Source organism: Zingiber officinale, chromosome 3B (genome assembly GCF_018446385.1).
Source record: "Zingiber officinale cultivar Zhangliang chromosome 3B, Zo_v1.1, whole genome shotgun sequence".
Lineage (NCBI taxonomy): Eukaryota > Viridiplantae > Streptophyta > Magnoliopsida > Zingiberales > Zingiberaceae > Zingiber > Zingiber officinale.
Window position 1 is genome coordinate 86124454 of NC_055991.1, and position 72089 is coordinate 86196542.

The 72089-nt window shown below is 41.5% G+C and overlaps 4 protein-coding genes, 1 long non-coding RNA gene and 1 pseudogene across 5 annotated transcripts; 2 read left to right on the plus strand and 4 right to left on the minus strand.

Annotated features, from left to right (window-relative positions):
• Positions 1-10090: 10090 nt before the first annotated feature.
• On the minus strand, positions 10091-11276 carry LOC122056706 (annotated as a pseudogene).
• Positions 11277-12441: 1165 nt separating this feature from the next.
• LOC122056705 (calcium-dependent mitochondrial ATP-magnesium/phosphate carrier protein 2-like) lies at positions 12442-19937 on the minus strand. The gene is made up of 4 exons (XM_042618783.1): positions 19223-19937; positions 12999-13778; positions 12840-12930; positions 12442-12770 (listed from the first exon to the last, which is right to left on the minus strand). Exons 1-4 carry the CDS (start codon positions 19635-19637, stop codon positions 12578-12580), a joined length of 1479 nt encoding a protein of 492 aa, XP_042474717.1. The 5' UTR covers positions 19638-19937; the 3' UTR covers positions 12442-12577.
• Positions 19938-20112: 175 nt separating this feature from the next.
• On the plus strand, positions 20113-20594 carry LOC122056708. Its single transcript, XM_042618786.1, has one exon. The coding sequence runs from the start codon at positions 20192-20194 to the stop codon at positions 20456-20458; it is 267 nt and encodes an 88-aa protein (XP_042474720.1). The 5' UTR covers positions 20113-20191; the 3' UTR covers positions 20459-20594.
• Positions 20595-24388: 3794 nt separating this feature from the next.
• LOC122056707 (probable histone H2A variant 3) lies at positions 24389-39320 on the plus strand. The gene is made up of 2 exons (XM_042618785.1): positions 24389-24594; positions 38827-39320. The coding sequence occupies exons 1-2, from the start codon at positions 24484-24486 to the stop codon at positions 39121-39123; spliced, it is 408 nt and encodes a 135-aa protein (XP_042474719.1). The 5' UTR covers positions 24389-24483; the 3' UTR covers positions 39124-39320.
• Positions 39321-40388: 1068 nt separating this feature from the next.
• On the minus strand, positions 40389-42275 carry LOC122056709 (root phototropism protein 3-like). Its single transcript, XM_042618787.1, has 2 exons — positions 41456-42275; positions 40389-41015 (listed from the first exon to the last, which is right to left on the minus strand). The coding sequence occupies exons 1-2, from the start codon at positions 42224-42226 to the stop codon at positions 40467-40469; spliced, it is 1320 nt and encodes a 439-aa protein (XP_042474721.1). The 5' UTR covers positions 42227-42275; the 3' UTR covers positions 40389-40466.
• A 22660-nt stretch (positions 42276-64935) lies between these two features.
• LOC121968417 lies at positions 64936-65576 on the minus strand. The gene is made up of 3 exons (XR_006108134.1): positions 65344-65576; positions 65175-65267; positions 64936-64994 (listed from the first exon to the last, which is right to left on the minus strand). It is a non-coding gene; the product is annotated as an uncharacterized LOC121968417 (long non-coding RNA).
• Positions 65577-72089: the final 6513 nt, after the last annotated feature.

Here is a 72089-nt window from a genome sequence, read left to right on the forward strand (position 1 = left end):
TAAAGAAATGCCAAGTTGGGTTTTGGCATTTTCTTGATGACATTGGGCAATCTAGGTGTTAATTATTAAGTTAGCTAAGGTTTAAGGATACTTAGATAGTTATTTTAGGTATTTTATTTATGCTAATTTACCATGCGTTGCTTGCCCATTATATGCCATGACATCATATTTTGCATTCATGCTTTATTATGAAAAATAAAAAATATCATGTCATGTCATACATACATCATGTAGTCATAAGAAATTTTCTTTTGAAAAATATTTTTATTTGATGTATGCCATACCACATCATGCATAATTTTTAAATTCCTTGAAATTAAGGACAAATGTCATTTGTTAACAAGTAACATCCTTGGTGGATGTTCATAACCTCACAATGCCTAGGTAGATATGCATGATCCCTAGATTAGGGCAAAACCAAAATTTTATATCTCACAAAGAACTATAAGGTGACTTGTATATGTTTTCGTACACATTAGATGCAAGTGAGATGTTAGGATGATGAACAAAACTCAAGATGTTGATTTAGTGCATTCTTTTGAGTTTTAAGTTCATCAAAACACATAGTTAGTATTTTCCAATCATTAGGAAAGCTAATGTACAAGTCATATGCATTGAGCCCAAAGAACATGGTTGGAAATTGGTTTTGAAAATGATTTTAAAATGCTGTTGGAAAACCTTGGTGAAAACTATCTTTTGATAGTAATCATCATTGAAAAGTTAAACACAAACTAGAAGAAAACACTAAAGTTTTTACAAGGTTTCAAGTTTGTGTCAATCTTGGAAAATAGAAAGTATTTTCATATAAAACTATTTTTTCTTGATAGCATATGCCCTAAGGAATGTCTACATGAATTTTCATGATTTTTTGAATTTTATAGAATTTTCTAGGGGTTTCTGAAATTCACTGAAATTGAATTTCAATTTTTCAGTGCTTCAATCGATCACCCGATCGATTGGAGTGACTAGAAGAAAACACTAAAGTTTTTACAAGGTTTCAAGTTTGTGTCAATCTTGAAAAATAGAAAGTATTTTCATATAAAATTATTTTTTCTTGATAGCATATGCCCTAAGGAATGTCTACATGAATTTTCATGATTTTTTGAATTTTATAGAATTTTCTAGGGGTTTCTGAAATTCACTGAAATTGAATTTCAATTTTTTAGTGCTTCAATCGATCACCCGATCGATTGGAGTGCCTCAATTGATCGGGTGATCGATTGAGAGGAATTTTCCCGAGAGAAGAAGCTCGCTGGATCGATCCACGCAATCTGAATCGATCAGTGGATCGATTCAGCAGGGTTCAATCGATTGGAACCCAACTCTAATCAATTGGGAATGCTGATTTTGGCTGGGCAAGCCTGATTTCAGCATTTTGAACCACCTTTAGTCTAGATAATCATTCCTTACCTCTCAAAACATATTTGTATATATTTAGGGGGAGTTTTCATGATGAAAACAAGGACGAATTGGTTAAGGGAGACTAAGTAGAGGTTTAGGTTGAGGTTGAGTTTCAATAATTAAATTTTTGAACCTCAAAACTTCTAAATTTGAGTTTCCTATATGTTTAAGGATTCCAAGTCATTGTTGGTGCAATGATAGAAGTTACGTGCATGTCTTTAAGGGGAGTTACTATTTAAGGACATGAAAATCTATTTTTCATACACCTTGGAAGGTGGTTAACCTTCTTTAGCGAAAATGCTCAAGATTGGGCATTTGAATGTAATGGAGAGTGGATATGTTCATTATTCAAGTGATGTATGCTCATGGATGAGCATTTGATGACAATAAAGGGTATGAGACCTTTATTTGAATCGTGTGTGAATATACCAAGTGGTATATGCTCAAGGATGAGCGTTTAGAATAATGAAGGGTATGGGACCTTCGTTATTGTGTTGTGAACAACGAGTGAAGTTGTAAACAACGTTGGGTAACTCTTCAGGGGGAGAGTTTTTGATGTGTGCCAATAGGGGGAGAATGTGTGGTTAAGTTAGACCTTCATTACCTAAGAAGGAGTTTGCCCTCTAGAAAAGGACAAGAATGAAGGAAACCCTCATTCATACATTGGCATGAAGGAAGTTGAGGTTATGAGATTAGCCTAACTTAAAAGTATTGTCAAACATCAAAAAGGGGGAGATTGTTGGTGCAATATTCCCTAGGTCAAGGTTGACCTGGTTGACTGAGCTTGAATTGGATCGAGATCGAGTCTTGATGTTTGAGTTTCAATGTTTGACAATATATGAAGACAAGACATGGAGATTGCAGGTGCAATTATTCAGGTGGGAAGTCCTAGTGAGTGAAACTAGGCAGAAGAAAATCCTGGTGAGTGAAGTCAGGTGAAAGACCTAGTGAGTGAAGCTAGGCAGAAGGAAAGTCCTGGTGAGTAAAGCCAGGCAGAGGAGAAGTCCTAGTGAGTGAAGCTAGGCAGAAGGAAAGTCCTGGTCAGTGAAGCCAGGCAGAGGAGAAGTCCTAGTGAGTGAAGCTAGGCAGAAGAGAATTTCTGGTGAGTGAAGCCAGGTAGAGAAGGAAAATCCTAGTGAGTGAAGTTAGGTGAAAGTCTTGGTGAGTGAAGCCAGGCACAGGAAATCCAGATGGATCAAAGTTGATCAGACATCTGGTGTTGGGAAGCCCAAGTAGGTTAAAGGGATTGACCGGATACTTGGCACGGGAAATTTAGGTGGATCAAGGTTGATCAGACACCTGGTGGAGATAAGTACAAGTGGGTCAAGGATGACCGGACACTTGGCACAAGGAGAAAAGTCCAAGTGGGTCAAAGGGATTGACCGGACACTTGGTGAGAGAATTCTAGTAGGTCAAGGGTGACCAGATGCTAGGCATGATGTACCAACAGGTCATGGTTGATCGGATGTTGGTTTAGGGGGCTTTGGACTTGATTTTGGGCGAAATCATGAGCTGGATCGATCGGCCGATCGATTGGCTCATGCCCAATCGATCAGCTGATCGATTGGGCGAGTCTTTGCGACAAACCCCCTCCCAATCGATCAGTGGATCGATTGGGAGAATTGCGCGATCACATAGAACAGCTCTGGATCGATCAGCCAATCGATCCAGAGCCTCCAATCGATCGGGTGATCGATTGGGAGGTTCTATTTTCGTGCGATAAGGGCTGGATCGATCAGCCAATCGATCCAGGCAATTTCCGAGAGCACGGAGGCACTCTGGATCGATCGACTGATCGATCCAAAGCCTCCCCAATCGATCGGAAGCAATCCAATTGATTGGGATTTGACCGTTGGCACAGGATATAGCTGTTGGCGAGCATTTCTCTCGAGAGTTCTTCCTCAATTCTTCTCCACGAGCACAACGATCCTCTAGGATTTTCTCCAGAGCTCACCGCTAATTCTTGAAGCTTCTTGGAGCAGCGTTTCCAAGGTCAAGAGGCATCCCAAGCAAGAGGAAGAAGCTAGTTAGGGCTTATTGTACACAATCTTGTAAGATTTACTTGTATTTGCTTCTTCTTCTCTTCTTGTTTGTTGTGTGAGTTTGTAAAGGCTTCTTCGCCGTCGGTAGTTACCGTAAAGGAGTGTTTTCATAGTGGAGAGTGCTCGTGTGTGTGGATCCTTGAATTAGTCACCTCATCTTGAGGTGGATACCAAGTAAATCCGTTGTGTTAGCATTGTATGTGTTGCTTCTTGTATTTCCGCTGCACATCATTGAAGAAACAAGCAACGACGAGCACGAGGAGCGCGACGAGTTATTCACCCTCCCCCCCTCTAGCTACATATTTGGTCCCAATAATAGGTTCCAATGCTTGTTGCATTGTTTCGGCGGTGTAAGTCCAAGTGTGTAGCCTTGGCAACGTAAGTTCATTTGCTTTAGTATGTTTATTTGCTATTATGTTTTCCTTAACTTAAATGTATTGCCAAACATCAAAAAAGGAGAGATTGTTGGAGCAATCCCAATGGTCCGTGGGACTATGATTTTTGGTGTTTGGGCAAAGGATTTAAGTTAGGTTCACCCTTGTATTTGATATGTGTACTTGAGTTGTGCAGGACTGCAGGATACACATGTGACTCAGGTTGATGGCTTCGGGTCCGATGAATGATGGAGCATCCGAGGGACCGTGGGCAAGGTAGCGAGGACAAGGGCCAAGGGAAGCGACTTCGAAGCATACGCGAAGGATGGCATTGGGGATGAGTCGCGGGCATTGGGCATTGGGGACGAGAGCCAAAGAGGAAGTAGGCTTGAAGGCAAAAGGTCAAGGCTGCGAAGGAAGCGTCAAATGAGTCGTAAGGGTGAGGGTCCGAGTGCTGTGAGAGAATGTACTCGGTACCAGTCAACTGCATGTTTCATCAGTCGACTGACGCATTCGACTGGGAGTGAACAGAATGCTTCTGTTCGCTCAACCAGTGTGGAGCAGTCGACTGCTAGTTTTAGCAGTCGACTGGTATCGAGCCGTTGGGATGTAACGGTCGAATTTTCGCAGAGGGCAATCGACTACATGTTTTGGCAGTCGACTGGTAGGTGGGGTTTCCACCCCGTGGCCTATATAACCAAGCCTTGGGAGCTTGGTTATAGTTGACGAAATAGAGGTGGTTAAATCTCTATTAGTAGTCTACTTGTTCCCTAGCTTGTAAAGAGTCCTTGGTGAGAGTTGTGGTGAGGTTTCAACACCCATAAGGAGCTACGTGAGCTAGCCGAAGGTCTTCCGGGGAGTAATCCACTGAGGAATAGGGACCGTCCACCTCAAGGACACGCAGTGGAGTAGGAGCTTTATCTTCGAACCACGTAAATGAACGTGTTAGCGGTTTGCTTTCTTGTTCTTTCCTTTAATCTTTAGCTTGTTTGTTTTATTTGTATTATTCCGCTGCGCAAGCTAACATAGTGTAGGAAACAATCGATTTGGAGGTGCCGTCTATCCAACCCCCCTTCAAGCCGGCCACCGATCACCCTACACAATAGACCTCTAGAATTTCAATATTTGATAATATATATAAGTATGGTCAGGTTGACTAAGAGTTAATCCAAATATGACTTGATGTTTGAAAGAGAGAAGCCTAATCAGGACTAAATGACTAGCAAGGGTAAGTCTTAATTGAAGATTAAACAGGTGAGAAGTTTAATAAGTGACTAGTCTTAACTAGAAGTTAGGCAAGGGAAAGTCCTGGTGAGTGAAGTCAAATCTTAGTGAGTGAAGCTAGGTGGTTGAAGTCTTGGAGAGTTAAGCCAAACCCTAGTGAGTGAAGTTTGGTGGTGAAAGTCCTAGCGAGTAAAGTTAGACCTTAGTGAGTAAAGCTAACTGGTGAAAGTCTTAGTGAGTGAAGCCAAAAAATGAAAACCCCTAGTAAGTGAAGCTAGACCTTAGTAAGTGAAGTTAGGTGGTGGAAGTCCTAGTAAGTCAGACAATGGAAGTCTTAGTGAGTGAAGCTAGACAACCTTAGGGGGAGACAATCCTAGGCAATAAGAAGTCTTGGAGAAGTAAACTCCAAGCATGTATGACCGACTGATTTCTGTCGACCACGTGTGGTCAACCAACCCAACAAATTCTTAATACTGCTAATATTATTTTACCTTACTATTTTATATCTATTGTGCTAACTCAGTATTGCAGGTAAGTCTTAGTAGATTAGATTGATTAAATACTAAGCAGAACAAAAAAAAGTCCAAACAGGTCTAGAGGACCAGATGTTTGGCAGATAAGTGAAGATAAACACTAGAGAAGAATGATCAAGTGAGGACGAGTCTCAATTAGGGATTTTAGGCGTTAGTCCAGCTTAAATCTATTTTGGAAGTCTAAGCTGAGACCATGACTAGATCTTGATCTTGGAAAGACAAGATCTAACTAATAATATTTTTCTATATTGTGCTAACTTTATTTTGCAAGTTACACGTTGTCATATTTTGTAGGGTTGAAGTAGCAAAAATCAGCCTCGGATGAACAATATCTGACGTGCCTCAAAGGTGCTCGAAGGTGTCTCGAATCGACACTTGGAGGCACCCTCAAGAATATAAAAGTGGCAGATAAAACTTCGTGGCACGGAGGGACCCTAGAGGCACATTGGAGGCGTCTCAGATAGTTCAGAGACACCCTCACATGGATAGAAATCAAAGTTAGCAGAAGTGATCGAATCCAAGACTTTGGGGATCATTTTTGAGGCTGGAGACGCCTAGGATGAGCTTAGAGGCGCCTCTAACACTCTTTAAAAGAGCTATTCAACTAGAACATGAAGAGAACTTAATTACGAGCCTCAACGACTCTTTTACCGCTTCGACTATACTCTGTTGTTGTGCTACTATTCCGAGGCATTCGACCGCTGTCGGCAGACCGACACTGACACACGAGCCCGTTCAGATTCTACATTTCTAAAGTGTTGGTAACGATTTAATATTCTTGTACATCTTTCATACTTGAAAAAAGAAAGTGTAGGCCGTTACACTTTCTTGTTTTTTGTACTTTTATTCAATTCCTTTTTTCGGGGGTTCTGGAAGAGGTTTATAGTGGATTGTCCGTCTATACGGTCTAAGGGATCGTGAGTTTTGGAGTAGGAGTCGTTGAAGACTCCGAACTAAGTAACTTTTTGTATTCGAATTCTGTTTTTCGCTATTTAATTATTTTTATTTTTCTACTGCACACTCATATTTCAAAAAGATAATCGTTTTAAAAATACACGTGTTCACACCTCCCCCCCCCAATCCTCACATGCGCATTGATCCAACATGATCAATAAGGTGTTATGTGAATAATAGAAGATTAGTGAATCAATTGTTGTGGTTGGGTTTCAGGTAGGACACATAGCTACTCGGGCCTCTCGGCTCCATGGCTAGTTGGCCTCCTCGCTACACAACTTGACCTTTAAAGCCTCCCAGCTCCTAAGCAATGCAGGACAAAGGACCATTTTAGGAAAAGAATAATCATCGCATAAATCTTAGATTATTATGGAAAAAAGGCAGTGATATGAATAAATCTTGTATTATTTAAGAAATTAAATAATGATAGTGTGAGAATTAGAATAGAAGGACAAATCTATTAATCTAGCTTATTTTGGGAAAAAGTCAGGGCACGAATAAATCTTACATTATTTAAGGAATTAAATAATAACAGTATCAGGATCGGAATGTAAAGAAAAAGTTTTCTATCTCTCTATAAAAGGTAGTCCTTTCTATCATTCAAGGTACGCATACGCACACCTACGTATATTAAAACCTAAATGCTCATCTTTTTCATCCTTTAACTTGAGCTTCGGAGTGGCTATGCCTAGGAATCTCTAGTCATTATTTTAACTTTCTTCTCTTTCTTGTTTGTCTCCATTCAAACTCCTAATTACATCATCATCATTGTCATCATTCGGCGATTGACGATTAATTTGGCAGTAAATTTAACTCATTGATGATTCATTCATCGATGTTCACAGACAAAAATTAAACGTGAGAAAAAAATAATTTAACTCAGTCAAAAAAATATATACATAAAAATACTTGTATATTTATGCACTTATATTTAAAATATTTATATTTACTATCATAATATTATTGTAACAATCATAGTTGATTATGATCTCATATACTTTGTAGGATAATGATCTTATGTATGATTGATTTGGGATTAGAATCAGATTAGTTAGCATTGGATTGTAATCATATGCTCTTATCAAAAAAATTTTAAATTTAATTTAGTATTTGATAGGATGATCATTTTTTTTAATTACATAATATGTCTATCTTACGCTGATTAATCCTGGGATGATTTGTTCGATGTCATTAAAGATTCTCACAGGCTACTAGGGTAAATCGGGGAGCACTTGTAGTAAGTGGTTCATCAACATTCTTAGATCAATTGTTCATTAAAAGAAATATAATATATCTGTTAATTTACCGAAACTGAGAAGAAAGCATCTTATCGATCTACCATTGCCAGGGGATAAGATGATCAAATTGATCGATAGAGACTAAATCAATTTGATATTTAATTAAAATTCCTATTATAATAAATTAAAGTAAATTAATAATAATAATAATAATAATAGATTAATAATATATATAATAAATAAATATAATATATATATATATAGTAAAATAATTTAATTAAGCAAACTATTTAATTCATCTTATTGAAATGAGAAGTTTATTGAATGAATTAACTAAGTTTAATATTGTAATAACTATTAATGAGCTATTATAATATTTTAATAATGATATTATAATTATTTTGAATCGATTGAAGTTATTTTTATTAAATTAAAATAATTTTGATAAAGAATTTTTTATATAAAAATCTCTAAATACTCTTTAACCGAGTTGAATCAATATTTTACATATTATAACAGCAACACCCTAACCTGCTACAACAGATTTGGAGATGAAGAATATGATAGAGCGTTATTTTGTTTTTTTTTTATGAATGCCCTTTTAATTATTCTTATAATAATTAAATGTGTCCTTTGATTTTCTATTTATCTAATTTTCAATCTATGAAAACTCATGGGACAATAATAGGCAAAAGATAATTTCGCTGGTCCTAATCACTCCTCAAGTAAAATAACAAAAAAGAAAGGTAAATTAAATGAAAGACATGTAATCCGGAAGGGAATGAATCCCATGAAGTCAACCCGTATCTAATGAAATAATTCTATCATCTAATGAAATAAAAGCCCTTAGGACAATAATCAATGTGATAAAAAAAAGTAATGCCCTCATCCCAGATAATTCAGTATCATCGATACCACATAATAAGATATAGACATGTAAATTAAAATACGCGGCAACTTACTAGATAGATGAGACATTTTTTTTTTTCATGGGAATTAAACCACATGAGAAACGACCTCTAGTCCTAATATGACAAACCACTATTTGAATACCAATCGCATTACACCCCTGAATCATAGGACAACAATCAATATGACAAAGGTGATTTATTCGTCCTAGTATCCTCGTCAATCCGTCCCTAAGTCAACACGAAAGATGTAAAATCACAGATGACTACTAACCATTAGTGCAATAGTCAAGGCATAGGGAAAGACATACTTGGATACACCGAATTTCGATCCCGTGATATAATATGACAACACTCATGTCTTAACCAGCGCACTGCCCCTAGGGGATTAATAGGACCACAATCAATGTGACAAAAAGACGAAATCGCTCGCCCCCAGCGCTTCCGCTAACCCGTCCCTAGGTCAACACTGAGGAAGTAAATCTCAGGTGACTACTAGCCAATAGTGCAAGTGACAAGACATAGGGGAGGACATGCTCGAACGCACCGAGTTTTAACCCCAAGACCTTCTGTGAAAACACTCCATATTTTAATCATCATCGTACCATCCCGAGATGACCATAGGACAACAATCAAGTGGCAAAAAAGCGAAATCGCTCGCCCCCAGCGCCCCTGCCGCACGCGACCCAAGGTCATCACGAGGGAGGTAAATCACAGCATCTTGAGCGAGCATGTGGCAGGTGAGGTGAGTTGCACAGGGACCGGAGATTTATGCCCCGACTACCCTGAGTTTCGACCTCGCGATCTCATGTGACAAACATCCCATCACATATCAACTCGGATGACCTGTGAGGTCATAGGACAACAATCAAGCCTTTATAGTGAGTGAAGTCAACTATAGGAACTTCAACGCGATCCAATCCCTACTGAGTCCTAATCTCATTCAAAATTATATAAAATTAAACTACTCTGCAATATTTGTGAAGTAGACTTCCTAAAGTGGTATCCCAAATATATCACTTACACTAGAAATTGTTAAGAGCACACCCATCCCCATGAGCGAGTCGAGCTGCGCAATCCTCTTCCTTTAGAATCCAAGACCTTAAACCCTAGTTCAGAAGTGTGTCAAACTAAAACAATGAGTATCATGCATACAAATCCTAGTTCAGAAGTGTGTCAAACTTTAGTACATGAAGAGAACAAATTGATCATCGATTCCTCCGAGTTCTGAACTGCAGATATCATCTCGCATTCATCTTCAATGAAGATATGTCCTTTCAAGTTAAATTGTGAAAGCCAGAGCGAGTGTGAGTGAGCAAGTGAGAACAATGAAGTACGGTGCTGACCAATTCTGTCTTCGAAGATCCTGTCATTTTTCACTAAGTAGGAAATCATGCAATTAGGTCTTGCTATTAGTTAGTAATTACAAATGCGCAACTAATGAGAAATCTTGTTACAGAAATAATTCACAATCTTCTTGCTTTGTCTTCATGCAAGATGAATTGTACTACATACCAAGCTTTAGATCTTAATGATTATAGTTCCAGCGAGAAAATTAAAGGAAATCACTATCTTAATAAAGGAAGAACATAGAGATATTCTCGTCTGCTTCAAAAGATGGTACCTAATTTCATCAATGCAGATGTATTAGCAAAGTTAAATAAGCAGTATTTTTAAGATATCACAAGGTGGTCAGGATTGGAAGTTTGCGCGATAGAAAAGTTCTTTTATGAAATATACCAACGAAACAAGAGACAGAAAAGTTGTACCTTAAGGATAAGCAGTGTGAAGACGCGCTTGAAGGCCTCAGACCAGTAAAAGTCCCTTTTTTCTTGAGAAGCCTTTTGTGCAAATTGTTGTTGTAAGTCCTTGCATTCATGACAGTGGCTCCAGCTTCATTCTCATCGCCAGAAGAAGCCCAGCCATCTCTGAAACCCGGACCTCCATTTTATGATACCCTGCAGCTTCCAGAGCAGCATACGCTGCATCTATTTGAGCATCAAACATGTTATCATAGTGCAGACCAGTCTTCACATCATGAACTCCATAATTCGGTAGGAAGAGAGCATACTTCATATCGATATGCTCAGGATCACTTTTATAAGCCAAGAATGGATATGCATTGATATAGAAGGGGCTATTAATCTGCGAAAAGAACTCCAGAATGGGCTTCATGTAAACCAGAACATCATCCTCTTTGAATGTACAATACGAGGGAGGGATGGAATTAGCAAACACTGCCACTGAATGCGGCATTGACACTTCAATTTTCTCTTCTAATTGAAGCATCTTGAGGGCATTGTGCACATTTTTTATGGCACCAAAGAGAACTTCTTCCAGTTCCTGATCTGTGCCTGCTAAAACTTCATTGCCAACTGCAATCCCTTTAATGTGTATCAGGTAGAAATGGCTCGACATTTTCCTTGACTCAACTCATGGAATGGTCTTCATATACACCAATATCTTTCAGATACTCATTGGGAATTGCCACGATTAACTCAAGTCCAGATGAGTTCGGATCCTCTGTCCCCAAATTTCTCTGTCTCTGTGTCCCCTTGTCGATCGGACGGACCAGATTACATCTCAAGGATGTCTTGCACATCACGAGGATACTGCACACATCTTAAGGATGTCATGATGCCTTGAGATGTAATCTGATCCGCCCGATCGGCAAGGGACACGGGGACAGAAAAATTTAGGGACAGAGGATCCGAACTATTTCAGTTGGAGGAAGATTGTCCATAATTCTTCCATAGTTTATGCCATAAGTTCCAGTAAATGCTTTAACTTTCACTGGGCCTTTGTAACAACAGAACAGATTCTTTCAATCTAGCCATGAAGTATATACATTCTATTGACATTATATCTCTACCAGGAAGGTTTCAAACTTCCAGTTTGTTTCAAAAGAATTACAATTAGGTATCAAATAAATAACTAAAACTAAAATAAAATATTTCAACAAAGATGATTGGTAATATAGATGCTTCACCAAACATAAATTGTAATGGACTATTTTTGAACCATTTGAAATTGCATCGACAAACGATTAATTAGAAAGAACAGGATGACTTTGAAACCCATCAACCTAGAACAATTGGATCAAAATGTCATTTTGATCAGTTAATTAATAATAAATCTGACCTTCTCATTGAGAATTGAAATGATTGTTCTAGGTTTTTTTTTCCCCTTATTTCGACCACAATCTGTTAAAGTCCTAATTTCAAAACCTCTTAATCTAAACTATCTGCCAGAAATCTCAAATAAAAAAAAGGATAATCCAGCAGATCTGTTGTACAAAACAAAATAGTAGGGCAAGAAATTTCCCAAGCATAAGAAGCTTAGAAGGAGGAATTGAAAAGCTATAAGTCCATTCGGAACGAAGTATCAGAGATCAAGATAAGATTTTGCGCCAATCCCTCCTCAATCGCCGTTAAGTAGTCGAAGGAGGAAGCGTTCAAATCGTACCTTAGTAGTGACGGCGAGGAAGACGAAGCAGCAGACAAGGAGCGACAACCGAGGAGGAGGTGCAGCGGGCATCTTCTTCTTCTCCTTCTTCTTCGGAGGCGGAAGTTGGGCAGATGAAGATGGAGAGCGTTTGGGAGGAGAAGGATTCCATGGCGAACAGGAGCGCAAGGAAGAAGGGTCGATTGCTTTGACTTAGGGCATGCCATGGACGAGATTCTTGTCCTCCTCTGCCCTCCGAATCCGCTGACGCCGCGATGCCTCGAACCGAAGAAAAGCAAAGAGCCAAGAACTTAACGAAAATATTATCGCTAGAAGTATTATTTGAGATTAAAAATCAATCATTGTAATTTCATTGAAACAATCGTTTCAACGCTGCAATCTGCAATCTTCTCTTCTTCCTCATCATGGAAACGAAGGGAAACAAAAATCAAGCTTTCTCTACTCCAGAGAAAGACTCTTCTTCATAGTCTCATAGACTAGATAAGTTATACTAGCAGATGGCACGACTTTGAGAAGGTTGGGCAGAATCCCCTTGTAGAACCCTAAAACCCCTTCGAGTCGAAGTGTTTCCCGGAACACGCCGGACATCCCCTTGTACGAGGTCGATGCATTGGCTCGCTGGGCCTGCATTCTGCAACAGATAGTCGATATCATCATCGTTGAACGGAGTGAGAGGTGCATTCAGTAATGCGACGACTACCTCGTTCTGACAACTTGCAGAGGGTAAACGCAGGTTGCTCCAAGAGTTCCGGAAATGGTTCCACAGCCCAGTTGCATAAGTGGGCCAGGTTCTGCATGTTTGTGAGCATTCAAGATTTGAATTAAGAGGGAAACAAAATGAGAATTTGATCGAGCTCACCGCTGTCCTTGAGGACGTATGCTCTGGACATCTCCTTCAAGGTCTCGTATGCAGCGAGATCGATACCTGCATAAGGGATGATCCCGAGAAGTGAAGGTACGATCCCTCTGTAAAAAGCTCGAGGCCCTTCATGAACCCAGATGTCTTTTGTCAGGTTTGCGAGATTTGGAACTCTGCCTTCGCCAGAATAAGTTTGCAGTCGTGTTTTAACAAGATCCATGGGGTAGATAGCGGTTTGTGCCACTGCACCGGCTAAACCGCCGGCCACTAGGCGGTCGGCTGCACCGATATCACTCTTCTTTTCTCCTTTGGCTTTGACAATTATATCTTTGAGAAGTTCAAATGTGTAGAACTTTATGGCGCTTTCAGGTGCAACCTTCACCACGTTCAAACCATTGCCCCTGAAGAAGCTCAAGGAACCCTCTCGCCATATGTTCTTTATAGCCGGCATTATTCGTGCTTCCGTCGTCTGCACTTGCAAAGCGACTTTTAGGCGATCGAGTGGAGCAGTGGCTGTCCGAGAAGTTGCACCAGCTACGGCGCCTGCGATTAAGTATTTGCTCGCGCTTACATGCTTGCTTATTCCTTCAGGAATGGCAGCCTGTTCTCCTATATCCACAAGGCATACTCTCTCCCAGTACTGGTAAATGTTCTCAATTGTTGCTTCATGAGGGTAAAGTAGAAGAAAGTCTCTCCATTCCTCGAAAGTTATAATGCCATTGTTGTCCTTATCGACGTGCTCCACAAAACGAGCAAGTTCGTCGTCGTCGATCTCAATTCCTGCAAAAAGCAAACTACCAGGCATAATGTAGAATATATTTTAGAAGAAAACATGAATGTATTATCAACAGATTGCATTGTAAGTTCCAATCTTCTGTTTTTCCTTTTTCTCTGTTTTATTTTAGAGTATATCAACAGGTTGCATTGCAAGACCTGTTTCTTTGAGGAATTTACTTTATCTCAAGGATGCTTCCACTTTTCTTATTCTTCACTGTTCCACGTAGTCATATATACAGTTTAGTCGATAAGATATGCTTATTCTGTTTTATGCAGCATGTCAAGGTGCGATCTGAAGCAAACGAAGAGTGGACAGTACAGAACAGATGACAAAAGACGAATACACTCGCCCCCCATTCTAAGGTCCAGAGGAAGTAAATCACAGACGGCTACTAGCCTTTAGAATAATGGCTAACACATAAGGGAGGTATTTACCTCGGCTATGCCGAGATTCGAACAAGGGGACAAAACACATGGACAATGTGTTAATTGATATTATGCTTGATTAGCCCTCAAACCGGAACGGATTGATGTTCCATTAACCTTTGCAATGTGCCTGAAATATTGCCATTGCAGGAGGTTGGGACACTTTGACAAGGGGTTGAACTTATGCACAAGCTCAACATTTGTATAGCTGTTATAATAATTGTTTCCATTTTAACTATATTTCACTAAACCAAGTATGTTGAAGTAAAAGAAAACACACCAATAAACAATTTCGATGCGTTGGGAATATTGTTTTCTCAAGATAGAGAAACTAGTGATGGTTCTAGGACAGCTAAACAAAGGATGGTGGAAATTGAAGAGCATGATGACAATGATCAGAATGATGCACCAATTTATGATGATAGAGTAGATGTTTTCTTTCATGATAATATAGAGGATAGAGGGAATAGGAAATCAACAAATGAAGAGTGGTTCAAAGCATCTAGATTGGAAATTTTAAGAAAGAACAAAAGCGTGGTATTAAGTTGTTGAGTCTTAGCAAAAAGAACAATTGACTTCAAGATGTTCTAAAATGTGGGTTAGGCCGCATAGGCACTCGACGGCCGCCAACCGCACCGGAAAGGTGTTGGGCGGCCAGCATAGGCGCTGTGCAAGGTTAGGCATCGTGGATTTTTTTTCTTTGTTTAAAGTCCTAAATCTTATCCTTCAACGCTTCTTGCCTCTCACGCCGGTTAGACTACTACCTCTCACCTCCTCGGAAAACATTTGTTCGATCGGTAAGTTTTTCTGTAATTTATTTTATGGAATTAATTTTTTTGGCCTTCCGCGACGTGTCGGGTTTATTTTATGCAATTAATTTTTTTTGGTCATCCGTGATGTGTCGGGTCCGGCAATGCCGAATGCATCATGGGAAGCTTCCGGCGACATCGGACGTGTCGCCAAAAGCCTCCAGCAGTGCCAGAAGCATCGTGGGGCAAGCCCAGCACCAGTGTTGCGATGCTTTTGGCAGCGCCGAATACATCCCGTGATGCTTCTGGCGGTGCTGGAAGCCTTCGGCGACGAGTTCAATGCCGTCGAAAGCTTTCGACGACACGTTCGACGCCATCGGAAGCTTCCAACGACGCGTCCGACGCCACCGGAGGCGTCTCAATGCCGCTGGGATCATGATATTTTATTTATTTATTTATTATTTATTTATTATTTATTTAATTCAAACAACTCCTGGGATAATTCGAATAGGCTTTTATAAATTCTAAATAAATTATCCCAATAAACTATATAAAAATATATTTAAAATCTTTTTATATTAATTTATTTATCTTCTAATGATTTTATATTTAAAATTTAAAAATTCTAATAAATATTATTAATTAATTTATATTCAGATAATTTTATATTTAAAATTAAAAATTCTAATAAATCTTATTAATTCATAAATCATATTTATATTCCTAATTTTATATTTAAAATTTTTAAAAAAATCTAATAAACTTAAGGAGCCACTGTTGAAAGCCGAAGTTGAAAGAAAAAATAACGGTTGAAGAAACAGGAAGAATGAGTGCTCGACCATAACAGATACATGGAGAGATAGAAATAGAAGAAGCATCTTAAATTTGTGTGTTAATTACAAGGATGGTACTATATTTTTAGAATCTAAGGAGTCTTCAAATGAGACACATACAGCTGAACTTATTTTTGAGTACGTGGACAAGTGTGTTGAACAAGTAGGAGCTCTGAATATTATTCAGATGGTAACAGACAATGCTACCAACATTATGACTACAGCTAAATTGATGAGAGAAAAACAACTTGGGATCTTTTAGAGTTTATGTGCAACTCACACGGTTAATCTCATGCTTGAAAGTATTGGAAAGGTTCCACGATATAAAAAGGTTATTGAGCAATCTAAGTCTTTTACCATTTTTATTTATGTTCAACATAAAACTTTGTCATTGACGTCTCGTCGTTTCATGAAAAAGATTGACATAGTTCAGCGAGGAGTTACCGGGTCTACATCAAATTTCCTCACATTACGAAGTTTGATTGAAAAAAAAATCTAGTTTAAGGGTCATGTTTACTAGTGATATGTAGAAGAAATGTAAATGGTCAAAAACAAACAAAGGAAAATTGGTTTACTGTACTGTGATGAGCATGATTTTTTGGAATGGTGTGACACTTTGTTTGAAAATATTTACTCCTTTGCTAAAAGTTCTTCGATTGGTAGAAGGAGATAAAAAGTCATTCATGGAGTTTCTATATGAGAAGCTTATTCAAGCTAAAGAAGATATCAAAGTGACCCTGAACAACGTGAAATCAAATTATTTACCTATCATAGTGATTATTAAGTCAAAAATAAAGGATAGACTTGATATATCATTGTATACCACTACCTTTTTGTTGAACCCCTATTTTTACTATAAATATAGTTCTATTGCTCTATGAGGAGGTCGCGATGGGGATCTTTGAATGTATAGAAATTTTGTATGCCAATGAGTTAGATCTACAAGATACAATTATTAATAAGAAATTTGCAAACTACAGAGACAAGACTAGGTTATTTGGAAAACATTGGCAGCAAAAGCATGTGAAAAAAATGATGATACATTTGATCCATGTGCATGATGGAGTACATACGGTGCTCATACACCCAACTTGCTAAGAGTGACATTGAGAAACTTTCATTAACTACAAGTTTATCTGGGTGCGAAAGGAATTGAAGTGCATTTGAAGGAGTACGCTTTAAACTTTAAGTCTTTAATTAAAGTAAAATATTAATTTTTAAAATTTATATTCATGTTACTAGCTTTAATATTTACTTTCTCTTTTTTTTTAAGATTTATACAAAGAAAAGAAATAGATTGAATGCCCACAAGTTGAACAATCTAGTATTTATCCAATTTAATGTTAGATTGTTGAACAAACAAACAAGAGAAAAAGAAAGGAATGTCATGTCTTTCTTGCAAAAGATGTTTCAAATTCACAAGGTTGGATTGTGGATGGTGGGGAAGATGATGAAGTTAAACTAAGTTCTGAGCTCACATGACAAATAGTTGATAAAGCAAATGGAGCAAATGAAAATCTACAACCTGAAGAAGCTCTAGAGTGAGAGAACTTCACGAGGATGATTTTGCATCCGAAGAAGAGGAAGATCACAATGATAATATTGAGTTTGTGTCCGATGAAGAACAAGTTGTTGAAAATTATAGAGAAGAAAATGTAGAATAAATATATGATATTTTATTGGTTGTGCAATTTTGAACTTATTTTAAATTTGATGTTATTGTGTTGAAGTTATAGTATGTGATTTATTATGTAATTTATGTTGATACCGTGGAATCTACCTAGCGACTCCTAGTTCCCGCCTAGGCAGCCTAGGCTAGGCGCTGGTCTAGCATCTGACTAGCGCCTAACGAATTTTAGAACCTTGCTTCAAGGGACAGAATTAATAATTATGCCCTTGCATTTGCCATTAGCATGAGATTGTCGAAAGGGAAGATAAATTCTAGGAGAGGTTGCATGAAGAGTTAACATATATTGGAGTCACTAAAACAACATTACCTCCCACATACTATTATCTAAGCCAGAACAGAGACAAATTTATGAGTTTCATGCCATACCAACTGAGAATAGGCAATCATTGCTCAAGATGATGCAGTAATTGTGTTTTAAATATTTGTTATTTAAACACTTATTAGTATTAAATTGTGATTCTAGTTATTTCTGGCATTTCAAGAAGATATTGACTGGTAGTATTGTTCTATATCTTGGTATATTATGGTCTATGAAGATATTGTTCTATACTGGTGGAAACACTCAAACATCCTGTTTCTTGTGGTTAGTAATAGAATAAATGGTGATGAATGAACAATTTCTTCGATTAGGAGGAAGTTGGGAATGCAATATTGCTTATTAGATAACACAATAAAGAGCATTTACTTTCCTTTCTACTCTCCATTCCAAGCAAAAGGGATAGAGTAAAGTTTGCTTCCTCTCATCTAATGGCCTCAAGACTCAAGTAATTAAGCTTTAAAATCCTCTTTCTTCTCCCTTCCAATCCCTCATCCACCTTCCTCTCTTTGGATTATTTTCCCCTCCAAGTGATCATAGCCATAAAATGTTTCCCATTATTAAAGATGAAGAGAAGAAAAGGCAAATATGTAGAAATGTATCACAAAGTAATGAACCCAAACTGCAACATAAACATCTAAAAGATTATGAAGTATTATCATCAAATGATCCAATTTAGCATGCCCAAATCCCATTGTGGCCCTCAAAAGAGAACCAATTTGGTACCTATTTAATTATCATCCCATATGAGCACTTGAGAAGGATAATGGTCTTTGAAGATATTGCTCTATAGTTGAATATTATCTAGTGATGGAAGCACTCATACATCCTATTTGTTGTGGTTGGTAATAGGAGAAATGGTAATGAATGAACACTTTCTTCGATTAGAATGAGGAAGTTGGGAATGCAATATTGCTTGTTAGAAGATGACATGAGGAGCACACGGGGAAAAACAAACAAGAGTCTCTCCTTTCTATCCATGTAACAAGGGATTGAAAGGATTTAAATTTATAAAAAATAAAAAAAAATTAGACATTACTTTCTACCCTCTATTCTATGTCCAAGTTTCCTTCCTCTCATCTAATGGTCTCAAGACTCAAGTAATTAAGTTTTTAAATCCTCTTTCCACTCCCTCCCAATCCCTCATCCACCTTCCTCTCCTTGGATTCTTTTCCCCTTCAAGTAATCATAGTCATAAAATGTTTCCCATAATTCAAGAATGAAGAGAAGAAAAGGCAAATATGTAGAAATTGTATCACAAAGTGATGAACACAAATATCTAAAAGATTATGAATTATGATCATCAAATGACCCAATTTCGCATGCCCATGTCAAGTTGTGGCCTTCAAAAGAGAACAAATTTGGTACCTATTTGATTATCATCCCATATGCGCACTTGAGAAGGATAACGAAACAAGATAATTCAATTTTACCTGCCTTGATGAGTGCGTCCCAGAGCTCCTCCGGCAAGATGCAACCGTTATGCTCGACGTCGATAGCCTGGAAGATGCGGTATAGCTCGAGCTCCTTGCCGTCCATGTAGCGCCGGAACTCGTGGTAATCGACGCGGCCATCTCGGTTGGCGTCGCACACCTTGAGGAGATCCCTGGCGTACTTGTACTCGGCGGGGATGCGAAGGGCGGAGAGACCAGACTCAATCTCGGCGTAGTCGAGGTAGCCGAGGCCGGCGGCGTCGAAGAAGTTGAAGAGGCTCCGGATCCGGACCTCCCTCTCCTCCCGGGTCTCGTGCAGCGCGAGAAGGACGTGGTCCATGGAGGCCGGCCCCGGCTTCTTCACGGGATCGCAACCGCCCTCCTGCCTCTGCTGCTGGTCTTCCCCTTCCGCCATCGAGCTGATTTCCTTTGCTTCTCCACCGCCGCCACTGCCGCCGCGGCGGACGCGTGACGTCAACGAGTTAAGCCGATCCGGAAATGGAGCAGACTCGTTGCCCCATGGATTCCAACTCTCGCCGGCTCCAAGAAGGCGAAGCAAAGATCGAAATCGGGAGCAGAAATTAGGGAAACAACAGCAGATCGGAGGAAGAAGGAGAGGCAGCGATCGATCGGAATAGCGTTGGTGGATTTGGAACGATGGAAGGAAGAATAACAGAAGAGAGAGAGAACGAGAGTGAGGATGAGAGAGAAAAGATTCCAAGACTACGATGTAATTTAATAAATTGTTTATGCATCTAATTTACGGTGCGACCACTTTGTATTTTGTATGCGGCTACTTTCATCCACTTAAAAATATATAAATAAATTATAAATAATAAAAAAAATATCTATTTAAGAAATAAAAAAGAGTTAAATATTTAAGAAGATACCTATTTAAATTCTTGGAAAAAATAAAATAAAAAATATTCTCCGAGATCTTCCGTTCTTCCCCTTCCCTCGGTCGCAAGCATGCTCCGATCGCTGACCGCTAGGAGATCACCGGAAGAACGACGCCTCCCTCCGCCGCGCAGATCGTCGGTGGAGTACGATGAGCTCCCGACGTGCCACCCCAATTCCGACATCGGGAAGAAGACCGCCGTACGGATGAGGTGCGCCGAGAACGCGGTCCACGTCATCCCCGTCGTCGTCGCCCTCTGCGCCATCGTGCTATGGTTCTTCTCCGAGTCCGCCCCGCTGCCCTCCCTCTCCGATCCGCAAGCCACCTTCTCGTTCTGAAAGCTCCAGGCATCTTTGATTTGGATTCGTAAGATTCATCATTTCCCTCCTCCTTTTTCAGTTGATCTTTGTATTTGGATGAAGTATGGAATTTGAAATCAATAGAAATTTTGAAGAAGAAGTATATTTTACCTTAGATAAACCTTGTTATTTCAGTTCCTTGATTAGTAAAATTACTACAGTCAATGAAGAACATTTGTAGAAAACTTCTACAAACTGAGGAAGAGTTACTGATAGTTGATGGACTGGATTCCTTAAGGACACTTAATGAAAATCCAACCCAATTCGATTCAGTAGGCAACAGGCTTTGCGGGTAGGGATAAGAAAAATCATACTTCGAAAGCTCGAGTCTGTAGATGTTCCACAATCTAAGAGAGAAGTGATCAATGTGTGTTCTTGCACATGATATGGTCACATCTTCTTTGATGGGAGTGAGATGGTGATGCATCTTCCAAATGGGAGTGCAATGCGATCCCATGTCCGGTGTCTCACATCAATGCTTGAGTCCCTTTGCCCCCTCTCCTATGAGCATTGCAGTCTACCTCTTAAGGCTGTTTGGAGAAGAATGAGAGATAGCCAAGGAAAGGGAAAAGGAAAAAGTTGTTTATTGGCATCAAGGCTCAACTATTTATAGAGACCTCAGGTGTATGTCATTAGAATTGGGCTTCGTATGACATCGTTGTGCTAAGGTAAAATTGAAATGGGCATCTGCCATTGAACTCTTCCATTGTATAGATGTGAGATGAGGAGTCCTCCTTGATCAGGGTCTCTCTAGAAGCTCAAGACTCAAGAGATTCATACAGGTGGGATCTAGACATCTAGTTGCCATGAAGCAGGATGAGGTTGGCCTAATGTCCCCTTCAGGTATTTGTTGCTAGCATGGTCTTTGTATGTGATCTGACCTATATGCGTTTAGTATCTTGACTCATTGTGCCACCAATCTGAGTTTCTTTTCAGCCGTGGTTAGGGAAGAGAGCTATCAGATGTGAGAATGAACAAGCCAGTCTATGCCTGGTTAGTAGTTTGGCCCGAGACACTAGCCCTCCTAGTCAATCTAAATAGAAACTATATCAAGTTTCAACTATAACAATTTCACTACGCTTTTGCTTTCTTCAAGACAACAATGATTTAAATTCATTGCATTAGATACATACCTTTTTGGTTGAAGGAATTGATATTAGTGGATGATAGGTATGATTTTAAGCCCTAGAGAAAAACCTTCATTTTTTTGGCAAAACTTGAAATCCCTTTCTCATCTCAAATCTGGCAAAGTAGTAACAACTGTATCTCTTTTCTTCAGTAAGAAGAAATTGTGTAGCGATATATATTTTCTTCAGTGAAAAGACATTGCAAACAGATGAGCCAGATTTGAGATATCAACTCATGACAGAACAACTACAAGAAATTGTCCCCTCAGGATAGTCTAGTGGCTAGCGCATGAGGTGCTGCCATCATGAGATTTGGCGTTCGAATCTCGGTATAGCCGACGTAAATGTCTCCCATATGTGTCAACCACTATTCCAAAAGCTAGTAGCCACCCATGATTTACCTCCTCCGTGTTGGTCCTGAGACTGGTTGACGGGGGCGCTGGGGGCGAGCGTAGTCGCCTTTTGCCATCATGATACTCTAATTTATTTAGTGATGAAATCAGAAATCTTACAAAAGTTGCTCTCTCCAAAAGCATTTTACATAAAGACTTCTTACTAAAAGGAATCTTGGTGAGCTAATTGTTAACCATCTTGAATGAGCTCGGTAAACCCCACTTTGAGATGTTGAATTGAAGTATTTTTACAACGAGATGTACTGGTTCCTTTTTCTTCCATGGATGTATTTTTGGATGTTTGCTTATGCTTTTTGAAACCAAAGGGATAAAGAGTTGTTCGGTAAGGATTGGAAGTGTTATAATATCTCAAATAATATAATACAGGTGTAGAACTATTCCTTCAGAAAGTGGATGTAAGTACTCGAGTTCGTTTCAATAATTCAGAGACACTATAGTATTCATGAGTAAATAAATAGGCATTGCATTTTGAACACAGATCATCGTATTACTTATGATGTAGCTTTAACTAGTGAGAGTAAATTTCTCTTCCATCCTTGGATCTCTCACAAGGCCTTTTTCAATTACTTTGTTTTCAAGGTTATAAACTTGATTCAAGAGAGAATGCCTTCTTCCCCATTCTAAAAGCATTACCTATAGAGTGCCTTAATATATGCAACACGGTTCTATAGTAGTAAACCACACATTTTTTTGCTTACTAACATGTTAGATTTAAAGTGGGTCTCTGGTCTACCAACTCATTTTGGATTTCTCATGCTTAATGATTTTGTGGTTTTCAAATCTGATCGCATAGCAATGATAGCATACTAATGATTTTCTATGGCACACAAGATTCCCTGTTGGTTCTGTTGCACATAATTTTGTATGACGCATGGTCTATATCTCGATTGCACAAGAATTTAGTGCGTAGATACTTTTTGTTTATAACAACTTTCTATTTCAAAGCTATTAGAGAATCATATTAGACCAACCATATTTACACATTTGCATTGGACTAAGTTTTTTCTAGCTTCCACAATTGAGCTATTCCCATACGAATGAATTGTTTTCCTTTCTGTTTGTTCATTGCTTCAGCTCCTGATCAGGAAAAAACCTACAAGAAACATTTTGGTCGATTTGGGAATTATTACTGTTTTGATAACATCAGGCACGTAGTCGGCTGAAACATTTCGATGCACTTCAGTCCCCTCTATGAGTTTAGGGTTCTTCCGGTACTAGACCAGTTTTGGCTAGAGCCCTCTACAGCTGTTTAGTTGCTTATAGCCGCATCTTTGAAATTCTCCAATTCGTTATCGACTGATTTAGTATACGAATGGTAGATTATCGGGAAATCAACCTAGTAGTCATAAGTACTCCAGCTTAACTACCTTGTACTCACCCAGCTAAGACTCAAACTGCTTCGACGATCAAATTCTGATTTCTAATCCACCTCAGGTCAAATCACATCATGACTTGAAACACCCTACGAAGGGTCAGGCCTGAGTTCAATTCGAACTGCAGATGCAAGCTCATCAATCTCAGACTGACTTAAAATCAACGATAATAGATACACTTGATAGATTACTTTTGGTCTTCAATGATTCAACTATAATAACAACAAAGAGGAATATTGTTGTGCACAATACATCCTCCATCATAAAATATAAAGCACAGAATCAATGAACAGTTCAACTATACAAGAACCCTAAAATCTAAACCAGCTTCCAGCGTGTCTTCAGTAAGATTAGTTACCTTGAGAAGTAAACCACGGAGTACAATTAGGAGTATAAAATGAGCCGAGTTAAGTTAATTTTTGTGTTTTCCAAACTTATTTGATAAGATAACTTAATCAAACCAAATCGAAAATGAACTAAGCCTTTGAAATCATTAACTTGATTTATGTTTTTATTAGTTTGAGTTGATTCGTTTAATTTAAATTTATTTGATTTATTAATATTTTTACATATTTTAACTTATTTGGTTGATTAGTAAATTTTATATTACAAACTTGTTTGTCTGATTTGAGAGTTTCGTTTTTATTTAATAAACAATTTGAGTTTTGTACGTGAACATTCTTCACGAATAATTTACAATATTTGTTGAGTTGAACATGCTCAAAATTATTTATTTAATTGATCAATATAAATAAAATGTTAATTGAATTTGTGTATATTAAAAAATATAACTTTTTTAATATACTAGCAATTATCACAAAAAAAAAATGTTTCATTTTGAACTGGTAATTAATTAAAATATTAATTTAGGTCTTTTTAACGCTTCCAAAGTAGCGTGCTAATCACGGGAAGAAAGCAGGGGATGCGACCACGTGGGCGCATAGAGACCGTCGGATCTCAGCCCGATGATCCCTTTTATCTTACGTAATGCCTACGGAAATTGCCTCTTTTAGCTCATCTTCTTCCGCCTCCAGTCGCTTTGGCTCCTCGAGTTCTCCCTCGGCTTGGATCCCAAGGAATCGACGGTAACAATGTCGGGAAAGGGAGCGAAGGGCCTCATCACGCGGCCTCCGGTCCATAACGCGAACAGGGACAAAGACAAGAAGAAGGCGATCTCCCGATCTCAACGAGCAGGCCTTCAGGTGCGTTCTTCTGCTTCCGATTTCATCTCTTGCTCTGCTTCTCGATCTATTTTCCGGTTTATGGCCAGGAGTCTGTTGTTATTAACCCTAAGCATGATTTGGTTGAATTATTTTGAAGATCGTAGATTTATCTTTCGAATCCCGTTAAGAGAGATGCAAGATGATAGGGGGTTGTTGCCTGAGGATTGTATGCTACCTATATCGTGACCATTCTGATTATATCTGGGATCTCAAATAAATTACACTAGCTCAAGTTATATTCTGCATTGGAATAATTAATATATAATTAACGTAGTTTTCTTTACCTTTTCTTTGTTTGGGGTTCATTCGTACTTTCGAAAAAAATATATATATCTAAACTCCAGTACTAAAATTCAAACTTAAATCTTTTTATACGAATAGTTAAAAATCTCATGCTTTGCATAGCTATAGGAACTCAAGTGTTATTTACCGTCAGTTCACTTGAATGGAAGATATGAGGGGGGAGTGAAAGAGAGCCGAAATATGTACAGGATGATAATAAGCTCCATGTGTTATTTTGTGGTCACTTAATTAAGATGGTTCACTTCATCCGGATCTTCAATTTGATTAAACTCACACTTGTGCCTAGATTGATTTTCAACATAATCCTTGGGTTGTTCATTCTTCAATTTCTTCGTGCTTATCTTCCAAGTTATCATATTCTATGTTACAGTCTTATATGTCACGATCTACCTTTAGTTGCTGATTGCTAACCCTTCTTTTCCACACACACACACACACACACACAACACACACAACTATATTTTTCCAAAATAATTTAAAAATTGGAGTTTTGTTTTGTTTTCCAAATAACTCCTCAAAAATGGAATTAGTTCTACTTTGCTCCCTCTAAACACTGAATACTGCATCTGGCACTATACTAGGAGACTGATCCGGTGATGAGGACGGGCCTGGTCAGCAGGGGGGTCAAGGACATGGTGGAGGTCAAAGTTAAGCTGGTCAACGTATCGGTATTATCGTCCGATCGGGCAACCCCCTTTCCCGACCGGGAGGAAGAATCGCCGAGCCTACATAATGTAGATGTTAGCACAGCTCGGTCATGTACTGAGCTTCCGGCGTTCAAACAGACAAGGTATGCGCCGAGCGATCAACCCGCTCAGACTCATATCGGCAAAACAGTGACGACCGAGCAGACTACATTCAGACATAGCTCCTTCGTTCTGCATAAACAGTGGAGCTCGGACCGTGGGATGTTGGCCGAGCGGCCATTCCACTCGGCCCGAGGACAAGATCACTTGGACAGCCGATGGCTGGCCGAGCGGCTCTTTTGCTTGGCCCACTAACAGACAAAAGGAGGATCAGCTGATATCCTCGTGGGGACTCGCGCCACTGACAGACGGCATGGTTGGCGGCATGGACAGGCAGAAGATTGTACGGCGAAAGCTTCCACTGTCTTGTTAGAGATATGCTCGGGTTGTTGAGGTATGGTATCAGAGATACTGTTCTGATACGTCTTTTCAAGGTATACTTTGAGGAGCGTGCACGCCTCGAGAAGCGTGCACGCATTCCCCGTACTCCCCGGGAGTCCTATATAAAGACCCCCAAGCTTCGACGGAGGTATGCATAATCTCTACTATAGCTACAGTTACCCTATCATTTTGCTTCCTCGTTTCTTCTACATCGTCGGTGGTTGACTTGAGTGTCGGAGGGCCATCGTTGGGGAACCCCTACCTGGCTCGGCACTGACGTTGCTGTGGTTGCAGGTTTCACTGACGAGAAGTCCACCAACGGTCAACAGGAGCGGCACGTCCCCAGCATCCATCGCCTCAACTCTCGGACGGGATCAAATTTGGCGTCGTTTGTGGAAACGCACCTGCGTCCGAGCCGAGAAGATTGATGACGCTGGACGACTTCACACCGTAACGCTCACTCAAGAGGAGCTCGACGCACTAATACAAGCGTGAGCGGCAAAGATAGTCGAGCAATAGCAGCAAAAGATACTAGCCGATTGATTGGCGCAACAAGCAACGTCGGCCTCTGGAGGTCGAGCGACTCACGACGACTGACCGGAGCAGTATTCTATTTGGGGACAAAATAGACTGTTAATCGGCACACATGGAGAAGCTCAACCCGCGCCTATTCCGTTCCACCGGGCTCTGTTCCAAACCCCCTCAGACGAAGTGCCCGTTTAGGACGCTAGGAAAGGCAAGGCGCCCCGAGCTGACGCGTCTCCCGAGCATATCAACCGCCAGTTCTCTAAAGCAATACTTCAAGACCCATTGCCAAGGCGCTACGCTCCATTGGCAATTGGAGAATACAACGGATCGACCAATCCGGATGATCATTTAGGAAAGTTCGACAATGTTGCTACATTTCACCAATACACAGATTGGGTGAAGTGCCGAGTCTTTCTCACAACGTTGTCCGGCTCGGCCCAGCGATGGTGCAGGAGGCTGCTGGACGGATCAATACAAAGCTTCAAGAGTTTTCGAACGATTTTCCTCCACTATTTTGCAAGCAGCAGGCGCTACCAAAAGACAAGCGTCAATCTGTTCTCTTTGAAGCAAGGGTCGAGAGAAACCCTTCGAGCATACATCCAACGCTTCCACCAGGTAGCTATGGATATCCCCTCGGTCTCATCTGAGACCATGATGAATGCCTTCACCCAGGGGATCGTAGAGGGAGACTTCTTCCGGTCGCTCATCAGGAAGTCGTCCCGCGACTACGACCATATACTCAAGAAGGCTAATGAGTATATAAACGTGGAGGAGACCCAGGCAGCCAGAAGAAATAAGGCACCATCCGAGCCTCAGCCACCAATCGCCAAGGGGGCCGAGAGCTGAAGGTCGGCCGCACCAAGAAACGAGGGCACAGGTCGTGCAGCATGTGGCTTCCGATCGACCAAAGACATCTAAGGGCAAGATATGAACACCTATGTTTTGTTCTTTCTACCAATCGGCGTCCCACAACACCCACGACTGTCGTGGGTTGACGCCAATCGCCCGACCTGCACCAAGGGGTTATCGTCACCGATCGCCTTCACCCGACCGGCGACACGACCATCAAACCGCCGGTCGACGAGAAGATGTCAGGCGGTCACCCAAGCGGCAGCACCACCATCAACAGAGGAGCAATGACCATCCCTGAGCTTCACACAAGCAACGTAGGTCGTCCGCTCGAGAGGAAGAAAACAAAAGCATTGCCGCTCGGGGAGAAATAAGCATCATTGTCGGCGGACCAACCAGCGGTGACTCTAATTGAGCCCGGAAGTCATACGCTCGATGCTTAGAATTCACGCCGTGAGTTGTAGTCAGGAGAAGACGAGCGAGCTCGAAATTAGCTTCAGACCTCGGGACCTCGAAGGAGTGGAAGTCCCTCACGATGACGCCCTCATCATCCGAGCGGTAATCGCCAACTATACAATTCACCAGATTTTTGTTGACACAGGAAGCTCGGTGAGTATAATTTTCAAGAAGGCTTTCAATCAGCTCCAGATCGACCGAGGCGATCTACTGCCGATGATGACCCCACTATATGGGTTCACCGACAACGAAGTTCTGCCGATCGACCGATCCAAGTTGGCCATATCACTCTGAGAGGAGCCGCTCAGAAGGACCAGGACCGCGAACTTCATTGTGGTGGATGCCCCCTCAGCCTACAACGTCATTCTTGGTCGACCGGCATTCAACGAATTCCGAGCGGTAGTCTCAACGTACTGCCAGAAGATCAAGTTCCCGGTAGAAGGTCGGGTAGGAGAGGTCAAAGGTGACCAATTGGTCGCTCGGCGCTGTTATGTCGAGATGATAAAGACCGAAGCCAAGTCCGTTCGGAAGACACCCCGACTAGAGGTAAGCGCCATCACTGAAAAACCTCTTACTCTAGTCTATGAAGAAAAGGAAGAAGTACAGATCCACCCCTGCCGAGCGGAGGCAACAACTTTCATCGCGTCCGACCTAGGAGCTAAGCAGAAGGCAGAGATGGTCGCCTGTCTCCAATAAAATCACGATGTATTCGCGTGGCCGACGCACGAGCTCTATAGGATATCATCGAGCATCGCGCAGCACGAGCTTTACGTCCGACCAGATGCTCGGCCGGTGAAGCAGATAAAGAGGGACTTCAGCGCCGAACAAAATTTGATCATCCGAGCGGAAATAGAGAAGCTCTTGGAAGTCGACCACATACGTGAGGTTCAATTTCCGAGCTAGCTCGCAAATGTAGTGCTGGTCTCAAAGCCGGGCAACAAGTGGCGAGTCTGCATCGACTTCTAGGACCTCAATAAGGCATGCTCGAAGGACTTCTACCCGCTGCCTCGGATCGATCAGATGGTAGACTCCACTGTCGGGTGCGAGCTAATATGCATGCTGGATGCGTATCAAGGGTACCACCAAGTGTCGCTCGTCTGAAAAGATTAAGAGAAGGTCAGTTTTATCACGACCGATGGAACCTATTGCTACAATGTCATGCCTTTTGGGCTAAAGAACGCTGGCACTACTTATCAGAGGTTGATGAATAAGGTGTTCCGGCGGCAGATCGACCGCAATATGGAGGTATATGTCGACGAGATACTAATTAAATCCCTCCAAGTTGCTGACCTATGTGCAGATATCAAGGAGACCTGCCAAACACTCAAGACGTACGCAATCAAGCTGAATCCAAGCAAGTGTTTGTTCGGCGCAAAGAGTGGGTGATTCCTGGGTTACATCGTCATCGAACGGGGCATCGAGGCAAATCCCAGTAAAGTGAAAGCACTACAAGATATGTCACCGCCAAGGAATCTTAAGGAAGCCCAACGTCTCACTGGTCAGATAATTGCACTATCTCGGTTCATCTCCAAGTCAGTCGACCGGAGCTTGCCGTTCTTCAAGATATTACGCCGAACCACCAAATTTCAATGGGACGAAGAATGTGACTCGGCGTTTGAAGAATTGAAGGAGTACCTCAATTCATTGCCTGTATTGGCTAAGCCAATTGTCGGCGAGTCACTCAGAATTTATTTATCCTCGATTGAGCATGCGGTCGACTCGACACTAGTTAGGTCGAACGGCGAGGAACAATCGGTGTACTTCCTGAGTCATATATTGAAAGATGTTGAATCCCGCTACATCGGTCTCGAGAAATTGGCTTTTGCGTTGGTGCTTGCCGCTCGAAGGCTTCACCCCTACTTCCTCAGGCATTCCATCATCGTGATGACCAAAAGTCCTTTGTGGAGGGTCCTTCTCAATCTAGAAGCGTCCGGATGGCTAATCAAATGGACGACGGAGCTCAGCGAGTTCGATATCCAATACCAGCCCCGAACAGCCATCAAAGCGCAATCCTTGGCGAATTTCGTCACTGAGGTACAGAATCCTGAACCAGAATCCGTTTGGAGAATATATGTAGATGTTTCGGCCACTCGGCAGGGGAGCGGGATCAGAATACTGCTCATCTCCCCCCAAGGGGAGCGGATGCAGTTGTCCGTTCGGCTAGACTACCGGGCAACCAACAATGAATCCGAATATGAAGCACTTATAGCTGGCCTTCAAGCTGCCCGGCACGTCGGAGCCGTCAAGGTCCTCATCCACTCGGACTCGCAGTTGGCCACTCAGCAATTGGTCGGGACGTTCGAGATAAGCAACACGCGGCTCAGGCTTTACGCTCAGGCTTTCGAAAAGCTGAAGACCAATTTTCAGGAGGTCGTAATACAGAAGATCCCCTGAGCGGAGAACCAAGCTGCAAACGAATTGGCCAAACTGGCCAGTTTGTTATCGCCGATCGTCATATCGCAGTCGATCGAGCAGATATATTTAGTGGCCCACGTTGATCGAATGGAGGGACTTACCTTCCCGGACGACTGGAGGACGTCGTTGACGGAGTTTCTGCGATCGGGAGCTACATCGTCCGATCAGAAGGAGGCCCGTTTATTAAGAAAGAGGGCTGGTCGATTTATCCTGATCGGAGATCAGCTCTACAAGAAGGCTTTCTCTAGGCCCCTACTTAAGTGCGTCGGGTCGGAGGATGCCGGCTACATATTGCAGGAGGTACACCAAGGGTCCTGTGGAGGACACTCGGGCGGCCGCTCATTGGCAAGGAAGATTTTACTTGCCGGATACTTCTGGCGACCCTCCAAGACGACGCCGCTCGGACGGTTGCTACCTGCTTGTCTTGCCAGAAGTATCACAACCTCTCGCATCGGCCAACCGAGGAGATGAGGGCGTCCACAGTGGCTTGTCCGTTCGACCAGTGGGGCATGGATATCGTGGGACCCTTCCCTATGGCGACGGGTCAGAGGAAGTTCCTGCTCGTCGCGGTTAACTATTTTTTCAAATGGGTTGAAGCCGAGCCGGTGGCGAGGATAATCGGGCAGATGGTCATGAAGTTCATTTGGCAGCACACATCATTTGCCAGTTCGAGATCTCGCGCCGGCTTGTCTTTGCGAATAAAAGACAATTCACGGATCAGAAGCTCAAGGAGTGGTGCGAAGGGTACGACATTCAGTAAGCTTTTACTTCGGTAGCCTACCCTTAGAGCAACGGGCAGGCGGAGGTCGCCAACCGGGAAATACTTCGGATCCTGCGCTCAACCACGTCGGAGGGAGATGGGTAGATGAGTCCCCAACGTGCTATGGGCGATCCGCATGACTCCCAAGGAAGGGACTGGGGCAACATCCTTCCACCTGGTATATGGCGGCGAAGCGATCGTTCCCGTCGAAGTCGGGGTTAAATCTGATTGGATACAGCACTACAACGAAGACAACGTCGAGCGGAGGCTTTTGGAGCTGGACTTGGTGGACGAAGCGCGCGCTAAAACGGTTGTCCGGTTGACGACATATCGACAAAGAATGAGGCACAGCTACAACCGAAGGGTGATCCCAAAATCGTTTCAGGTCGCCGACTTAGTGTGGTAGAAAGTAAAGTCGGTCAGCGATGTTTCCAAGTTAGAAGCCCGTGGGCTGAACCCTTCAGGGTCGTGGAGAAGCTCCATTCGGGCACCTATTATTTGGAGGATGAGGATGGGCAACGACTGGAGCGGCCATGGAGCGCTAACCATCTCCAGCCTTACCGAGCCAAGTAAAAGGTGCGCCGATGTGACAGTCAAATGTATCATTATATCCCTATGCTCTTGGTGTGCAGGGCAGAAATAAAAAACTCAAATTTTGAGCTCTGTGCCGAACGACCCAACAAATCGTCGAGCGGCGACGTTAAGCGCGGGATCATCATCAAATCATCGAGCGGCGACGTTAAACATTTGTCTCCATCAGCGGTCGAGCAGCGACCTTAAACCCTAGACTTCATCAAACCGTCGAGCGGCAACGTTAAACCCTTGTCTCCATCAGCGGTCGAGCAGCGACCTTAAACCCTAGACTTCATCAAATCGTCGAGCGGCGACGTTAAACCCCGGTCTCCACCGACGGTCGAGCGGCGACCTTAAACCCTGGAGAAGGTATGAACCTTATTGAATTCGTCAATGGTCGATCAACGACCCGCAATTCGTCGGGGTAGATCGAAGACAGGCCTTGATTATAGCCGAGCGGAAATATTGGTGCCAAGCATGGAAACAAACAAATCATAAAGAAAAGCCCCGTTGAGCGAGCAAACCGTTCATTTCACAAAAGGATACTGCCGAGCGGCAGGAATACATTTAAGCTTTTCAACTTTTACAGCACTCCAGTTCACTCTATATAGTCAAATACATCATCAGGCATGGAGTCGTTCAGTTGACTACGGTTGATAATGTCGTCTGTCAGGGCTTCGGGGAGATGACCGCCCGCCTTGAGCTGCTGGAGGGTCCCATCAACGGCTAGCTCGAACGCTCGGATGATTCGCCGGACAACTTTGTCAGTAAATTGGTCCGAGCGGAGATACTCCTGTTTTATCATTGCAAATCGGCTCGGCTCGTCCTGTTGATAGATTGTCAGGGCAGAACGGGAGACCTCTAGGGCAGCTTCGACATCCTAGAGCTTCTTATTCAAAGACTCCTCTCCAACCACTCGGCAGGCCCGCTCGACGATCAGATAGTCCTCAGCTTCTTTAAGTTTTTGGGCGAGCCGCCGAGCCTCCTGGTTCTTTAGCTCCAGGTCGACGATGGTTCGCTGTTTCCTTGTGGAGGCCAGCTTGAGCTTTTTGTCGTAGGTCTTCAACTGTGTCTCGATCTGGCCCAGCCTGATAGCCTGATCGGTCGACTTCTGCTGCTCGGCCACAAGGAGTTGTTGTGCCTTCTCCAGATCGGCCTTTAGCACGGCGACCGATAGCCCTTGGGAAGAGGACGCTCCACCAGAGATCTTGAGCTTCTTGAGCTCGTCCTCTACAAAAGCAAGGCGCTGGCACATGACCACGCTCTCCACCCAGTACTACTAGCACACAAAAAAATTAGTCCTAATCGAAGGTAAGGCGTAAATTAATTATTGAAAAACGTAGTCCCCTGGACATCTACAAATGGCTGTTGCCGAGCTGCCCGAGAGACATCGTGGCCGCTCGGGCCCTCGCTTCCTCCCAAACACCGGCAAGTGGCCCGCAGATCAAAATCTTGTGTTCAGGGATGGTCGGACGGGCACACTGCTCAAGGTAGTCCTCCGTCGGAAGGTTGAGAGTCGCTGTCGCCGACCGCTCGGGTCTGACGAGGAGACTGCCGAACTCAAAGGAGTGGCAGCAGACGTCGGATCAATCCTGGACACTAGTGGTCTTCGTAGGGTTTGGGGTGGCGGCAAAAATGAGATCGGGGGAGCAGCGATGGCCTTTGACGGCGGCTCGGCCAGAGAGGGTGTCTGATCGGATGAAGTGGCTTCCATTGTTGGGACAACCACAAGGGAAGAAGTGCCAACTCGCTCGGTACCCACGACTGAGGTGGCGGATCAGGAGGTGTTTTTCGTACGGTGCCTCTTGCGCCTGACGAGTGGCACCCCATCATTTGAAGACTCGGTACCTTCGGTCCGAGCAGTGGGCTGTGCTTTGAGAGTGGGGAGCGGCTCAGCAACTTCTTCAAGGCTGGCTGTCTGAACGGCGGTGAGGATCTCCCCGCTCTTGGCTTGCGTGCCTTCGTTGGAACCGATCGGTGTTAGGCCAAGACTCGCCATTTCCTTAGCAGCGACCACCTCAATCTCAGCATCCTTCAGCTTTGTCAGGTTGGTCGCTCGCGCTCGCATCATGATTTTGGCTGCAAAAGAAAAAAAGCAAATCGGTTAGACTCAAAAGAAAGGAGCTAAGAAATTGCATACCTAAGTCGCTCAGGAGCCTCGTGCGAATTGGAATCAGCCCGAAGATATACATAATGCCCTCTAACAACAGCTTGTGGATGTTGTATTTCTGACCAGCCAGCATGTTCGCTGCATGAAGATAATCCGGTCGGCTCTTGTACTTCTTCAGATCCGGCTGAGATGGTAGCCCGACCTGCCAGCGCGTCCAAAAGCTCGGCCGCTCGGGGAGACGAAGGAAGAAGAAGTATTCCTTCCAGTGTTTGTTGGAGGTGGACATTTTGTCGAAAAACACTAGGCTGATCCGAGACTGAAAAAGATAGATCCCTAGCTCGGACTGCTTGGGATAATAGAAATAATGAAAGACTTGAGGGATTAGGGGAATGCCGTGTAGCCGGAATAGCACAACAACGTCGCATAGCAGACGGAAGGAATTTGGTATGAGCTGGGGAAGAGGAACAAGGAAATAATTACAAACTTCGATGACAAAGGGGTGGATAGGAAATCGCAGGTCGACCACAAACTGGTCTCGGAACAAGCAGATGGTGTCGTTCGGCGGGTAATTTGGTCGATCGGACGAAGAAGCCAAAATAACCTCATGATCATAAGGGATTCCAAAGTCGTTTCTAAGACTTTCATCGTCGCCCGCATCGAACCTAGTCTCCATGGTAGAATACCAGAGCCCAGGCGAGGGGTCCGACAATTGTGAAGAACTGGCCATTGCCGAAAAATAAGCAAACAAAGAGTTCGACGGAGAGAAATACAAATAGAAAACACCTCGAGCATGGGAGAAATACAGAGAGCTACGAGGGTCGCAACAGATCGAAGGTAGGAAGTAGAGAGGATTCAGAGAAGCTTACAGAAGAGTAGCCGATGCTGGGGAGAGCAAACGGTTGCCAGAGTACTGGTCACGCAGAGGAAAGCCGGCAGCTATCGCGGAGGATGCAGAGTAAGAAGATGAAGCCACCACCGCAATTTTATAAAGCTTGAGCTCGGCTGACCAGGGTCGTCCGATCTAGGTCACGGAAGCTGGAGCGCAGATCCAGTCATTGAATTCAAACCATCAAACGTCACATCAACGTCTGTCGCTTCGGGCGTGCGGTGACGGTGGCAGTGGCACGTGGCACACGCCTATAGGGCAGCATTTAATGAACGTCATTAACAGGCGTGGGCGCATGCTCGGCTTTAATAGAGATGATTTACACGAATTCTGAGGGGATTTGGGTGATACCAGCGTTGACCGCTCTCGGCCAAGGATACAAATTGAATTACTTGAAGTACAAATATGCGAAGCGCCGATCAACTTCAAGGAGCAGTCCCAGGGTCGTCCGACACCCTTCGACAAATCGATCAGAGTCCAGACCAGCATCACGGTTGATAGGCCAATCTAACTCAGACTATTTGTCTAGTCAGTGGGACTTACAACCTTCTTCAACTAGACTTGAGGAGGAGGCATGTGATCCGGTGATGAGGACAGGCTCGGACAACAGGGGGGTTAAGGACATGGTGGAGGTCAAAGTCAAGTTGGTCAACGTACCGGTATTATCGCCTGATCGGGCAAACCCCTTCTCGACCGGGAGGAAGAATCACCGAGCCTACATGAAGCAGATGTTAGCACAGCTCGGTCATGTACCGAGCTTACGACGCTCAAACAGACAAGGTATGCGTCGAGTGGCCAGCCCGCTCGGACTCATATCGGCAAAACAGTGACGACTGAGCATATTACATTCAGACACAACTCCTCCGTTCTACATAAACAGCGGAGCCCGGACCGTGGGATGTTGGTCGAGCGGCCATTCCGCTCGGCCCGAGGACAAGATCGCCCGGACGGCCGATGGCTGGCCGAGCGGCTCTTCCGCTCAGCTCACTAACAGACAAAAGGAGGAACAGCCGATATCCTCGTGCGGACTCGCGCCACCAACAGACGGCATGGTTGGCGGCATAGGCAGGCAGAGGATCGTACGGTGGAAGCTTCCACTGTCTTGTCAGAGATATGCTCGTGTTGTTGAGGTATGGTATCAGGGACACTTTTTTGATACGTCTTTTCAGGATATGCTTTGAGGAGCGGGCACGTCTCGAGAAGCGTGCACACACTCCTCGTAAGTCATATATAAAGACCCTCAAATTTCGACGGAGATATGCATAATCGCTACTGGAGCTATAGTTATCCTGTCATTTTGCTTCCTCGTTTCTTCTACATCGTCGGTGGTTAACTTGAACATCGGAGGATCATCGTTGGGGAATCCCTCCCTGGCTCGGCACTGACATTGCTGTGGTTGCAGGTTTCACTGACGATAAGTCCACCAACGGTCAACAGGAGCATCACGTCCCCAGTATCCATCGCCTCAATTTTCGGACAGGATCAAAGACCATCTACAAACTCTTCTTAGGATGGAAACCCACAACATAAGTCAAACCATTCATATTATTAGATGTTGGCACCTCAAGTCGTAGAGGCTATCATTACCTTAGGTTATTTTGTGTGATTGACTCAGTAAACTTTTCAACTCATGAAATTCACCAAGTACAATATACTCTTTTAGACATGGGAAATCCTTCATCCAATCAAAAGGTGCTATCTGATTATGTTTTTGAGAATTGCCACTGAGATTTTACTTGATAGCTCAGGGTCAACAAGCACTCATCTCCTTGTTTGTGTATATTTTAGTTGAGTGCTCTAGCTTGAGTCATCTTGTTCAGTTTTGCAATTCACCTAATATGTAGCCATGGGTACTTTGGAGTTTTGTAACACAATGTACATCTGATTGGGCAACCTACTGTTGTTGTGAAGTGATATTTCTTCTTTGTTGAAGAGATTGTGTCGTGAGTGAGATTCAATGCTAGTAATTGATGCAGATTTTCTCTGATGAAGCTGTAGAAGCAATGCATTCCATCATGAAATACAATGTTGAATTTGCACGTAGCTAGAAAGCTACAGAGGTGGGGGTGGCAGTGAAAGCGTAAGTGGCGTGGTGGCAGTGTCAAAAGATGATTGTGCATAGGAGGATAGTGGTGGTAGAGGTGAGGGTGGCAATGTTAAAAGATGATTGTGCATAGGAGGATAGTGGTGATACAGACGATCTGTAGTTTTGATTTCAAATTGATAGGAATTTAAGTCCTATCTAAGACTTGAGGGAATGAAAATGGAGAGGAAATTCAAGAAAGTGAGGAATGAAAGGAAAGAAGTTATTTACCTAATAAAAGAAAGAAATGCAATAGAAAAGATTAAAATTACCTTGTTACCTCTCATTCTTGTCTTCTTTCTGGAAATTCAATGATGTTTTGCCAGTCCCTGGCCATGTCGTTTGGTCTGAGAGCTGTGCCAAGCTAATGGTTAGCTATGCCGACTGCATCTATCCTTGTCATCACAACACCTGACTTGCTTATGACAACCCTCGACTGATCTGCCTGCCTCCTTGCCCTCCTCACTAAAATTGTTGAGGTTAAAGATGAGGTGGTCAATAGAATCATCCCGCAGGTGGCGATGAACAGGATAATGCAACAGATGAGGTGGACAATGGAATCATCCCACAGGTGGTGATGAATAGGATAATGCAACAGATGAGAGTGCCATTTAGTGGCAAATCAAAAGATTAGGAAGATGAAAGCTCGCATAATTACAGCGATCAACTCTCGATAGGGGCAAAATAGGTTTTTTTTTTTTTGTTTTTTACTTCTCCATGGAAGGTGACCTATTCTACTCGATTTTGGGTGGAAACAATTTGCGCCAAAATTCTTTGTGCGGAAAAGATTTCCAAGTCCTTTCCACGGGAGCTTTTGCCAAATGAATGGAGACGAGAGTTTATGTGCCTCAATTTTTGTGTCAATTCATGGAAAGTTTTTCCATCCTTGGAGAGATAAGGGACCCTAAGGGAGAAGCATGGGGAAAGGGAGGAGATAGAAGGATGACCATATCGAGAGTATCAATCTTCAACCACAAAAATGTATTACTTTGTTTGATATGAAAAAGACTAATGGTGTTATTAACATATTCTTCATAGGAATGTAAGGAGTGGCTTGTCTACAATAAAATGAAAAGATAAAGGGAATAGAATTCTTGAGAATATAAAAGAAGAAACTTAATACAGAAAATAAAAGAAATTATTTCTTAGTTACATGGGTCTTTGCTATCTTTCTTGGATCCTATCGAAAAACTAGTAGGGAACTGGGTAATGAATTTGATTAATCTTATTTATTTTTATAATCTAAATAAGCATTAAAATTATCTACATATTCACATCTTATTCTTAGATTAAATTTGTATTCTGTTTTTTTATTTTGTTTCTAAATTTAATTATTTTCAGTACTACTGTTACCAATCTGTGCAAGGTAATATGATGGTTTGTACATCTGATTCAGTAATGAGTACAAATAAAGATCCAGTATGAGATTCATTCAGAATCTCGACATTATGTTTTATACATTGAAGAGTAATGCTCCTTTTGCCCATATACACAAAGGGGAAAAACTAAACATCTTCATGAACCCATATATACCATGCTTTTGCTTTGAAAAGATGGACAACATTGTTGAAAATATGGAACTCAGAGATTGAAATTTTTATTTTACTTATTGTCTCTTTGGTAGTTTTTTATATGGAAATGCTAGAAGTGGGTTTATGTTTTTTTATATGAAATCTAAGCTTTTAGTAATATTAGATGTAATAAGACAATTGCATGATGAGTTATCTATAACTTAGAGTTTTAAGTGTTTAGGATTATTTTTACAAAAGGATGAAAAAATTAAGAGATGTCTTACACAGAATACAAGTAAGAAGTAAAATGATTGAAATGAAGAGCAATGTGGAAAATGAAGACCAAAAAAAATACTTGATTAATAATAATAAAATAAATTTTATTTAAATAGAAATAATAATATAGTAGGGGATAGACTCGGATCTATATAACCAACTCCGTCTACTAGGATAAGACTCAGCTGTTGCTGTTATTAGTAAATAGCTAACAAGACTCAAATTGAACATAATACACAGAATCCTGTTAACTTTGCCCTTCCTGCTTTATATGCTGATCAAATAGTCTCTTTAAAATTTTCTTTTTAGTGTGTGTCTGTCTCCCTCATTACAGTTTCCAGTCGGGCGTGTCCACCGTTTGCTCAAGTCTCGAGTGGCAGCTCACGGTAGGGTGGGAGCTACAGCGGCTGTTTACCTGGCCGCCATCTTAGAGTATCTGACTGCAGAGGTGCTAGAACTGGCTGGTAATGCGAGCAAAGATCTAAAAGTGAAGCGCATCACTCCAAGGCATTTGCAGCTCGCAATCCGTGGGGACGAAGAGCTGGATACCCTCATCAAGGGCACCATTGCCGGAGGTGGTGTCATTCCCCACATCCACAAATCCCTTATCAACAAATCAACCAAGGAATGATTGAAAATCCAACAGTTCACTGTGGTTGCTTTCAAGTATCATTAAATGCCAACACATGCTATTTTGATTTGATATGATTTGAAGACAAATTTATCATCTCTGGTCGTTCAACCACCACCAAAACTGTCATGCTCTCCGCTACACATTCATGAATTAGGCACTTTTAATAAGTCTCTCGATCTGATTTCGGTGCTGAATTCTTTGTAGCTTCATTTATTTTACCTATTATCGCCTGTACGTTGCAAACTCCAACTTTAGAAGGTTCAGTGATCTTGATGCAGCTTTTGGGACCTTATGAACTCTTTTAGGACCATGGCCTTCCCCCACCCAAATTTATGAAAAAAGTATTCTTACTTTTATTCTTGTTTCTTTTAATACTTTTGCATTCCAAAATCTTCTTTTATTTGTGATAAAAAAAAATTTCTTGAAATCTTGTGATTGAGTTCAGTCAAGTTGAGCTCAAAATCAATTTGTCTGAAGGTGATTCATTCGCCCCAACGTTCCTGTCAATCTGTCTTTAGGTCAACATAGAAGAGGTAAATCATGGGTGACTACTAGTCATTAGTATAAATGGCCCAGACATGGGAGAGGTTATGTTCGGTCATGTCGAGTTTCGACCCTAAGATCTCATATTGTTTTATGTGGCAAAAGGTGATTCGCTCGCCCTCAGTGCCCCCGTCAATCTGTCCCTAGGCCAACACGGAGAGGTAAATCACAGATGACTACTAGTCATTAGTGCAAATGGTCTAGACATGGGGGAAGTTATGTTCGGTCACGTCAAATTTCGATCCTAAAATCTCATGTAATAACACCCTATATTTTAATCATCGTATCTTTCTTAGGGGACTGTCTGAAGCAGTTTTATGCATGATAGACAACAAGTTGACTTTGAAATGAACTTGGGGTAATAATTTTCATTCCAGTAATTCATTCTTGTTCAAATAAGTTGACTTTGGTGATGATTTATTTTTCACTTTTATCCCATAAATTGAGTTGTCTAATCTACAGACTACTAGAGTTATCGAACTGATTCAAAAAAAAAAAAAATATTTGATTTATATTTAAAATTATTAAATTTATATTAACTTGAATATATTTGATAATTTTTAAAAATTAAGTTTGAATTATTTATTTTTAGATAATTTTAGTTTGAATATACTCAAATTGAGGTTCAAATTTATATCATTTAAGTTCAAATAATTCGAAATGAGTTCGACAAATCAAGCTCGAATCTATTGGACTTGATCGATTCATCGGTGCGGTGGTTGAGACAAAAAAACATTGACAATTCATGAGAAAAGAAAGTTAGCTAACAGCAGCACAATTTTGATGAGTAACTAAAATTACAAAGAAGCAGTTCTTAATATTTTTGATCTCTGCCTGCCTCGCACAGGCGTCCGCCGACCGGCGCTCAACTCCGACCGAACCACCTTCTTCCCCGCCGCCTCCGAGCCGCCGCCGCCGCTCCAGAAACAACAAGACCAAGACCCCAGCCACCCGTTCTTCTTCGGCGTCGTCTTCTTCCTCTGTGCGGCCGCCAGCCTATCCACCTGTGCTTGCAGCGAGATGAAACGCACGTGCAGCCTCGCCACCTCGTCCCTCAGCCGCCGCACCTCCTGCTGCTGCACCGCCGTCGCCTCCCGCTTCGATGGGCACCGCCACGCCGCCGCTGCCTCGCTCGGGCTCCTCCCCGTCGACGACCCGTTGAAGGACCCGCTCCACTCGGCCAACCGGCTCAGCTTGCCGTGCTCCGCGAAGAGCACCTGGATCACCGACCTCACCGGCAGCCTCTCGTTCTGCGCCGCGTGCAGCGCCGCCTCCGACGACAGCTTCCGCGCGTCGACCAGACGGCACAGCGCCTTCCTCTCCTCCTTGCTGCTGCTGGGATGCGCCTTCCATTCCAACCAACCCCGCCATTAATTAATTAATTAATCAGCCGACATGGTCCCAACAAAAAGCTCGTTGAACAAAAATACAGACGAAGCAGATAAGAATGTAAAGAAAAGGACGGCCGGAGCTTGGAGCGGCTACGAACTCATTAATTACCAATCCCCTTCACTTTATTCTCTTCTTGTCATTTTACCAGCAATTTAATTGCTAAGGCCTAAGCCAGGCTTCATCCATCTGGTCCAGTGGTCCTTCCTCAACAACAGGACGAAGATGAACAGCATTGACATGACGAGATTTGAGTATAATAATTAAAAAAAAAATAACCGAAGTAAATAAGCAAAAAAAAAAAAAAAAACCCCACCGCCGGCGTGAAAGCGGAAGCAGGAAGATTACTTTGATTGTGTGTTTGGATTGAAGAAGAAAAATGGTGGAGAGAGTTTACCTTGATGTAGGTGTCGATGGCTCGGTAGAGGCCGTCGTCCATGGGGCGAGCGTGGGCGGGGAGGGAGGTGGCGAGGTCCTCGAAGGTAGGGACGGTGAGGACGGGGTCGAGGGCGGCCTCGGCGAGGTAGGAGTCGACCAGCTTGGCCACCCTGGCGAGGGCGGCGCCGGTCCTGCTGGCGTCGTCGGTGCCGGCGAAGCGGCGGACGAGGCGCAGGACCATGGCGACGTCGAGGAGCGTGGCGGTGGTGTGGTTGAAGGCGGGGATCAGCAGCTCCTTGAGGGAGGCCTCGTCGAGCTGGGCGGCCGCGCGGGCCTCCAGCGCTTGGAGGCAGGCCGGGTCGGAGCCGACCATGCTGGCGGACCGGAGGAGGCGGAGGAGGAAGTCGCAGGGGAGGGCGGCCTTGTCGGGCGGGAGCACGGAGGCGAGGGTCTCGATGAGGAACCGCTTCTTGAGCCAGGCGGCGGTGGGGCTCTCCGGCGAGGGGGCGGCCCGGCCGGAGAGCTCGGGGAGCCATCGGTACGCGTAGTGGGCGAGGAGAGAGCCGAGGAGCTCCGGCCCGACGCCCTTGGCTTTGATGCCGGCGAGGCTCTCGGCGAAGTGGTCGAGTTCTTGGACAGACGAATCGTCGAGCCAGGAGCGGTCGGCCGCCGAGAGACGGTGGTGCTCCTCCGGCAGCGGAGAGCAGGTAAGTTTGTGGCTGCGGCCGGTGGCGCTGGTGAGCGAAGGCGAGGGCGGAGAAGCGCAGGCCATGGCCGTTATGGTCGCCATGGTCGGCGTGCGCAGTGCAGTGGCTTGGTTCACGATGGAGGTCACGGGTCGAACCACTTTTTAACATTTTATTTCCGGTCCAATAAATGTAACTGAATAAAATTAATTAATTAATTTACCATCAAATTTACCATCTATTTTTATAAGCAACGTGTCAAATTATGACGAACTTTAATGTCAAACCCAACTAAGTAAATTTACCACTTTAGTGGGGGCAAAAGGCGAATATGCTCGTCCAACGTCTTCGTCAACCTATCTCAGGATTAATACAGAGAAGGTAAATCACGGGCGACTAGCATATAAGGAAGATATTTACCTCGATTTTACTGAGATTCAAACCCTAGACCTCATGGTGGCAATACCTCATGTGCTAGCCACTAGACAGTCCCGAAGGGACAAATTACAACTTTCGTGCTCCATAAATGATACGCTACGTGAAATAGAAATGTGAAATGAGTGTAAGAAGAAAAATAGGGAGAGAGTAAGAAATAATATGAGAACAATAAAATCTATTGTTCATTGATATTTATTTCAAGGACAATGCAATATATAATATTCAAAAAGTACTTGGTCAGTTGGTCAATTAATAAATAACAGAATAATTCTAAGAATTATTCTAATAATTATAATAGAATTATTAGAATAATCCAAATACTAATTTGATTTAATTTGATGATTTGATCTGGTTAGTAATTCTCTTTTATGTCTTTTATCCTCCGACAAACTTAACGGGAGATCTTTGACGTTAAGATTGCTTGCTAATTTGTTGAAACGTTGCCTAGATAATGACTTATTAAAGATATCAGCGATTTGATCTTCAGCAGAAATATAAAAGATGAATAATTGCTAAGTTGTCACACGTTCACGAACAAAATGAAAATAAATTTCCACATATTTTGTACGAGCATGAAAGATTGGATTTGCTGTGAGATTTGTTGCTCTAATATTATCGCACTAAATTTTTGATACAATATTTGATAGAAGATGAAGTTCAGAGAGAAGTGGTTGAAGCCAAATAATTTCTGACGTATTTGGTATAACTTTATATTCTGCCTCGGTGCTTGAACGAGATACTGTAGGTTGCTTTTTCGAATTCCATGAGATAAGATTTCATCCAAGAAATATTACATATCCACTAGTAAAGCATTTATCTTCAGGAGAACTTACCCAATCCACATCACTATATGTCTGTAAATCTCGAGACGATTGACGTTATAAAAGAAGACTATGTAGAATAGTACCTTTGAGATAGCAAAGTATTCTTTTTACATTATCCTAATTCTGTTCAGCTGGAGCATGCATAAATTGACAAGCACGATTTACCACAAAAGTAATATCAGGGCGTGTGATAGTGACATATTATAAGGCTCCAATAATACTTCGATAAATCTGTGGATCAGACAGAACAGGAGAGGATGAAGTTGGAGAGTTGTTTATAGCAATTGGTGTAGAGATCGGACATGCTCCATCCATTTTGGCTCTTTGAAGAAGTCCAATAATGTATTTGCTCTAAGAGAGAAGATAGTCATCCTCATGTGGAATAAGATCAATACCAAGAAAAAAAATGAGCAATACACAAATCTCGAGTAGGAAATTCTTGATTGAGAATATTTAATAAAGTTGTGATATCCTTGTGATCATTGCCGGTTATCATAATGTCGTCCACATAAATAAGGAAAAATATCATAAATCTATCATTATATTTGTGAAATAGAGACGAGTCAATCTTTGATCCAGAAAATCTTTGAGCTTGTAACCAATTAGATAGTCGATGAAACCATGGACAAGGAGTTTATCGAAGACCATATAAAGATTTCTTAAGTTGGCAAACATAAGATGGAAATTGTGGATGAATGAACCTAGGTGGTTGCTCCATAAATACAGTTTCCTCAAGATGGCCATGGAGAAACGCATTTGAAATGTCCAATTATCGTACAGACCAATTAAAACTAACAGCTATTGATAGCAATAGTCTAACAGATATAATTTTGATGACTGGGCTAAAAGTGTCATTAAAGTAAATACTTGGTTGTTGATTAAATCCTTTAGCTACAAGTCGAGCTTTATGCCGTTCAAGAGAACCATCAGCTTGATGCTTAAGACAGAATACTCATTTAGAGTCCACAATATTCATTGAGGGAGTGCGCGAAACTAGACTCCATGTTCCATTTCGAAAAAGTGCATCAAATTATGTAGTCATTGCACTACATCAGTTTGGATCCTTGCTAGCTTGTGTAAAACAAGTTAGTTCAATATATTTTAAAGAGACCACTAGAGCTCATGAAAGGGGATATCGAGTTGCATTTGGTGGACAACGCTCATAAATGTCACTAACGGGAAGCATGCGACGAGGAGCATTATCATCTGAATCACTTGTTGATGGCGACGAGGAAGTAGGATGACATGATGATGTAGATGACGGGCTTGCATTATCCGAGGATCCAAAACTAGAGAGCATATTATCTTCGATCGACGAGGCTTCCAAGATTGGAACAGCAACCTGAGGTGATTCTGATGGTATAGGAGAGTAATTAGAGAGTTCCGTAGTAGAACATAGGATGCCATCACTTCTGATAATATTAAGTGGCATCAAGAAAGTGTCACTTGTATATGGAAGAGAGATCGAAGAAGCTACTGAAAAGGGGAATAGAGACTCATTAAAAGTAACATGTCGTGAAATATAAATTCGTCATGTTGGTATATACAAGCAACAATAACCATGGTGCAAATTGTTATAACCAAGAAAAATACATTGTAGTGAACAAGAGTCAAGTTTGTATTTAGAATAGGGGTGTAACCATGGATAACATGGGCAACCAAAAATTTGAAAGAAAGTGTAATCAGGGGTTTGATTATAAAATTTTTCAAAAGGACACTTATGATTAAGCGATGTAGTAGGAAGTCGATTTATGAGATATACTGTAGTGTTAACAGCTTCATCCCAAAATTTACGCGGAACTGATGCATGATGAAGAAGAATTAAGGCAGTTTCAACTATATGTCTATATTTTCTCTCAGCGAAGTCATTTTGTTCTGGAGTGTGAGGACAAGAAACTCGATGAACAATTCCACAAGAGACAAAATAACGATGGTGAGCTTGATATTCGTCTCCCCAATCAGAATGAAAAGAGAGTATTTTACGATTAAAATATCGTTCAACTTGAATTTGAAAATTACAGAATATATCAAATAAATCATATTTCCTTCTCATAGGATAGACCAAGTATATTTACTAAAATGATCAACGAAGGTAACATAATATTAAAAACCTTGATTAGACAAAATAGATACAGGGCACCAAACATTATAATGAATTATTTTAAGTAGAAAATTAAAAACATTATCAGATGAAGAGATAGGTAGTTTATGATTTTTAGATTCCATGCAAACCCTACATGAATGAGATGGAGAGGAGGTAATAGAAGTAGGTAAACCATACCTATTGATGATTGACTGAACAATACGAAGGGAAGGATGACCAAGTCGAGCATGCCAAGTTGGTTTATTTGTGTGTTCACCAACAAAAGTTTTGATTGAAGAACTCTGAAGATAGTAAAGGACATTTTTGATTCTTTTATAAAACACAATAACATTTGTTCCTCTATCCTTTATAAGACAATGATTATGATGAAACTCAAAAATGATATTGTTATCAAGACAAAACTGACGTGTAGAAAGTAAATTTTTAGTGATAGATGGAACATGAAAGATATTGTGTATGTGAACAATTCGATTAGATAAATGAATATATGTGTTTCTAAGATTAGTAATTTGTAAACCTGAACCATCGCCTACTTGAACCATATCTGAGTCATAATATGACATTACGTCTGTAAGGATATTATAATTTGATGTGACATGATGAGTTGCTCCAATGTCAATATACCAATCAGTAGATGAAAACTCTGAGCTTTACCATAAGTAGGCACAGATGAAAGGACTTTAGGATATACTTGTAAAATAGATGGTTGTGTTGAGGATGTAGGACCACCAATGAAATTTGAGTCAAATGGACTAGGACATTGAATATCAAAATGTCTATTTCCGAGGGCCTCTTTGATGTCGTTGAGTATTTGATATCTAAAGTAAAAATAACTTGTCCGACGACAACTGTTGAACAATGTCACAAGAAAGAGCTTCTACCTTGTGGTTGACGGCTGTGGAGAAAAATAACAGAGACAGAATCGTTAAGGAAACCTTTTTTTTTGTGGAAGAGAAACAAAGGGGTTGGCGGTGGAAGAAAATAGAGAAGAACAAGAAAATTAAAATACGTAGGAAAGAAGAAGAGGCTTGAGGGAAAAAATTAAAAAAGGTTCGTCGTTTATTGGATCTCCGCCTCAAGAAGTTGAGGGAAGATAAAAAGAGATGACTCTGATACCATGTAAGAAGAAGAATAGGGAGAGAGCAAGAAATAATATGAGAGCAATAAAATTTATTGTTCATTGATATTTGCCCTAAGGACAATACAATATATAATGTTCAAAAAGTACTTGATCAATTGACCAATTAATAAATAACAGAATTATTCTAAGAATTATAATAGAATTATTCGAATAATCTAAATACTTGTTCCTGTCGGGAATCTAAGAAGACGAGGCTGCCGGAATGACGTGTCTGGAATGTTGACCGCATCTCCATGACCGGATGGTGAGCTGTCCTCTGTGTTGACCAAGTCGTCAGAGGTCCTCTGGTCGGCGGTACCTGTAGCCAGCGATCGGGGTGCCCCGGTCCCTGGTACCCCGATGCTCGAAGCAGGCCCCACGAATATATAAGCAGTCGAATAATGATAGAACAACTAAATAAATACCAGACGAGTGCAGTGACGTACCCTGGCCTCGGGGGCGCCCTCGGATGGATCGGTGAGCTGGTCGCGTTGCTGATCGAGTCGTCACGACCCTGAAGGACAGATGAATGTGTCGGTTGTGGAGTTGGATCTGCCCGTCGGGAGCCGAGCGTATCCTGAATCCGGCAAACAACAGGCCGACCGAGAGAAACAAGCGGCAAGCCGACCGAGAGATGACGTCGACACGCAGGCCGAAATATAATATCGGCGCTAAGGCTGAACACACCACAACGACTCATAGGCCGAAATACAACGGTGGCTCGCAGACCAGCACAGTACCAAATCGGAGGATGACAATAGCTATGAAATCAGTGGTGGTCGTGGATCGGCTGGTGACTGTCGCTGTAGGTGGCATCGGAGGGCGGCAACGATGGCGGCGGGAGGCGCCGGCGGCCGCTAGAGGTGGTGTCAGTGGCAGCTGAAGGCAGCGGCGACGGCGGGAAGCGGCAGCTCGGGTTGGCGCAGAGCGCGAAGGCGCCGTAGCCATGGAACGCGAGGCGCGGGGCACGAAACTCCTCGACGACGAAAAATGCCCACGGTAGGAAGCAGTTGGATACGATGGCGTCGAGGCGGAGCTCGGCGAAGGCGCGACGGAAGGGATCTTCCAGCATGTATATTCCCTCGAAGAGGTCGTCGCCGGCGGAGTTCCTTGGCGGTGCCGGCGATGAACGAAGGAACCCCTGGTTCCTAGTGGTGGCACAGGAGAAAGCACGAACCCCTCATTCTTGGATGAACAGTGCTTCCCCACTTAAAGCCTTAAAGCCCTAACATGCTAAATGATGAAAATGCCCCTCTCCATCCTTGTAATTTCTCTAATATCCTGTGATATATCCGCATCAATACTAATTTGATTTGATTTGGTGATTTGATCTGGTCAATTCTGATAATTCTCTTGTATGTCTTTTAATGAGAACCTAAATCGTGAAAGAGCTCTAGTGGAGGGCCGGGAGGTTTTAGTGAGAGAATCTCCAACTTCTCTCTAGGATTCTTGGTGCTCCGATGGTTTCTTTGTGTCGACAACCCTCCATCATGATCGGAGGAGGTTTCCTTCCTCCTCATCGGTAGGAAAAGGGCTCGTTCTCGCTGTGGGTGTCTTTCACAACCTCTAGAGGGCTTTCTTGTGGGTGTTTTGAGGCTAAAACAGCAAGGTAAGTGTCCCTATAGTTGATTTTCCTTCACTCTAATGTCATACGATAGATTTTTGCATCTCCGGCGAATTGCTCCGGCTCCAACCATCTTCTCCAGCCAAGGCCAGCCCTCTCCTCTACTCTTGTGCTACCAAGTGGTTGGGGGAGGTTTGGAGGCTGCCAACTCACCTAAGGTTTGGTCAAAGACAACAAATGCCAAGGGCTCTCATTGGCCAACTTGGGTGGTGAAGCATTTCCAAGGTACAACTGGTCTCCTCTTCTTCATGGCTAAAGGAAAGGGGAAGAGCAAGAGACACTCTAGTCAAAAGGGGCCTAGGGAGGTGGCAAATGAAGATGAGGTAACAAATGAAGCATCCTATGTGGCAAGCACAAGTGGACCAGTGGACAAATCAGACATTGCTGAGTTGGATGATCATGTTTATGTGGCTAAGGAATCTGATGAGGTGGCCACCCCACAACGTGTAGGGGCTTCTCCTCATCCACCACACGCCTAAGGAAGCCCTCCACCACCACCACCACCGGTGGAGGAGGTGGAGACCTTGCCGGAGGTGGAAGAACAACAAGCTCTGACGCCTAACACTCTATCGAACCGAAAGAATGATGCTATGAATGATGCGAGGACTAATCAGCCACCAAAGAAGCAAGATTGGGCTGGGCTTTTCAAAAACAATCACAAAACTAAGCTTGTTATCAACCTAGATCAGTACGAAACAAAAGGAGAAAGGTTAGTCTTCCATTTTGAAGACATAGACAATGTGGAGGATGTAATGGGGTTTTGTTTGGTTGGATGCTTCATGGGTCGTCATCCAGGCAGAGATGGAGTCCGATACATTGGTTTTCAATGGAAGACCTCTCACAAATTCTTCCTACACAAATGTGGTTGGGTGGTATATAAGTTTGATAAAGAAGAAGACTGTCAGAGAGTTCTTCAAGGAGGACCTTACTTTGTCTTCGATGTTCCGATGTTCTTGAAGATAATGTCCAAGTGTTTTCTATTTGATGAAGATGGATGGTTTGTGCCGATGTGGATACAAATTCATGGTCTCCCACCAGATTTTTGGAGTTAACTTGTGCTAAGCAAGATTGGATCGGAAGTTGGCAAGCCATTGTACACCGACAATTTGACTAGGACAAGGGAACGATTGGAATATGCAAGGCTTATGGTGTAGATTCTGGCTATTGGTGAACGTGCTCATAAAGTCCCCATCACTCTCCCTACTGGTGTTCAAGTGGATTTGAAAATCATATATTAAATTGTTCTGGACTTTTGCCAAATATGTAACAAATTGAGTCATCAATCGGAGAATTACCATAGGAAGGCTACACCGATTGGGCAGCAACAAAACAACCCCCAAACAGATCCAAATGTGCAAGGATATGGGAGACCAAGATCTCAATCAGTTAGAGGTCATGGGAGGACAAGAATGAGGTATAGAAATTGTACAAGACAACAATGACGACCAATGCAACAAGGACCAAATGTTGAGATGTCGGGTGATCAACAAGAGCTTGCAATTATCGTTGTGAACAGCCCTATACCGGTGGATATAATTTCTCCCAATTGTGAGAATGAAGAACACTAAGGAGAGGATCGAATGCCACAATAACAACCCTCTCAAGATGTGGAAATAAATGAAGAGGTACCTAGAGAAACCGAGCAAGGGCAGCCATCAAAAGTAGTCCAACAGCCGACACTTTCAAGTGAAGGGAGCTCAACCTCCTCCTCTACTTCCTCCTCCACGACATCACAAGAAGATGGGGCAGTAAGTGAGACTATTCATACGGTATTGGAGGGATCAACATCTTTCTCATTTGTCCACTGCTACATCTTCTGCAAGTGGGGATACGGGAAGTAGTACGCCTGCCCCTACAATTGACACAAGACTACAGGTGCGAGTAGCCCGCAATGGTAAAAAATGAAAGTTGCCTCTTCGAATATTAGGGGCTTTCACAAGCCCCTAAAGCATGGAGGGGTGCAACATCTCCTTCAGCAAAAAGACATTCAAGTCATGACATTGATGGAAACAAAACTCAAAGAAGAGTCACTAAGTCTTATATTACAAAGGAAGTTCTCAGGTATGGGGCATGCACATAATTTCAATCTTTCTAGTCACAGTCGCATACTACTTCTTTGGAATTTGCATAAGATTGATTTGAATATTGTTATGACTACCAATCAATATATACATTGCCATATTCAATGTCATATCTCTAGCAGGAACTTCTTTGTATTTTCTGTCTATGGGCTTCATTCAATTGTCACAAGAAGACCTTTATGAGAGACACTTGCAGATTTGGGAGATAATATTACTGATGCTTGGATGGTTATGGGTGATTTCAACTCATTCTTGTCTATTGATGAAAACAAAGGTGGTTCTCCGATCACAAATAATGAGATGAGAGATATGTAGATTTTTACACAAGCTTGTGAGTTAGTGGATCTCCGTTCTATTGAATGTCGCTTTATATGGTCTAATGGTAACGTTTCTTGCAAGCTAGATAGAGCTTTGATTAATTCTTTTTAGTTGATGACAGATTTTAATACGTAGAGTTTACGACACCAGGTTGTCTCTCGAACCATTCATGTACTATTATGCACAATTGTCCAAAGACCGACCTCCAAATAGAGCTTTTAAATTTATTAACATGTGGGCATTGCATGAAGACTTTGAGAAGATTGTGAATGACTCATGGGTAGCCCCTAAACAAGGAAATGTTCAATATGTTCTCAAGGCAAAGATGTTCTGCTTGAAAAGGTGCTTGAGGGAGCTAAATAAGAACAACTTTGGACACATCTCGGAGAAGGCAAAAAGATCAAAAGAAGAATTAGAGGAGATCCAAAGAGGCATTCTAGATGGTGGCCCAACTCCTATAGAGTACACTCACATAAGGAAGAGAGCAAATTTATTAGCCGAAGCGGAAAGACAATTCTACCAACAAAAGACCAAGAATGTATACTTGAAGAGTGCGGATAAATGAAACGAAATGGGGATCAAACCACAAGTATAAGTGAAGTAGCGGAGGAATTTATGTTGGCGCTGCTAGGAAATCCGTTCTGTTTCCCCTGTACAAAAATTTGTATAAGCACAGAACTTTTCCTAGCAACCCATGTGCTTTTCAGAAGTTAAACTTGGATTGCAAACCAAACTTAACATTATTAATCCAAGTTCAACCCGTGTGTTCATCAGAAGTTAAATCATATTACAGAAGTTGATTAAATATCTATTTTAAGGATTGACTTCCAGGTCGTTAGCGAGGCACTCGACCTTCTTGGGTATGAGATCATCCACCACTTCCTAGTCAAAGCTTTTCAAAGAAATTGAATATTTAAACTCCTTACAGTAAACCCTAGGTTAAACTACAGAAACCTCAATCAAAGCACAAAATCACTAGCCTCTTGTGTTGGTACTTTAGGATCTATACAAAGGAAAAATAAACTAGTACACAACAGAAATAATTAACTAGTTATACCTTTCTTTGTATCTTAAAGACCTCTTGATCTTCTATTGTATTCCTCTCCTCCTCTTGAACGTCATGTGGGCGACGATCTACGAAGACGCAAAGACCACCCAAGTTCTTCTTTCTTCCAAGACTTTCGGCCACCAAGGGATCAAAGCTAGGAACACCACATCTTGTTCTTCTTTCTTCCTTGCAACCCGCCGACCACAAGATGAATAGAAGAGGAATAGAAATTGTGTAGATGATTATTTCCTCTAAGGCATCATCTATCCTCTTTTATAATCCTTGGTAATGGCTAAAAAGGAAAGATTTTAACAATAATTAAAATCTCTCTTTTAAATTTCCTATTGTGGATGTCTACAAAAGGAAAGTTTTAAAATTAAAAATCCCTCTTTTAAACATTGTAGATGGCTACAAAAAGGAAACATTTTTAAATTTAAAACTCTCTTTTAAAACCATGTGGATGACTTCAAAAAAGGAAAGTTTTTAAAATTTAAAATCGCTCTTTTAAAACATTGTAGATGGCTACAAAAAGAAAAAATTTTAAAATTAAAAACTCACTTTTAAACCCATCTTGGCCGACCCCTTGCTTGGGCACCAAGTAAGGGGCGGTCGGCCCCTTGCTTGGGAACCAAGCAAGGATGTGGCCGGCCATAAGAATGACTTGGGTGGATGTGAGACTTTATATATAGAGGCTACAACAGGGACCTATAGGAGGAATTGATTTTGGCCTCCTGATGAGCTTGAGCTTCCTGTGTTCGACCCGAACACCCAACTCAAGTTCATCAATAATAACTCATACCACTAAAGAGTTATTATTGAATTACCGCACAAATCCTATATTACATTATGGGCTCCTTCTTATCATGAGTGTGTTAATCTCCTTGTGTTTAAGATATCGAATGTTCATTAATTAAATGAGTTACTGACAACTCACTTAATTAACATCTAGCTCCAAGAGTAGTACCACTCAACTTTATTGTCATGTCGGAACTAAGTTCACCTGTAGGGTTTACATGACAATCCTTATGAGCTCCTCAAGGGGACATCATCATCCTAATAAATAGGGCACAATTTTCTTCTATAATCAACAACACACCATATAAATAATATTATTTTTCAACTTATCGGGCCTATTAATTTAACGAATAAATCTCACCTTTGATAAATTAAAGAAATAAATACTAAATACATGTGCTTGTTATTATATTGGGATTAAGAGTGCACACATCCATAATAACAAAGGTTCTGTTCTTTTATGCAGTCAATATAAAAGGAACAACCTCAAATGGTCCTGCTCTATATACACATAATGTACTAGTATAATTTTATAGTCAAGATAAACTAGTACCAAATTATACTACAATCATTCCAATGGTTTGTCTCAATCCATCTTGGTTGTGAGCTTCTATTTATAATCTATAAGGAACTGATAACATGATCTTCTGTATGACACCACATACCATATTATCTACAATATAAATTAAATGGACAACTGCATTTAATTAAATACAGACATTTGACCAATGTGATTGTCATTTCAAAATAAATGTTTATAAAAAAGCTAGGCTTTTAGTATACATTCTAACAATTTGTTAACTATTTTCATGGCTTACTTAGTCAAAAAGAGGTGTGCAGATTTTTGGACAGCAATGAAATCACCGGAAGGAAGCTAACCTTGGGCCAAACTGAGAATCTAAGCAAGTCGATCATGCTAGAAGAAATAAAAGTTGCTTTGCATGATATTGGGTGTGGAAAAGTCCCGGGTCCGGATGGCTACGATTCGAAATTCTTTATCTCATCTTGGGATATTATTGGTAATGATTTTATTGCAGCTGTGCAGGAATTTTTTTTAAAGTGGCAAGCTACTAAAGCAATAGAACCACTCCTTAATTTCACTTGTGCCGAAAGGAGACCATGCAGTGGCGGCAGCGGATTATAGACCAATTTCATGCTGTAATGTACTCTACAAAGTTATTTCGAAGATACTTGCTGCTTGGTTATTGAAAGTTATGAATTCCTTATTGGATCCTGCTCAAGTAGCGTTCATAAAGGGGTGTTTCATAGGTGACAACATATATTTGACCCAAGAATTGCTCCGAAAATATGCAAGGAAAAGAGTTTCTCCTAGATGCATGATCAAAGTTGATTTGAAAAAAAAGTTTTTGACATGGTAGATTGGGTTTTCCTTATGTCGGCACTCGTTGATTTTGATTTTTCCCAACGATATTGCAATTTGATCAAGGAATGTGTAACAACGGTCTCTTACTCAATCTCTCTTAATGGTGGAGTTTATGGTTTCTTCAGTGGACAAAGAGGACTTAGACAAGGGGATCCCCTTTCTCCCTTACTATTTGGATTATATATTGAGGTGTTATCAAGGAAACTCAAAGCCACCTCTATTTTGCACCCTATGTGCAAGGAGGTGTGCATCACACACCTTGTTTATGCGGATGATCTTATGTTGTTTTGCCAAGCGGATACATCTTCTACACAACATTTAGCGGATTGCTTGGATTTCTTTGGAAAGACTTCGGAACTAAAGGTAAATCCACAAAAAACGTAGATTTACATGGCCGGTGTAGAGGCAAGAGTGAAGGCACAGATTCTTGATCTTTTGGGTTTTTAAGAAGGTTCTTTCCCCTTCCGATATTTGGGTATTCCATTGGCGGCGAAAAAAATTGAGGATTGCTAATTATGGGCCGCTCTTAGATGCTATTAAAAGGAAGATAAATGCTTGGCCCAAGCATACCTTGTCATATGTCGGAAGATTGGAATTGGTAGGTACGGTTCTACAAGGTATGGAATACTTTTGGCTATCAATGCTTCCAATTCCTAGTGGAGTCGTAGATAAGATTAAAACTATTTGTCGTATGTTTATTTGGTCCTCCAAATGCCCTCCTATATTTTGATCAAAATCTTATGGGATATCAAGTCCAAAATAGATTCTTTATGGATTAAGTGGGTACACCATCATTATATGAAAGGTGATTTTTGGGCATGGCAAAGTAAAGCTTCAGACTCCCCTTTGATCAAGAGGCTTGTAAAAATTCGAAACAAGATCATGAGAACCTCAAATGGAGTTGGAAGTATAAATATGAGGATGATGGATTGGTTTGTTGGGATAGGAAATGGAGTTAAAAATGCATACAATTTCTTCATGCCAAGGGAGCCAGAAGTTGCATGGAAATCTATAGTGTGGAAGCTGAAAATCATGCCAAAACATCGCTTCACACTATGGATGCTAGTTCATGGGAGGTTGAAGACCAAGGATAGAATGGAGTATGAGCCAAACAAGAATTGTGTCATGTGCCAACAACAAGAAGAATCAAATCAATATGTTTTCTTCGAATGCCCGGTAGCTTGTGAACTTTGGTGTAAGGTGAAGCAACGGTTGGAAATCAAGCACAACTTCAAATCCTTTGAAGAGTTGCATCAAATTTTTGGGAGACACTATATGGGTGGTGGTAGAAAGGTGAAGGCCTGACATCTAGCCATCTCTAGCTCAATCTATTATATGTGGGAAGCTAGAAATATGTGTCGATACCAAGGCATTACACCGGATGTGGATTGACTATTTCGGAAGGTCCAAATACATACCCACCAGTTTGTGGACTTGAAACCTCCTTATAGCTCATCATTTACAAGTTGAAGGTCGTTGTTGGATGATGTTGAAGGTGTAATGTTAACTGAATATGAAGGAAACGGATGCTACATTGCTGATGTTGCTGTTTTGGAGCTCACTGTGCTTGTTGCCCGAAGACTACATTTGGATTTGGCTTGCATTCAAGGCTTTGGCTTGCTTTCCAAATTGTGCATGTGGCTTTGGCTTGCATCCGTGCATGGCTTGGTAACTACAAGGAGTTTGATTTTTCACATTTTAGTAGTTTCCTTGATGAAAGTGTGAATGCAAAGTCCAATTATGGGCTTAAGAACGTGTACTGTCATGCGTGGTCTATTTTTGATTGCATGCAAGTGTGATGTGTGCCCACCACATTGGGTGTCATGTGCTCATGTGGTGTTAGTCTTGTGACAATTGAGAGGGTTGATTATGGAGTTTATCTCAATTGTTGAGGATTAAACTCTTGATGCTTGTATGATTTTGACATGCGGTTTGAGAGTATTACCTCTCAAACTGATTTTTATATATATGTACCTATTTCCGTGAAATGGGAACCTGAACTGACGATCTAGGGTTTATCCCATCATATGCATATGATTTGTGTACCTGCATGTACCTCCCTCCATCAGGCCTGTACTTGAGGTGAGGCCCAGGAGGCGCTCGCCTCAGGCCCAGTTCTAAGAGGGGCCCAAATATTATTGATGTGTTATGTAATTTAATATTTATCTTTTAATTTTAATGAAACTTGCATCCTCAATTCCTCTCCTTAATTTCGCCATCGCGACTTGCGAAGTGCCCCTCTGCCGATCGCCTGATCCACCATAAATTCGTCGTCGCTAAGTGCCATTGTGCAGATCGCCCAATCCTCACCCTAATTTCGCCATCGTGAAGTGCCCCTATGCTGATCCTCACCCTAATTTTGCCTTCGCGAAATGTCAATCCTCACCCTAATTTTGCAGTGAGCTCTCCTTTTCAAGGATGGTCGTTTCTAGTTTTCTAAAACACGATAGCAATATACATTTTACCTTTATAGCTAAAACAGAAGCAATACGTATTGTATTAAATGATTACCAGTAATATTTATTTTTTATTCTATTTTGAAATATTCATGTTATTCAACTCTTTATTTTATTGTACATTTTGTAGCCTTGCTAAAAAAAATTTGATCATATATTTAAAGAAAGATTATATTTTGAAGTATAGATGATTTTTTAAGTTAATATGATAGTAAAATAATGTAAAGAGCACTTTTTTTTGAAGTTCGACTCAAACCATCAAAATCTTAGGTACGGCACTGCCCTCCATATACGTGGGGCTTACACTAGGGGGCTGCTAAGGTAGCGGATCTACCTTTGTGAAATGGGAACATGAATGATGTGGATATCCATGTAAACATAGTTGGCTGGTTGATTTCCTTCTTTCTTTCTGTCTTTCTTTCTTTCTTTCTTTCTTTCTTTCTTTCCGTAGATTTCTCTCTTTTCTTCTTCATGTAGATTCCTTTCTTCCTCTTTCCTCCTTTCTTTCTCCCTTTCTCCCTTTTTCCCGACGACCCTGTTACCTTTTTTTTTTCCATTTTCCCAACGACCATAGCTTCCCCTCCCGTGGCCTCCCAACGACCATAGCTTCCCCTCCTGTGGCATCTGCTCTTACTTTCTGCCCTGCATCCTGCCTCCATTTCTACTGTCCGTCCAACCTCCGATTGTGTTCGTGCCCGTATGACGTCTTTGTAGTTCCAGCTTGGTTCAACCGTCCGTGCCTTCCACTGTTCGATCGTCCGATCGTTCGACCCTCAGCTTTGTTGTTGCACCTCTTCATCATGCACGGTAAGTGATTTTGTTTTCATTTATTACAGACATATGGTTTCTCTCTAGGTTATAACTCTTAGCCCTTGGTTTGAAAATGTGGTACATAGAAATTTGAATGTGTTGTGTGTAGTTTGAAAATGTTGGCCATGGATTTAGAGATTGTGAAATCAACCTGTTTTCTTGATTGGGTTGTTTGAAATTAAAATGGGGTAGAAATGAGCTTTGGTCACTTAGGTTTGATAAAATATCTCAATGAATTAAGTTATTATTTGTGATGGATTGTTTCTCCAACGACCTTTCTTTTAATCGTTTACAAATTTTGGCAATTACCAATCACGTGCAGTTGTGTGCCAATGGTTAATGTAGTATGCCCTTTCTTGTAATAACACAATGGTTGTCTTTATAGTTGCCAAGGGTTAATGTAAGGGACTTAGTTCTCAGTTATGAATAATTTGAGAAGTGTTCATCCTTCATGTGTAGTGACAACTTATTTATCTGAACTATGTTGTTATTGGGAGTTATAACCCTATGAATAAAATTCTTTTTTTTTTTGAATTTAGGTCCTAAAACTATCATGGAGGAAGAAATGATTGAATCATGTGTGCCACTGAATGATAGTGATTTGCAAGCGTTGGGTGATTTGTCAAGCTCGCAACGAAATGATACTCCATAAGTTGGGATGCGTTTTTCATCTAAAGAGGAAGCTCGTGATTTTTATAAATTATACGTCCAAGGTCTTGGTTTTGGTATTTCAAAAATGCATTCCAAAAAAGGAGATAATAGCCAGCAGAAGTATTTTTCGTTTGGATACTCTAAAAATGATAAGAATGTTTCTAGAGTTAAACATTCCTTTTATCCTAGATATTGTAGCAAAATGGATTGCAAAACAAGGATAAATATTACAGTTCATAATGATGGATTATTTTCCATTACTAGTATTTTGAATACAATCATGCATTAAGTCCAAGAAAGTTAAGATATTTTAGATGCAATAAAATGTTAGATTCCCAAACTATGAGGAAATTAGAGTTAAATGAGCAAGCGGGAATACCTTTGAGTAAAAGTTTTCAATCATTTGTTGTTGAAGCCAATGACTATGAAAATTTATCATTTGATAAGAGAACGTGCAGAAATTATGTGATTGATGTTGGACCGTGTTGACCGGCTAGAAGGGGGTTTGAATAACCTGCACAAATAAAAATAGACTACCCTTCTCGAACTTTCAAAAGAACACTTGCATTAATTTAAAAGTAATAAATTAAAAGAGTAGAGGCAAGGGAGTTTACTTGGTTACAACCGGGAAGATTGTTTAATCCATGGAGAATGAAACGCAATAGATATCTCCTTCGGGTGGAGAAGCCTCTTACATCATTCAAGCACAGAGAAAATAAGAAGCTAAACTAACAATGAAAGCATACAAGTGTTGTAATCAGAATTGCTTGTCTTGTTGAGCTTCTTGGACCCAAGCTATATTTATGACCTTGGTCGGGGCGCCTGGAAAGGTTCTAGACGCATGGGAGGGGATAAAACTTTATCCCTTCTCGCATACATCGCGTTTGACCACGATCTGGATAATATCCAAGTCCAAGAGCTCGGACACCTGGGAGGGGATAAAACTTTATCCCTTCTCGCATAGATCGCGTTTGACCGCGACCTGGATAATATCCAGGTCCGGACGTCCAGACCAAGAAAGTCAACAGAGTTGACTTTTTCGATCCGAGCCCTTTGCTCCGGTTCAGTTCGCCTCGGTTCTGGGTCTTCCGCTCCGGCTCCGCTTGATTGGGTGATCTCGACCATCCGGAATAGGGCTCACCCGGACCCAACTTCCGGCCTTCTCCTCGAGCAGCCTTCCTTCCCGGTTTCTCGTCCCTCGGAATCGTCACGTGCTTCCTTCTCATCCGTCAGCGTACTCATCCGCAGCTCTTCGTCCCTCGGACGCACCGAGCCCATCGACTCTCTCCTGTGCCGACTTTCTCGCTAGTTGCGTCTCTTGCTCCCCCAGCAATCTTCCGCTCCGACTTCTCGTCCCTCGGAAACTCCGCACGTTTCCTTCTCATCCGTCGGTGTACTCTTCCGCAGCGCCTCGCCCCTCAGACGCACTGAGCTCTTCGGCTCTCTCCCATGTCGTCCTTCTCGCTAACTGCGTCTTCCGCTCAACTTCCTGTGATCCTAAGTCCTGCACACTTAGACACAGGGTTAAAACACCACAGGACCTAACTTAACTTGTTTGATCACATCAAAACAACCTTGGAGTTCCAACAATCTCCCCCTTTTTGATGTGAGCAACCCAAGTTAAGATAGGGTAAACCAACATAAATTAAAGGTAACAAATTTTGCATGAAAGTGCAAAAAGATAGAAATTTGTAAAGCTACCTCCCCCTAGTCTTAATATTTCCTTCTCCCCCTTTGTTCACATAAAAAATGTGGTTCCTTGAAACGTCTAAGGGTAAATTTTCAAGACAAATAAGAGAATTTAAACTCTTAATTTATCAAGTTAAACTGTGTTGAAAAAATTGTTAATCAAAAAATGATAGTGAAAGCCTTAAGTCAATTCTTGAAATCTTGAAATATTTTCTGAGAAATAGAACATGCATTTTTACAGAAGAAAATACATTCTCAAGATTTAAGCAAATTATATAGAGATAAGTCTTTAAAGCAATTGAATAAACTCAAATGAAATTTTTTGTAGTAGTAAAAAAAATTGCGAAAAGAATAACGCTAGCATACTCTTGAGAACAAGAAAATTTTAAGTTATTGTCAATTCTTTTCATTGCAATACTTAAATTTCCATTTTAGTCTATTATAATTTCTCAAATTTAAAGCAAAGAATTTTTAATATACAAAAAATTGAAAACTCTGTATCCTCTAACATGTCAATTTTTAATTTGTCGAAATTCGTTAATCGCCAAATTGTTACTTGGGTTTCTTTTAACCTATTCTTTGTTAATAGCTTTTTAGGTTTTAATTTGCAAAAAAAATTCAAAAATATGATTTCTAATTTGCAAAAATCTTTCGACAATATAATTTCTTACTCGAAAAAATCTTTTGATAATATAACTTCTACTTTGGAAAAAAATTTCGACAATATAACTTTTCCTTCGCAAAAATCTTTCGACGATGTTTTGATTGAATTAGTCAATTGATCAAGAGGTGGAGACCATACCTGACTTACTTTGTCGACTTTTGATGCTCCCCCTGTTGAGCTGCTTTCTTCCAAAGACTCTCCCCCTTCATTGATGCTTATCTGGGATGAGTTTTCTATGTCCTCGGGATGAAATTCGGCTGTTAGGGTTGTCCCGGTAATTTCCTCCATCTCGGATTCTTCTGACGATGGCTCAGTGTCCATCGAGGAGTCGGCTTCAAATGGTTCTTCGTAGAGCTTCAAGAACTTTTTCCAAAGTTCTTTTACGCTTTTGTATTTTCCAACTCTTTCGAGATCCTGGGTAGGTAGTACACTTAGAAGGCAGGATTCAGCCTTACCGTTTGTCATGAATTCATCGCGCTGCTCGTCAGTCCATTGATGCTCCTCAAGTTCTTCTCCTTTTGTATCCTTTGGAGCTTCATAACTATACGTCATTATTAATAACATATTAAAATCAGTTTTAAAATAAATTTGTATTCCTTTCTTCCAAAAAGCGAACTCCCCCTCGAACATTGGTGGGTAGATGTTCGTTCCGACCATCTCGTTGCTTCAGTCGGCGGTTAGTCCTCCTGAGGCGTCCTTGTTATGATACCACTTGTTGGATCGCGTTGATTGGCTAGAAGGGGGTTTGAATAGCCTACACAAATAAAAACAAACTACCCCTCGAACATTGGTGGGTAGATGTTCGTTCCGGTCATCTCGTTGCTTCAGTCGGCGGTTAGTCCTCCTGAGGCGTCCTTACTCTGATCCACTTGTTGGATCGCATTGACCGGCTAGAAGGGGGGTTGAATAGCCAGCACAAATAAAAACAAACTACCCTTCTCGGACTTTCAAAAGAACACTTGCATTAATTTAAAAGAAATAAACTAAAAGAGTAGAGGCAAGAGAGTTTACTTGATTACAACCGGGGAGGTTGTTTAATCCAAGGAGAATGAAGCGCAGTAGATATCTCCTTTCGGGCGAAGAAGCCTTTTACAGCATTCAAGCACAGAGAAAATAAGAAGCTAAACTAACAATGAAAGCATACAAGTGTTGTAATCAGAATTGCTTGTCATGTTGAGCTTCTTGGACCAAGGCTATATTTATAGCCTTGGTCGGGGCGCCTGAGAGGGGATAAAACTTTATCCCTTCTCGCATAGATTGCAGTCACTACAATCTGGATAATATCCAGGTTCGGGCGCCCCGGACTGGTCCTGGCGCTCGGAATGGTTCCGGGCGCCCGGACTAAGAAAGTCAATAGAGTTGACTTTTTCGATTCGAGCCCTTTGCTCCGATTCAGTTCGCCTCAGTTCCGGGTTTTCCGCTCCGGCTCCGCTTGCTTGGGTGATCTCAATCATCCGGAATAGGGCTCACCCGGACCCAACTTCCGGCCTTCTCCTCGAGCAGCCTTCCTTCCCGGTTTCTTGTCCCTCGGAATCGTCACGTGCTTCCTTCTCATCTGTCAGCGTACTTATCCGTAGCTCTTCTTCCCTCGGACGTACCGAGCCCTTCGGCTCTCTCCTGTGCCGACCTTCTCGCTAGCTGCGTCTCTTGCTCCCCGAGCAATCTTTCGCTCCGACTTCTCGTCCCTCGGAAACTCCACACGCTTCTTTCTCGTTCGCCGATGTACTCTTCCGCAGCGCCTCGTCCCTCAGACGCACCGAGCCCGTCGGCTCTCTCCCGTGTCGTCCTTCTCGCTAGCTGTATCTTCCGCTCGACTTCCTGTGCTCCTAAGTTCCTGCACACTTAGACACAGGGTTAAAACATCACAGGACCTAAATTAACTTGTTTGATCACATCAAAACAATATTGGGTTCCAACAGTTGAAGCACGTAGATTAAGACTTGGGTATGATGATGCAGAAACTTTGAATAATTACTTTTGTAATATGCAAAGTAGAAATTCAAATTTATTTTATACGATTGACGTAGATGAAGATTGTCGCATAAGAAATATATTTTGGGTTGATGCAAGATGTAGGGCTTTGTATGAGTATTTTTTTGATGTCATTACATTTGATACTACATATCTAACCAATAGTTATGATATGTCATTTGCTCCGTTTGTTGGAGTAAATCATTATAGTGAATCTGTGTTACTTGGTTGTGGTTTGATATCTAGAGAAGACTCTGAAACCTTCATTTGGCTATTTAAATCATGGTTGACATGTATGCGAGGACGAGCTCCACGAGGTATTATTACGGATTAGTGCAAAGCCATGAAAATTGCAATTCTTGAGGTATTTCCAGATTATCATCATCACTTATGTCTTTGACATATTATGAAAAAAAATCCAACCAAGTTTGGTAGTCATGCCAACTACAGGTTGATAAAGAAAAACTTGAAGAATATTGTTTATAATTCTTTGACTTATGAAGAAGAATTGATTGAAGATTTTAATTTGGAGAAAAATGATTGGTTGAGTTCTTTATGGGGTTGTCGTCATAAGTGGATGTCTGTGTATATGTGAAAGATAAATTTTGGATAGGAATGTCGACAAGTCAAAGAAGTGAGAGTATGAATGTCTTTTTGATGATTATGTTCATTCGAAAACAACTTGTTTGTGAGATGAAGTGTTTGTGTCGTCTCTTTTAATTTCGAGGAATTTTGTGTAGACATTTGATTTCTGTTCTTGTCAAAAGGAATGTCACTAGAGTTCTAGAAAATTATATTTTGGAACGATGACACAAAGATATAAAATATGGATATCAAGGAATCATCAATATTTATGATAATTTTTGTTATCATGAAGAAGAAAGACAAAGAAATGATAATCTTCAACCCTTATTACAGGAAGTGCATCAGCTTGGGTCAAAAAATCATGAGTGATTATTCGTTTTAATGGGAATATTGAAAGAAACAAAACAAAGACTTATGGATATTAATATTATTGATCCGTTTGGATGGTGATCAAGATAGAAGCAGGATACATGGGGAATCAAGAATTAAGAGCAAGAAGTTTTATACTCCACTGAAAATAAGATCTCGTGGGCATCCACCAATAAAAAAAAAATCTAAAATTGAGCAAATTCCAATAAAAAAAATAATCTAAAATTGAGTAAATCGTGAAAAAGGCGGCGGCAAAGAGTAGAAAAAAGATTTGGTTGAATTGATTATACTTTGGTTTTATGTTTTGGATGGGAGGTGATAGGGAGAAATGTCACGCCCCAGAGGAGTCTCTGTCCGAAGAAATTTCGGCAGCATCTCCCATGTACGGCGGACAATATGAAACTTTCTACATATCACATATACATCAGCCACAAGCGGCTGGAATGATAACAAAAATAAAAATAAACATCACGCAGTTTATAAAGAAATTCAGCCTCTAGCTGTCACAACCACGCAGTTAATAATAGTAATCAATAACAATAGGACTCTGACTCGAAATCCACCCTACTCCACTATACTCGTAAAGCTCAAATCCAACGAACTCACCTCTTCTACCGTCCAGGCAGGCACGTAGTAGAATGAAATCCAACATCATATCAAAAATCCATCAAAAGGTATCACTCCATACAATATCCATAGGAAAAATCCAAAGACAATACTAAAACAAAGTCTGATATAGCAAAAGGCCAAAATAAAACAAATAACGAACTAGTAGAGAACTGGCTCTACGTGCAAATGGGGGGGCCAGCGACTGGAACTGCTCCGGACAGCCTCAACCTGAAAATATCAACAATGGAGGCGGGGTGAGTCCAACACTCAGCAGGTACAATTGATATACAAAGTAGGGAAACAACACCTAGCACTAATCATGCGTACAGTCTCCTGATAATAAAGATAAAAATGCATCTGAAGTAAACAGGAGAATACTGTACCAACCAGGTCCTGAGTATAAGGTCAAACAGTCCGAGGGAAAAGGAAATCCTGTATGCATGTCAAACATAGGTATCCAAACAATATGCAGCATATAAATGCAGCAAACACAAGCACAAGCAATAAATGCATCATGCATATGATGCCAATGATGCGTCCTGGTCACCCCTGACACCAGTCGATCATCTCACACAATAGTGAAGCCGAGTGGGTAGGGCTGTGACAACCGTGCACTCTGTCGTCACTACTCCTGATGAGTGACCGAGTGGACGGGATGCTGTCGGAGTACACCTATCCTCCTACCCCAAATCATAAATGGGGGAGCGCAATGCTCTCAACTCTCGGTACACAGTGACGGGGAGGAATCCCTGCCGGATAACACGTTGTGTCTCACTACCCATGAGTGGACCAACGGTGCCTAACAGAGTCTCTGCTGCAACACACTCTGCCTGAATCGACCACTAACCCATGAGTGGTGGTGTGTGCAGATCCATGTAACTGGCAATGTGCTCAACAATAATGGAGCGGACTATCGCACAGCATGCAATCATGCAAATGGTGCATGGCAATAACCATAAAAACATCCTGACCTAATCCATATATATAGAAAAGTGCACCCTAGGTCAACGGATCATATCGAATCAAAGGTACACAGAAGGTATAAAAAAAACTAGGTCCTGAACATGGTGAAGCATGGTATATCACTACCCCCTATAAGCATGTATAAACAAATAAAGTATACATGGGATGCAAATCAAGCAATCAATCAATCATGTATCAGATAATGGGTAGTGACTAACCGAAAGAAATAAAGGACATCATTAATGCAGCTTGTTAAATTCACTACTATGTATATCAAATGACATAAGTCAAAAGTACCCGCCTCCGAAAATAGAAAGGATCGTATCCGGTCAAATTCCGACGCCGAGATACCCGTCTCGCGTCAAGGTCCTGTGTCACCAATATAAACATAATGTATTTAGCTAACTCAAATGTATAGCTAAATAAAATCCTTAAGGCTAAATTAGGCAAAACCCAAATCCACTCAAGCCACATATCACGATTAAATAGAATTAGGGCACCCTAACAAGTCCACAACTAGAATGAAATCTAGTACATATACAAACTTACCTCTACAACTTGTCCAAATCTGGTTGGAAACGTTGCTACTGTAAATCAACAGTCGGAGCAAGATTAAATTGCCAATCTCCCAAACCGATAAACCTAAATCACAATTCCAACACCTTCATTAATCAAATTAAACCCAACCTCAGCAAAAATCATACCACCTACACCTTACCTAAATTCACAGCAAGTATCACTGATCCACTGAAGGTTTGTTACTGCCAACAAGGGTTGATTGCTGCTGGAAACCTCAAATTTACACTGCCGAATCACTGCTGAAATCACTTGTTGTTACCTCATCCGAACAACCTTACTCTGAAGAGGAGATGAAGCTCAGGCACGGGAGAACACCGGCAGTGGTACTCGGTTGCCAGCGAGATGGAGGACTAGGGCACGGTGTAATCTCTGCGCGTCGACGTCGAGTGGCTACTGATCACCGCGATGGGGCCGAGAGCAAAGGTGTCCGGCGGTGGCTCGTCGGACCAGAGGAGAAGAGAGGAAGTCTCAGTGGCCGACGCTGCTTCGGTCCAAAGAGGGCAGCGGCAAGGGATCGGCAGAGGAAAGGCAGCCGGCTGCCGGCGCTAGGCTGAGGAGGAGCGACGTCGGCGAGGCGCTAGGGCAGAAAAAGAGAAGATGTAAGAGGAGAGGAGGAAACCGAGAAGAGGAAATGGAGAAAACCGCCGTGAGCGCCGGTTAGGGCTCGGCGTCGGGAATGGCTCGGGCGTGCAGGGGCTTTCGGCGAGGAGGAGAGGAAGTAAAGAAAATAAAGAAAAGGCAAAAATAAATAAAGAAAAGGAATTTAGAAATTCAACTTTTCCTCATTTAAATGGGGTAACCTAAATAGGCTTTTTTTTTTTCCGGAACCTCGTTTTATCCCCGAAAACTCGTCCATACAAGCTCCGAAAAATTCCAGAAAAATTACCAAAAATTCCGGAAAAATCCCTTATTAATATTCGCCTATTTTCCGGTATTTTACATTCTCCTCCACTAATAAAAATTTGGTCCCCAAATTTCATTATCTACCATCAGCAAATATCAACAACAGATATAAAGTATAAATGCTGAACGGTAAATAAATCACATACCTCAAATGAAAAGATGGGGATATCGAGCTCGGATCGTATCCTCGAGCTCCCAAGTAGCCTCCTCGTCCGACTGATGCTGTCATCCGACTTTAACCAGTCGGATAGTCTTGTTCCGCAACTGACGCTCTTTCCGGTCTAGAATCCATAACGGAACCTCCTCATAAGTGACGTCAGGATGAAAGGAGAACTGAGATTATCTATCAACACATGTATCAGATCGGGTACGTATCTCCTCAGCGTAAATACGTGGAATACGACGTGAACGCCTGCCAAGGACGGCAATAGTGCCAACCGATAAGCTACTGCTCCAATCCTTTCCGAGATCTGGAAAGGTCCAATGTATCGCGAAGCTAGCTTACCTCTGAGGCCAATCTCTTCACCCCTTTCGTGGGTGAAACTCGCAGAAATACCTGGTCGCAAATGGAGAACTCTAAGGGTCTCCGACTCCGGTCAGCATAACACTTCTGGCAGTCTTATGCCTCTGACATCCTCTGCTGATAATATGGATCACTTTGCCTCACATTGAGCTCCATGAGGTCTCAACAACTGGGTCTCTCGGATTCTCTTCCTGATCGACGGCTGAGCAACCATCGTAACAAGAATACCCTGCTCTGTCTGTCCCTGCTCCTCAATGTCTAACTAGGAGAAACCCTGAATCAAGTCTGTGACCACAACTCGGTGGCAAGCTAAAGTCCCTCTGGACTTCTGGCTAAGTGCATCGGCAACTACATTAGCTTTTCCCCGGTGATAGCTAATGGTACAATCATAATCCTTCAGGAACTCCATCTATGTCCTCGGTCAAAGATTAAGTTCCTTCTGAGTGAACAGATATTTGAGACTCCGATGGTCAGTGAGAATCTCAATGTAATATCATACAGGTACTGCCGCCAAATCTTCAGGGCAAAAATAATAGCGGCCAACTCCAGATCATGAACTGAGTATTTCCTTCTCAAGCTCCCTCAACTATCGAGAAGCATATAAGAACGCTCTACCGTGCTACCTCAGAACAGCACCCATACCCTGTAGAGACGCGTCGGTGTAGAGGACAAATTCGTCCTCTTCCGAAGGTAAAAACCAAAAATCAAAGCCGACCCTAGTCTCCGCTTCAGCTCCTAGAAGCTGGTCTTACAATCCTCAGTCCAAGTAAACTTCACGCCTTTCATGGTCACGCGTGAAAGTAGCATAGCTATGCGAAAGAAACCCTCGACGAAAGGTCTGTAATATCCTGCGAGTCACAAAAGACTGCGGATCTCCTACACTGATTTCGGCTGCTCCCAACGGTAACAACCTCTATCTCCTGTGGAATCACGGTACACTCCTACTAGTGACCGTGTATCCCAAACATCATAACAAAAGACAATCCAAACCAGCACTACTGATAATCACATATAGATGTTCTCGTCAAATCATCTCTAAATCTATACAAAGGTAGTGTACGTGACTCACCTCGGATCCGTAATAGATCACAACATTGTCCACAAAGATAATGGAAACCTATCCAAACATCCTCGACATACCAGGATCATCGAGTCCCTGAAAACATCTAAGGCACTGTAAGCCTATATGGCAAAAACCAAGACACATAATGTCCGTATCACAGACATTCCTATCCATAAGATCTCTGACAACAAGTCTGAAATATGATCACCAACGATAAAAATCACCTAAGCATAGATCCTCCAGTGTGAGAGCAACGCTCCATCACAGAAAATACCACATATGAGGGAGCAACGCTCTACCTCAAGAAATCCTCAATATGTAGGAGTAACACTCCACTACAAATAATCCATAACATGTATCTGCAATAGATATGGGAGCAATGCTCCGCTACAAGCAATCCGAAATATGTATATGTGGGAGCTCCGCTCCACCACAAACGATCCATAAGTGTCCAAGGCACCTAACTATCCAACTAAAGGCTGCACGAGATCACTCGACCACATATCACTGTGGGCAGCCAAAGGTATAAACAACCTAGTAAACAAATCAAATCCATAGTCAACTCTATCATCATCCTAGTGGGTTGGTCACCCACTAATAGGAGAATTAGTTGACAGGGTTATACAACCAATAACATAATGTAGACACTCAGCATTCTACATTCAACATAGGTAGAATCATCATGATGCTACCCACCATACACCTGGCACACATGCACACACAACATATGTATGATCGACATAATTCTCCAATTAGTACACACCAAACATACTCACAACATAGGCATAAATCATCGTGCTACCTCCAACAATGCATACCGAACCCGTGTGCATATATCAACATAGGTATAATCGACAATACACCTCAAACAACCTCACATGGCATATATACACCTATGCCAAGAGTATAACCAACATATACTTCCAATAAAGCATACTAAACCCAGGTGCACTCACATATCAAACATAATCAAAAGATACCTCAGATACCACACCAAACACATATGTACATATCACAACTCAGATTAAATCGACAAAATGCCTCCATCAAAACACCACCGATGTACTTATACTACATCTCGGATTTAATCAACAAGATATCTTCAATAATACCTCCAGATACATACACCCAACTACATATCTATGATCCACAAGGAACCTTCAAACCATATCAGAACATGGATACATATACTACTTGCAAATGGACAGTCTACCACAGGACTCCTACAACCCAAAACAATCATGATATACATGCAAAATCAGCATACCAGCTCAATCAAAGAGACCAACCTTATGCTACCAACACTCATGGGTTATTGTATATCTAAACAAAATTCATGCATATGTATCAAGCATGAATACATCAATCAAAGGCAACCCAAAATAAAGCAACCTAATCATCTAGTAACAACCCTGCTATAGGTTCAAAGGAACTAGTATCGGACAAGAAAGATATACACACCATGGTATAATATTGCAAGTCAATGTCATACACTACCAAGACTATATCCAATGGGAAAATTTTTTTATCATCATAAATCAAAATGTACTCTCCCAGTTTACACTAGTAACGATTGTATCCCATAAGTGTTAAGCAATTAGCTCTACACTTCCTTACACCAGCCGGGTCACATATCCCAACGCACCCTCTAAATTATCCCACTAGGTATATACAGTCCATGGTCAAAGTCTTCATGGAATATGATACATCGATCCTTTATAAACTATCCAAGCTGAAAATGATTTCTGACTAAATCAGTCCTTCCCACGTCAGTACAAAACATGTACTCAAAGGTGCTCTAGATACATAACTAAGCACAAACAACCTAAAGGTTCGAACCTCTAAAAATAGAGTATGGCAATCCTCTACTGATCAACCAACAAAACTAAATCATTCATCTACTAACTAATCAAGAATACCTTAATCCTCCACAAGCAACTAAGGTATATCCAACCACATAATTAAATCATGTGTATAAATGTGTATGACCCAAAAGAAAAAGTCAGAATTTAAGAACATCAAGACACTCTCATCTTCATCCTCAAAAACATCAGCCCACACTATATCAGATGAATAAATCTCTACTCCCCATGAGGGCAAGTTAGCATTCAAAACATCAATCATTATTTATCCACATAGTCCCATATCAGAGGAAACATATATCAAATTTTTTTTTTTTCATCCTGTTAACTATCCATAACCAACCAGATTTATTAAAATCTCATAGGCACATTCAACCGTAAACTCTCCAGCACCCAATTTATAATTTGATCACCAACCATAATCATCAAACCTGTGAATATCATAAATGACACTCACTATGTCACCATCAATGACAACCCAAATATAAATCATCAAAATAGTTATCCATTAATAGATCATCAAAACAAATATCTAGTAATTGATCATCAGACAACCACATAACATTTACTCTCATAAATCATTAGAAATCAACATATCATAATATCTTATATCATAATATCCCTCAACCTCAAACCATTCTCAATAATGATCAAACATGGTAACCCCCAATGACCAATTTTCATCGTACCTGGTACCCTAATATCCAAAAGATATGAGTATAAAACTCTCCTGGCTAAGTCAACAGGAATATATAAGTATCATCCACTACCCAGCTAACAATAGCAGAGGCTGGTATGTGCCTCCATCTCCTACGAGTAGTAACAGAAGCTAACACTACTGATGGTATGATAAGAAAAATCACCAGAGATTATAATCCTTTATCTCTATTAAGGTCAACCATCCTCAATGGCTAAGTCATCACAAGTAATATGTGCTACAGCAACCAGACAGGTACTAAATAAAGAATGCTAATACCTGTCATAAACTATAAAATTAAACATCATACCTATATGTCGTCTGGAGATGTTCCGTCGCTGTCCAGTCCCCAACTTGACCTCAAAATTTCCGATCATAAAAATCACCGGAAATCCATATAAATCCGAAACGGAAATCCAAACACAATCGTATTGGAAAAATCCATGTCACTCAAACAACTACCCAGTTTGACTCGCAAACTTGGGCTAATCCAAAAATCCAGAATACCTAAAGCAAGTGTCATAACCCACTCTGATACAAATAAATTGGTATCAGCCAAATCTCAAAAATCCGTAACACGAAAATAAATCAAACAAGTATCGCTAACCTCGACACTATGATACCAAATAAATTGGTATCAGGTTATCCCAAATGTCCAAAATACGAAATCAAAGAATCGTATAACCTAAGCTCTGATACCACTAAATTGTCACGCCCCAGAGGAGTCTCTGTCCGAAGAAATTTCGGCAGCATCTCCCCTGTACGGTGTGTTGGTTGCTACTCGGAAAGCCTAGAGGTTCCACTGTACAAAAATTTTGTACAAAGGTCTGAACCTTTTCCTAGCTACCATGTGTTCTTTTAAATTAAATTTTGGATCGCCTGCGGAACTTAACACGTTTGATCCAAAACTTAATCTATTTGTTCTTTTAGGTTTTGACTTGGATCTCCTGCGGAACTTAACACGTTCGACCCAAATCACCTTAAGTTATTAATTCCATTAAATATTAATTTCCATAATTGGTTCCCAGTACTGACGTGGCGAGGCATATGGCCTTCTTGGATATGGGAGCAACCACCACCGACTAGACAAAACCTTTTATAGAAATCTAATATTTAATTTCCTAAAATAACTTTAGGTTAACCGAAAAGAACAATCAAATCACAAGGAAAAAATAAAACAAAAGAACACAACTTCGAAAAACATATTCGAAATACTAGAATCGTAAGCCTCTTGTATTTGGTATTATTTCCAAAAATAACTAGTATGATGCGGAAAGAAAAAATACTAGTTATACCTTTTAGAAAGACCTCTTGATCTTCTACCGTATTCCTCTTCTAACCTCGGACGTTGTGTGGGCAACGATCTTCCGAGATGAGAATCCACCAAAGCACCTTCTTCTCCTTTCTTCAAGTTTCGGCCAAGCACAAAGCTTCCAAAAGATAAAGATCTTTTTCCACCAACCAAGCTCCAAGGGATACAAGCTTTCTCTCCTCCTTCTTCTTCTTCTCCAAGTAGTATCCGGCCACCACAAGAGCTCCAAGCAAATAGAGAAGGTTCGGCCACCACCAAGAGGAAGAGAGGAAGAGAGGTTGGCCGGCCACAACACCAAGGAAAAGAGGGAGAGAAATAATAGAGGTTGTTCACCATGAAGCCTTCTCTACCCCCTCTTTTATAATCCTTGGTCTTGGCAAATAAGGAAATTTAATTAAAAACTTCCTTAATTCTTTTGCCATGAAAGGAAAAATTTATTTAATTAAAAACAATTTTCCTTTTCTCAATTTACATGGCCGGCCACACCAAAGCTACAAACTTCCTAATTTGTCTCCAGAAATTTAT

Excerpts from the sequence above, each read along its gene's own strand:
- LOC122056708 (XM_042618786.1), top strand. The coding sequence starts at position 20,192 with ATGCTCCGATCGCTGACCGCTAGGAGATCACCGGAAGAACGACGCCTC.
- LOC122056709 (XM_042618787.1), bottom strand. The coding sequence starts at position 42,226 with ATGGCGACCATAACGGCCATGGCCTGCGCTTCTCCGCCCTCGCCTTCG. Across the intron at positions 41,016-41,455 it reads CCATCGACACCTACATCAAG|GCGCATCCCAGCAGCAGCAA; the intron begins GTAAACTCTCTC and ends TTGGAATGGAAG.
- LOC122056707 (XM_042618785.1), top strand. The coding sequence starts at position 24,484 with ATGTCGGGAAAGGGAGCGAAGGGCCTCATCACGCGGCCTCCGGTCCAT. Across the intron at positions 24,595-38,826 it reads CTCAACGAGCAGGCCTTCAG|TTTCCAGTCGGGCGTGTCCA; the intron begins GTGCGTTCTTCT and ends CCCTCATTACAG.
- LOC122056705 (XM_042618783.1), bottom strand. The coding sequence starts at position 19,637 with ATGGCGGAAGGGGAAGACCAGCAGCAGAGGCAGGAGGGCGGTTGCGAT. Across the intron at positions 13,779-19,222 it reads GGACGCACTCATCAAGGCAG|GAATTGAGATCGACGACGAC; the intron begins GTAAAATTGAAT and ends TGCTTTTTGCAG. Across the intron at positions 12,931-12,998 it reads ATACGTCCTCAAGGACAGCG|AACCTGGCCCACTTATGCAA; the intron begins GTGAGCTCGATC and ends ACAAACATGCAG.